Genomic DNA, 72,089 nt, shown 5'->3' with positions numbered 1-72,089 from the left:
GGAACCTTTACTGATTCTGGGTCCAACTCTCAGTCAAGAAAGCCTTGTTTCTTCCCTGGTGGTCAAGTGGCATGGATTTGGCACCCTCATCGCAACAGCCAAAGTTCCATTTCTGAGTAAGGGAAGCCATGCTTCTTCCCTGGTGGTCTAATAGCTAGGATTCAGCATTCTCATTGCCATGGACTAGGCTCAAATCCCACTGAGGGATGGCTTTTTTCCTGGTGATCTAGTGGCTAGGATTAAGCACTCTCATCCAATTGTTATTCCTAATTTGTGATAGATAGATAGATAGATAGATAGATAGGAGATAGATAGATAGATAGATAGATAGATAGATAGGAGATAGATAGGAGATAGATAGATAGATAGATAGATAGATAGATAGATAGATAGGAGATAGATAGATAGATAGATAGATAGATAGATAGGAGATAGATAGGAGATAGATAGATAGATAGATAGATAGATAGATAGATAGATAGGAGATAGATAGATAGATAGATAGGAGATAGATAGATAGATAGATAGATAGATAGATAGATAGATAGGAGATAGATAGATAGATAGAGGATAGATAGATAGATAGATAGATAGATAGATAGACAGATAGATAGATAGGAGATAGATAGATAGATAGATAGATAGATAGATAGATAGATAGATAGGAGATAGATAGATAGATAGATAGATAGATAGATAGATAGATAGGAGATAGATAGATAGATAGATAGATAGATAGATAGATAGATAGATAGTAGATAGATAGATAGATAGATAGATAGATAGGAGATAGATAGGAGATAGATAGATAGATAGATAGGAGATAGATAGATAGATAGATAGATAGATAGATAGATAGATAGATAGATAGATAGAGGATAGATAGATAGATAGATAGATAGATAGATAGATAGGAGATAGATAGATAGATAGATAGATAGATAGATAGATAGATAGATAGTAGATAGATAGATAGATAGATAGATAGTAGGAGATAGATAGATAGGAGATAGATAGATAGATAGGAGATAGATAGATAGATAGATAGATAGATAGATAGATAGATAGATAGATAGATAGATAGATAGATAGATAGGAGATAGATAGATAGATAGGAGATAGATAGATAGATAGATAGATAAATAGGAGATAGATAGATAGATAGATAGATAGGAGATAGATAGATAGATAGATAGATAGATAGATAGATAGGAGATAGATAGATAGATAGATAGATAGATAGATAGATAGATAGATAGGAGATAGATAGATAGATAGATAGATAGATAGATAGATAGATAGATAGAACTATAAAAACTTCAGTGGAGCCAATTGAGATAACAAGTGACAATGTATTATGGCAATTTTTGGGGAATTCTTTAATTTGTAATATTCTGGCACCTGCACATTGTGTGTTATATATAATGCAGCTGCCAGATGTTACATGAAAACATGGGTTATGTAGCGCCGCCATATTCTGTGGCCCTTTACACCTAAAGCCTTGAGCCTTCTGGGGATCGGATCAGAGACTCTCCAGGATCAGCCTTATTGTGGTTTCCAAAGGAAAAAAGACAATAAAGGATGAGAGAATAGGATGCTACATGACAATTGTAATACATACAAAGGAACACCGGGGACCCGGACGCCGGACAAGCCAGGGGTGTGAGTGCCCACTGCCCGAATGGTCAACATAAAGCTACGGAGGCTGAAGATTAGAGGTCCGAGGGGACAAAGGTGAGGAGAGAGGTCAACAAGCCAAAGACTGGTATGAAAGAGCCAAAGAAAGGCTGTCATCTGGAATCTTCTCAAGATTAGGAATGACCATTGACCATCATAGATGGGGGCGGACATCTACATACTGAACATTTAGTCCACACAACCAAAAATAAGAGGAAAAAAACACTGGTAAAAAAAAACACATTTGATCAAGTTTTCTTCAACCTCTCTGGTTAATAGTTAAAGGGTCCTGACTGAGGATCCCATCTATTTAAAGGGGTACTCCAGTGATTTTATTTATTTTCTTTCTTTCAGATCATCTGGTTTTAAAAAGTAATATAGATTTGTAATCTTCCAATACTTATCAGCTGCTGTATATCCTGCAGGAAGTGGTGTATTCTTTCCAGTCTGACACAGTGCTCTCTGCTGCCACCTCTGTCCATGTCAGGAACTGTCCAGAGCAGCAGCAAATCCACATAGAAAACCTCTCCTGCTTAGGATTTTTATAACAAGGCCTGTCAGCACTCGATCGGCTCATTGTTTTTAGCGGGTGCCATGTAAAACTCCTTTTCAAAGACCTTATTAGAGAATACTGAGTTAATAAAGGGGGTACCGCATCCATAAGCCAAAGCGGAGAGTGGCTACATTTAGCGTCCTCCCTTCTCTAGAGGACAGAGCAGGTCCATGCATTACACAGACAGATCATTGTTCTAAAGAGTATTGTGTAATGCTTCATTTCTCCTGTGGGGGCACTGCAGAGCAACTGAACACTTGTTAGGTTCCTTACTAGATGCAATGGTAAGGGGCCTAATCCACGGAGTGATAATCGGCTGAATCGGCCCGATTCAGCCGATTATCGCTCCGTGCAATAGAGAGAATGATCAGCCGATGATCGTGTCATCGGCTGATCGTTCACTTAGGTTCAAACCTAAAATCATCGCTCGCCACCCGCGCATCGCTACGTGGAATAGGGGTGCGCGGCAAGCGACCGACGATCTCACAAGCACTATACATTACCTGTCCAGGCTGCAGGTCTTCTCCTTCTCCCGGTCCACAGCAGCAGCTTCGGAGCAGCCTGTCTGAACTGACAGGCCGCTCAGCCTATGACTGTCCAGGACCGCCACGGCCAGTGATTGGTAATGTATGAAACAGGTAATGTATGAAACAAGGGCTGCAAGGACATCGGTAACGATGTCCCTGCAGCTCTCGCTAAACGATTGTCAGGCCGTGGAATAGGCCCAGTAAACGAGCGCCGATCTAGCAGATCGACGCTCATTTACATTGTTGATCGGGCCCCCATTGGCCGTGGAATAGGACCCTAAGACACTGGTCATTGGGGACAATTGTAAGAGCGGCAAACTGGAGAGGTAATAGTTATCCCCTGCGGCTTGTTGGCATAGAGGTTGGTGTAGCAATAAGTTGACTCGTTCCTTGCATATAGCTCAAACACAAGAGACACTTCCAGCTTGATTATTACACTGACATCTGTACAGGTGCATAGTTCTTGGTAACATAGAGGCACTTGAAACTTAGTGGTTACTCAGCTATATAGTCAGACGTGGAGTCTCTGGAGTGTTGCGCCACCATGCAACTTTAGCTTTTTTTTAAAAAAAATTTCTTTCCCTAGCAGAAAACGAATACAGCTCCATATGATTTCCATCAGTCCGTTCAATCTCATCCCAGTATCTTCATGCAACTTGAGTCACAGAAACATAACATAACTTAAAGGGATTATCCAGCATTAGAAAAACATGGCCACTTTCTTCCAGAAACAGCACCGCTCTTGTCTCCAGATCAGGTGTGCAGGTTTCCATTCACTTCAATAGAGTTGCAAAACCTGCACCCAAACTGGAAACAAGAGCAGTGCTGTCTCTGGAAGAAAGTGGCCATGTTTTTCTAACCCTTTTAGAGTGATGGGATCTTTTTGGTTTGATATCAGTATACAGTAGTGTAGCACCAGGGCCACATAGAAGTGTATACAGTATACGAGTCTAGTCAGGACCATTTGCACCTTGACCTTTCCAGTGTGTCATCCTACAAGGATCCACAAAAAGTTTACTTTGTGACCTCCGACCTTTACATCCACCTTACCCTCCAGTATATTTACATTGGGAATATGGACAATTCCTCAAACCATGGGACATCAAAAGAGGAGGCCCAGTGCCTGCTGAGAGCGTGAACATGGGAGGGAATGGGCGCCTGGTGTTTTCCCTATCTAGCTGTGTGATGTGACAGATGTTAGATAAGTTACTGGGAAGTGAAGCCAGATCTGCATTATCAATGAGGAAAGCGTCTTCCCATCATTCTAAGGCTTCCGCATGGGAAGCATTGCATGCATTGTAGCATTGTAGGCGCATTGTATTATTTAAGCCCCATGCAGGTTCTTGTTTATTCTTTGTGTGGCTAGCATTACTTGGTGGTACTGTGTATGCACTGTGGAGCATTTTGTATAAATTGCAGGGTAGTATTGTTTAAGCAGTGTATGGCGACATAGTTTACACCTTGTGAGGCAGCATTATATTACATTGAATTGTGGTATCTTTATGCATGGTGGGCGGTATTATTGCAGTATTTTTTATGCATTGTGGGGCGACATTTTTCGTGCATTGAATAGCTGTTTGGCCCCTGAATGACTGTTTCACTTAGTCCCTGTCTGGGAGAACTAATAATGACATCATATGGCAAATTAAAGTAATTTAGTGTTACATACACTATGAATCATGATCCTTGCAAGTATACATTAATCTAATGCAGTGATGAGCAACCTTTTCAGCTTGGTGTGTCAGAATTCGGCAAAAATCGAGCATAACTCGGGTGGTGTGTCAAAAATACTTGACAAAAAAAAACATAATTTTGCAATGTTTATAGTTTAAATAATAAAAATATACACCCCAGTCCCCCAGTGGTTATCAATGTAGCCAAGGGCTGAAGACAAGAGCCAAGACAATGAAATTAAAGGAAAAATAAAGGGACAACGTCATTGGTCATGATCACTATAGCTCCATAAATTTATAGTGTTTGCCTCGTTCCCTCTTTTTGGATAAAGTTTGTTCTGGTTTGTTCCATAGTTCTTGACTCGTCAGTGAGTGTCCCACCTGCTGGGCTGAGTGCCGCCATCCTGACACTGTGTAGGAAGATTTGCCTCTCTACTCCATAACAGCAGGATGTTTAGACTGCCAGTGATGTGTTAAATCACTCACGAGGTAAACCGGTGGACTCCGAAAAACCTTTTGTCCTGCAAAGAAAACCTTTTATTGGCGGGATCTACAGGTCTATGGGGCGGATCACAAAGAGAGGTTTTTGTAGGCTCCACTCTGACGTCCCTCAGTGAAAGAGGATTTAGGCCTAATGAATGGAGCCCAGCCAGTCCGGCAGTAAAGAAACCATAAAAAGTTTGGAGCACAATTAATAGGAGATAATGGTGCCGCTCTTTAGGAGAAGCATGGGGGGGGGGGCACCATAAATTATATGGGGAAAGTTGTGTTGTTGGAGCGGCCTTTGTTATAGACTAAACCATTCCTGGAAGTTAGTTATTTACAGGGGAGCTTAGGTCCAGCTTTATTTGTCAATTATCTATGGGCAATATAAAAGACTGAAGGCCAAACTAGCCATGATGGATGTTACAGAAGGTGCCTGAGAATTTCAATGGACTGATATCTATTACTTGTGTCCAAGAGGTTTTCCTAAGATGATCTTGTTTCCTAGTCGAAACTAGAGATGAGACCTCCGAGATGAGTAAAATGAGTTATATGGATGCCGTTTGCTACTTATACAGTGATATTAAGGGAGGGAAGTCGAAAGAGATAGAAGGACTGATGAGGAAGTCAATCGAGTCCTATGGAAGTCAATGAGTCACTGACTTTAATGGACAATCTAGACATATTGACTTCCCAAGAAACGAGAACCTATTAGTGGAGTCTGACAGATCCTGCATAAACATCCTGTACAATAGGACAATAAGGTCATATGAACGGACAATCCCATCCATATGCATCACACTAGAAGAGCTGAAGGCTTCCATAAATAATTTCCACAAATGCCCCATAGTGGTAGCAGGGATGTCTTCTACTGTAGGAACCTTCAATAGGTCGCTATATATAGGAGCCTTTTAGAGGATTTAGGTGCCTGTTGTAAGGAATGATGGCTAAAAACACAAGGACGGGTAAAGAATCAGGATGATAGTTACCATAAGGACCAATGGTCCCCAACCTGTGGATCTTGTGGGAGATCTTTCTCATGCTTCCTGGCACATTCACCATAACTTTGTCAATTGCTAATTTTGGCATTGTGAGGAAAGTCGGCCCTTAGCTTGCCTTGCTTATTTTAAAGTGTCCCTGTATTTTATAAAAACTTGTCACAGTTTTGTTGACTTGTGGTCTCAGTACTTAGATCCCTACCGATCAGCAGAACAAGCTGGGAGAAGCAGACGGTATTGTGCTTTACTCCCCATCTCAAAGAGATCTCTATTCAGATTTACTGGATAAATCTATGGGGTCATAGCTCATTATGGCCGTCTTCTCCCAGCTTTTGGAAATTGGGGAAGGAGAGGTCTCCGCACAGTCCCCAACTGACCAAAACTGTTGGCATGTCCCTCAAATGTTTTTCTAAATGACATGGACATGAAAAGTTTATCCAAAGATTATAGGTTATAATTAGAGATGAGCGAACCGGGTTCGGGTTTGAGTCCATCCGAACCGGATCGTTCGGTATTTGATTAGCGGGGGCTGCTGAACTTGGATAAAGCTCTAAGGTTGTCTGGAAAACATGGATACAGCCAATGACTATATCCATGATTTCCACATAGCCTTAGGGCTTTATCCAACTTCAGCAGCCACCGCTAATCAAATGCCGAACGTTCGGGTTCGGATCGACTCGAGCATGCTCCAGGTTCACTCATCTCTAGTTATAATCTATCCACAAGGTAGATTCTATTTTGCTGATTGGTTGGGGTTTGACCACTGGGACCCCCAATGATAACAAAAGCATGGGTCCTAGTGAATGGAGCTCAGCCTCTTCTCTATTCACTTGCCATGGGATTTCCGAAGATACAATTAAGGTCTGTTTGTGCCAACGAAATTCATCCACCTCCATAACATCTGCTTACTCATCCGTCCAACAATATCGGACTGGACTCGTTCCCAAACAAGAAGCCTATACCAGGAAGGATGGGCTATTTACATCCCGCCATTGCTATTTCAGTGATATGTTGTGAGGTTATTTCAATATTCGCATGTAGTTTCCTGCCTCCACTTGTGAAGACAAGCTAATAATGCATCTGTAATCATCCCGCCTCTGATCTTTCACAAGAGGACATCCTGGATGACAGAGGGGTCTCTATATTCCCTCTGACCCCTGTTCCGTATACGCTGTTGGCTGTTTCCTATCCTGGTTTCCGAGACCTCCAAAGGAATCAACACAACATGTGGGGAGTTTATTAGCGAAATGCTGGTAAAACAAATGACACACACGCTGTGAGTCACATAAAACGCTGCTTCAGATTCCAGTGGGGTCGTCTTTTGTCAGACCTTTAGGGCTCGTAACAGTGCCGAATGGGCCAGTCCCACCCTCTTATTGGAATTGGGATGAAGATCAACTATACGGATGTGCAGTGATAAGCTGAGAGAGTACTAGGAAAGATCTACTAGTTAGTGATAAGAGATGAGCGCAACGTGAGTCTAACCGTTTGAATACCAGTGGCTGAAGAAATTGGATGCAGCCCTAGGGAGTCCAGGAAAACATGGATATAACCTATGGCCTATGGCTGTATCCATGTTTTCCCGGACTGCCTAGGACTGCATCCAACTTCTTCATCCACCGCTATTCAAATGCAGAACGATTAAAGTCAAGCATGCTCAAGCTGCGCTCATGTCTAGTAGTAATTATAGATGAGCTAACCTTGAGGACGCTTGGGTTTGTCCACACCTGAACGCTCTGTAGGGCTGCATCCAACTTCTTCAGCCACCATTAATCCAATGCAGAGAATTCGGGTTCGGACAAACCTGAGTGTGCTCGAGGTTCGCTCATCTCTATTAGTAATAGTATATAACTATATTTAGTGCCACTTAAAAGCTATTCAGGTAATACATATATATTACTCTAGACAAGGGCACACATAGCATACGGTCAGGTTACAGAGTATAATAGACTAAGCAGCAATGCTCTATGCATCACTGCTTACCTCTGGGGACCTCACTGAGCAATGATGCATATAATGTGTACCTCAATGCTCAATGTATAGGAGCAAGACATAATTCCTTGCTTCTCTATGTACTTTCCATAGCACCCATCAGCACAGAGGGCCCAGCAGTGTAGAATCTAAAATGTTAACTGAGCAGTGAGGCATACAAAGTACACCTCAATGCTTAATGTACAGGAGCAGGGACGCTTATCTTTGACAGATGTCCCTGCTCCTCTACTGATTCACCACAAATTCCAGACATTTTGTTTTATAATTCAGAACAAATCCTTCTGTTGCTGAATGGATTGGCGAACCTTCATATGAGTTTGGTCTTAAAGAAGAAGTCCGGTAGTTTGAAAAAATTTTCATCTGGAAGGGGCAGGGGGGAACATAACAAACAATCTCAACTCACCTCTCCCTGTGCCATAGTAGCGCTGGATAACCGTTTCGGGACCCCTGGCAGGCTCTGGGATTTCCTGCACAGCCAACGTCCCTGCCCGTTTCATGAACTGCCTGCTCAGCCAGTGACTGGGGCGGGACACCACTGCAGTCACTGATGGGCTGAGCGCGCAATCCATCAGCCGAGGTGGTCATTTTCCCTGTCATTAGAACTCGGAGGAAAATTCCTTCCCTGGGGGTCCTGAAACCTGTGAACCGGCCCTTCATGGGGAGATTGTTTATTATGTTCTCCCCTGCCAGCAATAAAATTTTTCAAAGCTCTGGACTTCTCCTTTAATATAATGTATTGCCTCCATGTTGTTGACCATAATACTTAGCATCCCGAAGCTTGAAATGTCAGGATTTTTGCATCTCAATATGTATATTTAGATATCAATGTGCATTTGGATAGCGGGGATGATGGAAAACACGGGGAAATGTCACCGAATGCAAAATTTATTTCATATTTCATTATAATGTCGTCTCAGTGCGGCAGACAAATCCCACACGCCGGGGTATTTGCATACTTTCATTGTGTGCAAATATCAGGCATGATTTTCTAACGCATACATCACCAGAGATTTCAATGCAGCATTTTATAATGTATCTATGTGCGGTGTGTTATTAATGATGATGTCAGAGGATTCACTATTATTATGTTATTTTAAAGCTCTGTACATAAGAGACACAAAAGAAAAATTATACAGGTCCTCCGGAGGGGGAAAAAAATGTTTTTAAATCAACTGGTGTCAGAAAGATACAGATTTGTAAATCAATTCTATTTGAAAATTTCAATCTTTCCAGTACTTATCAGCTGCTATATGTCCTGCAGGAAGTGGTGTATTCTCTCCAGTCTGACACAGTGCTCTCTGCTGCCTCCTCTGTCCATGTCAGGAACTGTCCAGAGCAGTAGATGATACAGAAAGCAGTATGGCCGACACTGATATGAGGAAAGTGTGGATGATTCTTATGTTGTACCCTGTGTCAGGGATTGTTATGGACATACTGTGACTGACACTGTTAGGGTATGTTCACACTGAGTAAAACAGGCGGAATTCCGCTGCGGAACTTTCTGCTACACTGTCTCAGTGTGCCCTAGCCTGTCTATGGGAGAGCGCACGCACCTCCGCAGCTACCGCTCTCTGCTCAAAGAAGTTACAGGTCACCTCTCTGATCGGAGAACGGCGGCAGCGGAGGAGTGCGTGCCCTCTCATTCACTCACTTTGGGACCCTGAGCATGGCCAACATAGCTATGGTAGCACCCACAGGGCCACAATAATGGTATGTTCACACTCAGCAAATACGGCGGAATTCCGCCGTATTTGCTGAGTGTGAACATACCCTTATTGTGGCCCTGTGGGTGCTGCCATAGCTATGTTGGCCTTTTGACAGCCATTGTTATGAGGGCACTAGCTTGCACTGTTATGAGGACCCATAGGATGGTACAATTAGAGAAACAGCATGGCATCATTATGTGGAGACTGTGAATGGTAAATTTATGGTGGCACTCAGGCGGACCTTTGTTGGGCACCTCCATGGGGCCTTACTTTCTCAGAATCCTGTATTACCTCCCTGATGGTCTTTATATACCTAGCGGAGGAGTCCAGTGGTCATATGTCATAGAAAATTCCCAGTGGAGCAGTTGCCCATAGCAACCAATCAGATTCCAGCTTTCATTTTTGAAGAGGCCTCTAAAAAATGAAAGCTGGAATCTGGTTGCTATGGGCAACTGCTCCACTTCTCCGCCGCACAATGTTTGATAAAACTTCCCCCCAGGGTCTACTTTAAAGGTGTAAGGTCTGGAGTAAGATTTAATCTGTGTTGATATATACAGATCAGATATGGAGAACCTTCACCCCTTCAGCTGTAGCAAAACTACAATTCCCATCATGCCTGCACAGCCGAAGGTAAACCTGGCATGATAGGAATTGTAGTTGATGGGCATGATGGGAATTGTAGTTTTGCCGCAGCTGGAGGGCCAAAGGTTCCCAATTAGTGATGAGCGAATACTTTTCGATCTAATAGCTATTCGATCAAATAGCAGTCTAGGCCAAGTTTAGAAGAAAAGGAACCCTGCACCTACACTAGAAGGCTATGTAGCTGGGGGGCAGCATTTAAGTCTTTGAGAATTACACAGTGGGCACATTGGAGGACCCTCGTACTACTGATAGCTGGTAACATTTGATAGAATACCCCTTTAAGTTCTGGTAGATTTAGATGGCAGCCAGGGTGTAGACTATGGCACTGCAGATAAAGGGATGGCATCATGGAGCGATCATGAAGCTGTCAGTGTCTAGTGACTGGCACCCCTCCCATAGCTGCCGCTATGTTCTCCGTCAGGTTCCTTAGATCAAAAGGCATTTTTAATGAAATCTAAAGAAAACATCATTCTCCAGACTGGGAGACAGGAAACATCAGATGTTGCGGCAAGAGGAACAATGGAGGAACGCTAAGAAATTGTGTTTTTCGGTAATGTATACAAAATATAGGAATGTCAATTTCCTGCAATGAGAGTCAATGTATCTGTGGGAGGTCACTTTTCCCACTCATGAAGGAATGTAGAAAATGTAAAAAAAAATTATATTATCTTGTTAAAAAGAAAATTCCCAATAGAGCAATATTATAGAATACTAGAATAACGTAGAAAAAAAAACTAAACTCAAGTGCCCAAGAGGCCCAACCATTAAAGGGATTATCCAGGATTAGAAAAAGCACAGCTACTTTCTTGCCAGAATGGCGCGCCCCTTGTCCTCAGGTTGTGTGTGTTATTGCAAGTCAGCTCTATTCACTTCAATAAAACAAAGCTGCAATACCGCATCCAAACTGAGGACAGGAGAGGTGCTGTTTCTGGAAGAAAGCGGCCATGTTTTTCTAAGCCCTTTAAGAGGTCAGATGACGTTTTTTAAGCCATGATCACAGCGTTTTTGTGAAATCGTAGCAAAAACGTGATATGATAGGCAAGACTGGTGCTGTCAGCAGTCCTATAGGTTACTCAGGACATATGTCACATCTGAAGAAAACAAATGACACAGTGTTTAACCTCTTAGTGCCTGGCCCAGGGAAATGTCTGGTGGATTTAGCATAGGAAACTCCTTCCACCACAGAATGACCAATAAAACCCTCTTCCCTACCCAGAGAATTTATTTTTATGCCAGTAAGTACAAGTGAGCCCCAAGTAGTCATGGGGGCGAAGTTGAGGCTGAAGCTAGTCTGGTGCTTGGTCATGCTCTGATGCCTGTGCAGTCAGGACCACAGAAATCAGTGCACATGCCCAGACCATGAAACTGCAGCGGGCATGCACAAACTTCATCCCATAGCAGACTTTTCCCCAGTCAATTGTGCCAGACAAAGCTCCGCAACTAGTTGCAGCCTCAGACTCCGCCCCTATGCCCTTGGGGCTCATTTGCATAATGTGCACCCCGAAATAAAAGTATAACTTTTATAAGGACACGTTAGGGAAGCTTGTTTAGTGGTGGAAGGAGTTTCATATGCAAAATACACCGATTTGGAGATGGATTATGACGAGGTCTATCTGGTTTCCATTGGGGTTCAGGTTTTTCTTAGTTGACATAAATAGCAGAACCCCTAATGGAAAGAAAACCCTAATGTGATAATTCTGCATCTGGAGTCAGAAATTACAAAATACATTCAATGTAAATCTTTTATACTCAGGATAAAAATAAGTTGATATAAACAGTACGTCATGTGATCAAAGTACAGACACGGGGGGAGTATACCGGCACCTGTCCTGGACACCATGTGCTGGAACATATAGATATGTAATGTTACCTCATATACTGGGTGTGACTGCAAATATATGTCTATGCTTCTGAAACTACTTGAGTTTTGTTAGTTCCTTTTTGTTATTTGATGCTATCACGTTACACGTGAAAGAATGCAAGTAGTATATTACATGATCATATGACCAAAGACAGACGGAGAAATGGATACATAGATAGATAGGAGATAGATAGATAGATAGATAGACAGATAGATAGATAGGAGATAGATAGATAGAACAGTCAGGCCAGACTATGAGACCGTACTCCTATAGTAACAAGTATAAGGAATCCAAAGTATTTTAAAGCACTGCCCGGTCTTCTCCAGCCGCGTTTGTTCCTTGTCCCTATAGGCCATCGCTGCATTCCTTAGACCGTGTTTCATAGTGGGCATCGGTTTGGCTGACCCCTTTGGTCATCACAGTCTTCCCACCTGTCTCATGTCACAAGGTTAACACAGCAGAACATATCACTTACCCGGCAGAACAAATCACTTGACCCCCCCCCCCCCCCCCCCCCGCCTTGGCTATCCACCTGCGTCAACACTATAAATACTGCGCATGACTGCAAGGGTAAAGGATGGTAATTAATATCACATGCCTGCAATGGGGCCACCAAAATGCTGGAATGTGGGACGCATGCTTACTATGGCTGAGCTTCCTACAATGGCTTGTCAATAGCTAATAGTGGGCTACACAGCTAATGGTATAAGGTAATGGAGGCAAACTATGGTCTGCAGCTGTCAATGAATGCTGAGAGTGGTAGTTCTGCCAACAGCTGCAGAGCCTCTGAGTGGAGATAGAATAATATGGAGAACAGTAGTTTTTTATGGGGCAGTGACCTCCAACCTAAGGCTCTCCAGCTGTTGCAGAACAATGGCTCTCTGGGCATGCTGGGAGTTGTAGTTATGCAACAGCTGAAGATTCACAGGTTGCTATAGAGGTGCAGAATAGTGGCCTTCTTTCCTGAGTACCTGGATACATTGCAGAATTTGCACTGGGGCAAAATCCACTTAATTGTCCATTTTCACATATTTTATTTGAGAACATAGTGCCCCATAGAGGTCCTCATCAGAGATCAGCGAACACTTACCAGTGGCTGAAGAAGTTGGATGCATCCCTAGGAAGTCTGAGAAAACATGGATACTGCCTATGGCCTACGTCTGTATCCATGTTTTCCTGGACTCCCTAGGGCCGCATACAGCTTCTTCAGCCACCGGTAATCAAATGCTGATAGTTCTGGTTCAGACAAACCTGAGTGTCTTCGAAGCTCACTCTCCTCTAGTCCTCATGATAAAACTCCAATGTTTGCCAGAAAACCAAGTTGTGACTATCCCCCCCCCCCCCCCCTAAAAATGACAATTTTTGGACTTCCCAGGGGCAAGGCCTATATGATTTTTGCAATTTGGGGGTTCCTAGGGGGCAGGGCCTACATAATCTGCACCATGGCCCCTAAAGAGCCACTACTATGTCATTCCAGCCTCTACAGCCCCATTTCACTATAAGCTAGGAACAGAGATAAACAAATCAGTTCTGAATTAAAGGGATTATCCAGCGCTACAAGAACATGGACACTTTCTTCCAGAGACGGCACCACTCTTGTCACCAGGTCAGGTGTGGTTTGCAATTAAGCTCCATTCACTTCAATGGAACGGAGTTACAGAACCTGCACCCAACCTGGAGACAGAAGTGGTGCTATCTCAGTGGATAATCCCTTTAATTGAATTTGTTCTAAATTTCCCCCTCCAAAATTTGTAAGATTTGTGCAAACCTTAAATTTGCAATTAGTATCAGGCAAATTTCTTAAATTTTAGCAACAAGAAGTAGAGTTAGGGTTGAATACAGGGTTGGATACAGTCCTAGAAGACCCCAGAGCTTCATATAATCTGACTTGGGGCACCTTCACATCCAGTTAAAATGTAACTGAATCAGACCCTCCAAAAAGTTTTTGGAAATTTTACTCTATTCACTATTGATTAAAATGTCAAGCACAGGTCCTGCCGGCGTGCGCCTCTTAGTGAATCCAGCGGGGTAATTGGGGGTGGGGCTTAATTTAAGACCGGCTGATGAGTACACCCGTCTTAACAAATGTTCCCCTGAGTTTCTACCTAGAACCCCTTTTTAAAGGATTTTTTCATCCATCCAGTTCTCTACCGAAATCTGAAAGGAACAAGTGCAGGGATAAGATTGCCAATGCCATGTGTTATGGGTCTAAACAAGGAGAAAACTATACAAGATGAGAGCAAGCCTTGATACAAAGAGGAGCACTATATATTCGTCAGCCCAGCTTCATATCGTTTTCCGAGCAGAAGTCTATGAAGAGACATTTGTAGAGATCAAAATATGAAGAGAATTACCTAAATTTTTCTTGTGACAAATTTTTATGCCAAACAGAAGATCCCATTTAAAAAGATGAAAACAGATGAAATTCGCTGTGATAGAAGGGAAACCCATCTACGGCGCTGAGATTCTGTCACTTTTATTACATGGATCAAATAAGACAAATTGTAGCATTCCGGGGCCTGGTATAATGGGCGCCGCGTCTATCGGAGAGCTGCAGATCGCCCTTTAAAAAGTAATTTGTGTGCACCATGGCCTGGGGCGACTGGAGATAATATGGGGCGCTCTATGTATTCCTAATAAGTTATATCTGTAGCGAGCGCGGGAGGATAGGCGGACGCGGGGCGCCGTGCATCACTTTTATGTGGCCGTATTTCAGGGAATGTGTGAAGAGGGTCACCGCGATGTCTCCATTTAATAGAACAGGTTCCTTAATAGGTTTTGAGGCTCTGTCATCTCTAGGAAGGAATTTTACAGCTTGATACCTATTAAATGTAGAGTCAGGAGGACGTGACTGTGACCCTCTTTGTCTCCGCAGCCTGAGATACGGAGATTTATGTCTCCGGGGATTTTCCTTTAAATGAATACAGCTAAAAAGGGCAGAAGGAGCAGATCCGGATGTGTTCTAGGGTAATATTGTGCTGACACTATTGTTCTACATGGATACTGAAGTAGTTTTTATCTTAAAGTGTCACAAAAAACTTTTAAGAGAAACATGAATCTGTTTCCCGTATGACTCTACTAGACATTGCTCCCACCTAGCCAGAATCCTGCTCCACACTGATGAGGGCCAACACCCCGAAACAGCTGTATGTGGATGGTTACCTAGCCTTGGTTTATCCCTTGTCATTACATTGACTTATAGGGCCACTTAATATGGTGGTTTTGGTGGTTTCCTAACAGGAGCTGCCCCTTGGCTGGGTCCTTCCCGGAGGGATATCTGGCTAGTCCTATGTTTTGAGACTCTTCAATGAGGCTCCACAGGCTCTTCTTTTGCACAAAAAACTTTTGACATGTCATAGAGACATGTCAAAAGTTTTGATCGGTCCAATTCTGAGTGTTCAGACCCGTACCAATTGGGAGAACGAGCAGACACTTTTAAATATTTTTAAAAAGTAAGGGGTCCAAGAAGTTGCCCCCCCACCTGACGCACTAATCGGATACATTGTATTGATACACAGCCCCTAAAAATGGCAATGTAGGCTCCTCGGAGGGCTAGTTCAGCCCTTCATTTAGTGCCTCCCCTTCCAATTATTTTCCATCATTTACCCTTCCTACATTTGAAGGCCTACCCCTGAACAGCCTGGAATCATCCACAATCAATCACTTGCAGCATGTGCCCATAAGTCATAGGCTCTTTGTTAACCATTTCATGGCACAATCCCATAAAAACAACAAATATGTGACTTACCAATTGGCCAATGTCATGGCAGTGGGGCCCAGAGACAACATAGCCCATGAGGACCAGCACCACAAAGTCCATTCGTCAAATGCTAGTTTTGCAGTGTCCTAGTACCTATATCCCTATATAGCCCTATAGAGTTGTCATGTGGCTGAGGAATACTTTGCTAAGTGTCTTTGACTGGGTCTGAGTATTGTAAGTTTCTTGTATGTACAGCCATTTACCTATCCTGCTGTCTATTCATTGGTCGCATGACACTCCTAAAGGCAGTTTCAATGTGTAGTGATCTCTGAGGAAGATGTCTTCCAGGTTAGGACCAATTGATGCAATGAGCTAAGTTCCTCTCCACAGAAGGATGGAACTTTCCAGGTTAGTGTTGAATAGGACAGTGAAAATACCTATCCTCTGTCTTCTTCAGTTTTAGTGCTAGGCCTCACACCAAACCTTAGGCCTAAACAGTTCACAGTTTTAGTAACTTTGCACAAGCCTTCAATTCTTGTGGGAGAGGTTTAAGCTACAGAAAGAGAAGGTTTTCCTCTTTAAAGCCTCTGAACCTGATGTAGTACAGACCCCTTACCTTTTGCCTAATGCATTGTTTGACATGCATAAGCACTGGAGGAGGGGGGGGATTGAATGATCAGTTCATGAGAGAAAAAAAAACTTAGTTCTGAAATTTTTGTTGGTTTATTTTGTAATTTAAATTTTAATGGAAATTTATTAAGATTGGCCAGAAAAAATACATATTCCCTGCCCTGAATCATCTAAATATATTGAGTCCTATACTGGCTACTGTCCAGATGAACATGTTAGGAACCTGTGGTCTATTACTTGTCAATACACCAGACATCAGCACTACACAACAGATCGATGATAACAAAGTGACACGCTTGGCATGCGGGGTGTAGAGGGCGATGCTTGGAGTAGAGAGCTGCCAGTGATCAATAGCGGCTAATGACAGATCACATTGCTGAGCTGAATGATGTCACCCTGATCTACTCCTCGTCGGTCACAATGAGTCAGTCCACAGATGACCATATAACTGAGTCATGGAGTATACAGCAGATGAGGCTTCTCTAGGTTCTACAGCGATTTCAACTTAAATTTTTACATGAGTCTGCTTCTACAAGAGAAATCCTGTCACTTTCTGGTTAAATAATTGATACATATGATTAGAATTAATCAAACCTATAAAAAGTCAGCCAATCAGCATGTTGCTAAGTGCAATGTTCCTAGTTCCTATGTAGACCTAGAGGTTACTATGGTTACAGACTACAAACAAACTTTGTGTAGTCTGATTTTGCACTTAGGTTGTACTACACTCTCTTATGTCCCTCTGCTATGATTCTAGTCCTCAAGGCTGAAAGACAAGTTATGTTTTTCAGGATTATGGTCAATTATGGTCAGTGCAGTGGTAAGCCTATACCAAAGGTGTTTTTTGTATGGGACACTCTTAAATCTTGAACTTTGTTGGGGGTCCCCTGAGCCACTTCACTTGTCTAGACTGACAAGAAGGTGTGGTTGTAGGATCAGACTACACAGGATTATCCGTAGTCTGTAACCATAGAGACGGATAGGTGTGCATAGGAGCTGCATACACAGTGGCCCAGATTTATCATTCAAGAACTGCTCACTTTTCTCATGACAACCAATGAAAATTAATTTCAAATTGCTGAGTGCTATTTGGGAAATGAAAGCTGAGCTGTGATGGGTTAAAGCGGATAGTCTTTGACCTCAGATTGAAATATTTGAGTCAATAGGGTTATTTGTAATCAACACAAACCACAACAGTTATCTTTTTTAAAATTTATTTTAGATATATAATAAAAAAAGGTTAAAAAATAATCATACCCTTCAAGGCAGAACACAGGTGCTGTTATCGGTAGCCTGTCTTTGCTTAAAGGGAATTTTGAGCCCTGTGTATGGTTATCTTTATCTGACCTATAGAGCTGAATGTAATGGCAGGACACATGTCTGACTAGCACTGGGGGGGAGACAAGATCCCAGTTATTGTCATCAATGGGGGTCTTACTGGATGAACCAAGCAGACACTATCTGGACAGTTAATGGGAGTCCCTCATTAGACATCCCCTTTAATACCCAGTTTATACTCCCATATTCTGATAGTTACACCAGTAGGACTATGACAGGGAATATTATTTACCTGCAAGACTGCATGCCGTCTATTGCTCCCAATGATAGCAGTATATATTATATGCAGTATATATGCAATTTTCCATTTATATGACTATTTTTCCTAGAATCTATTCCCAAATATCAGCAAATCAGGTTCTGCTCTATACAATAGAGATGCACATTAACTCCTATGACTTCATGCATCCCCCTGCCCCCCAAATCAATGTGTGGTGGTCTCACACAGGGGGAGCCATCTGACAGTCTGCGCTTGTAAACACATTAGACGCCGCGCTCTCTTCTCTTCTTTCCTTTCAGCCAGATGAAAACAAAATATGTCACTTGATATTCTTGGGATGGATCCCCATAACCGGCTCTGACTGCACTAATAAAATCACAAAAGGTGTAATAAAATTACAGCAGGACAAGGTCACAAAGCCAGAAAGCGGAACGCAGTGCTAGCGGCTGAAACCATCTACGCCATCAAATACAATGTACGATAATGGATGGTGTACGGACCTCATGTGATGGAGCATCAGCACACAAAGCTGTCAGTGCCAGGGGGCTCTATCTGTTAGAACAATTTAATAATATATATATATATATATATATATATATATATATATATATATATTAGAATAAACGCCACATTATGATGTCATACGCTGACAATTGTACAAAGATAAACAGTGCTGTTTTTTAGGCAATTTTTAGGCAAATGAACATTCCTAGGAACGCTTGTTGCCGATAGTCAACCCATGTAAAAAAGCAATCATAACCTACCATCCAAAGGCATATGGGCTCCTTTAGACACAAGTTATTTGCATAGTAGACATTATCCCATGCAGGAGATTAGATTGGAAAATTTTCAGGTATAAGGGTCAGGGACCATGGGATCCCATATCACTAGGACCACTTACAGTTCATAAGATAAAAAGCAAATCAGTATAATTCAATGAAATGGGTCTAAGCTGCAATACCAGACAAAACCATGGACAAAAGTGGCAATGTTTTTTTGGTTGTTTTTTTTGGGGGGGGGGACTTTTTTTTCTTTTATAATGCCCAATGATTCTTTTAACTACACCTTAGGTCCTATTACACGGGGCAGAACAGGTAGATATCACCCTGTGGAAAAAAACAAAAACGAAGGATCAGCCAAGAACCTGATCATGAGCTGATCGTTATCTTTCAGCGAGTTTAAAAATCATCAGCTCCCTGTAACAGGAGGTGTGTGGTCGGCGGCTGATGAAAGAGTACAGAAAATAATAAAGTTATACTTACCTGTCCAGGTTCCCTCAGTGTCCTCCTGCCTGTTCCCCGCTTACCACTGAAGCTTCTAAACACGTCTGTGCAGTAACAGCTCACTCAGTCAACTGGCCTGTCACTGCACAGACAGCTTCAGAAGTGCCAGTGGTGGCTTTGCTGAGTGGGGAACTGGCAGAAGGACATCGTGGGAGCCTAGAGAGGTAAGTATAACAATATATATATATACAGCCCTTGCAGCACGATCATCAAACCGTGTAATTGGTTCGGTAGGCAAGCGCCAATCTAGCAGTTTGGCACTTGCTTACATAGCAAATGAGGCCATGTAATACGGCTGTTAGATGGGCCCTAATGCAGCCACAGTTTTCATCTACAAATATAGTAGATGCTTCAAATGATGTTATCAGATACTTCTTGGCAAACAGCCAACATTCCACCACCCTATGGGCCACCGTTCCTAACACCAAATTCCTGCACCCAGAAAGATCCATCTGGTTTCCACATTAATCATCGATATACCCGGCAAATCTAATCGGATAGAAAATTTCAGGAAAAGACCCAATGTAACATAAGTGATAATTTCCCATAGAATGGAGCTTGAAGTGTTGAATGCAAATGAAAAGGACTCTTGAAGAGTCACTCATCCCAGAATCAATAGACTTCCACCATCTGTGCTAGGAACCGTCCCTTTAAGGACACTACTCACAGAATAATTGGGAGAGTGTCAGCTGTGGCCCCAGCCCCAACAGGTAGAGGGAATGCCATAAAGTGATTGATTGGATGGAGATGAACTACAGAGTCAGAGCTGGGGGTAAATCAATGCATCGGCCACTTAAAGCCATGGCTGGTACCATATGGGCTATAAAAATCTGCATGGCACATTGAAGTGGAGCCTATTTACATGCGTTACTCAGGGCTGGAGAGAATGTAGGGGAGGCGAGGGTCGGGCAGGAGAGACAATGTGCACATAGATATACACAGATACTAAGAAACTGATAGGCCTAGCAAAAAGTCCAGGTACAGGGCAGTGTTATGACTCTAAGAACCAATGAGATTTCATCTGTGATTTTCCTATTATAAAAATTGAAGGGGTGTTTAGGAAACCCCTTTTTATATGCCTAATGAGGTCATATGAATGTATAGAGGGACCCCTTTATTTATCAGTGAAAAAAACTCTATAAAAAGCAGCCAGCATGTCCGATCATTATACGCTTGTTTAGACGTCCGCACTGGAGTTCCTGGTAGAAGTTGGAGGCAAGCCCTAGGGACTTTGTCACAGATTTGCAGCTAGTATGCTGTGGATTAGGCCAAGGTTTTGGACACAGACCATTATTCATTGCAGCTGACCCATGTGCAGGCCTTAGTGATGAGTCAGTGTTCTTTTTCCTTGATACAAATGGGTTAACACTGCATAGGAATCAGTGTAAAGAAGACCCATATGAACAAAGCCTAAGAGGGGCAGCACAAAACCGTTTGACACGTAGAGGTGGACCAGTATTATTGATGGCACATGGCAGGGTAGGGCCCTCTCACAAATTAAAGTGGTACTCTGTCCATGACACTTGTAGGCAATGCCCGGGGAGGGGGTGGGTGAAAACAAAAACATCCACTTACCTCCCCAGTTCCAGCACTGCCACTCGCATTCTGCCGCTTTGGTCCCCGGTCTCTGGCCACTTCCTAGTCTTGAGACATAGGAACACCAGTACAGCTGCTGAATGCCTGCCACGTTGTGTCTTAAGTCCCATCTTAAGACTAGGAAGTGGCTGGAGACCGGAGGACCAGAGCAGCAGCGCGGGAGTCGGGGAGGTAAGTTAATGGTGTTGTTTTCCCCCACCCCCTCCCCGTACATTGCTGAAAAAGTGGTCCAGGCCAAAGTACATATTATGCCTCTAATTACATGGTCAGTGAAGGCCCATAAGAGTTGGCCGGTGGCAGTAAGATGGGTAGCTGAACAATCCCTAAAATCAGGGATTCAATTGATTGCTGATTCCAGTTCTTCAACTTTTTGTCTTCATACAGAAGGGCCTATTGCATGATGGGTAGAGAGGAGTGAACGTACAGTATGTTCGGGTCCAAATGACTCAGAATACTCGGCATTTGGATTCCTGTAACCCAAACTGTACTATAAGGTCACTCATCTCTAATGGTGGGTATTTGGTTGGTGCACGATATGTGTCACATATCACTATTAGAGCAATGGAAGAACACTATTACATATCACTACTAGGGCAATGGAAGAACACTATTACATATCACTACTAGGGCAATGGAAGAACACTATTACATATCACTACTAGGGCAATGGAAGAACACTATTACATATCACTACTAGGGCAATGGAAGAACACTATTACATATCACTATTAGATCAGTGGAAAAACACCAGGTTTTAGTTACGAGATGATGCCGGATATTCTTGGTCTACTCCATTGGCCATTGACTTCCACTCCTAACAGATGGCTGCATTGTACATATAAACATGACAGCACCAGCTCCACCCAGACCTGATGTGATTTTGTGATAACATGAAGGAATGATCTGTACTATTGTTATGTAAATTAGACAAAAAGTTACAAAGTGTTCTGCACAGATCAGGAAGTTCATCGGCAGACGATCTATCCGTTGTGGTAAACAAGACAAACTGCGGTGGTGAAATAACGTTACTTCACCCCCATCACACCAGGAGGCCACCCGGCGGCTGTGGGAAATGTTCACACTGAGGTTATGGAAACCACTCGCCATGTATATAAGTAACTACTGCTGGTTTTGAAAATGAAAATTCTAATTTTAAAACCATGTTGTATTCTGGTCCTTCGTTCTCTATATATACATATATCTATAGATCTATTATTTAAGAATTAATAATAATAATAATAATAATATTGGCAGAACATCGTTTCCCTGACACAGAGCTGCACATTTCCCGCCTAGATATAAAGGTAAATAATACAATAATAGCCATAAACAGCCACCACTAGGGGGAGCTGAGAGTGGTGATTGCATACTACTATGCTGACAACCTGTCATATTGTACATGAAGTCCATGTATGATATAGAGCAGGAGGAGCTGTACAATTTTATGTATCATTTTGTCTGCAAATATTCAGTGCGAGGCTATATTCACAGAAGAAACAGACAACGGCCGTTGTTTGGTATTCATAAACAACAGCTGTTGTAGTGGGTGTCAAACAACAGCCGTCGTTGTTGTTGCATTGAAAATTGAATTGAAGTCAATGCACAATGGCTGGAAATAATTGACATGTCAATTATTTCCACAGCCGTGCCAAACAATGGCCATTGTTAAATACAGTGATCAATGGCTGTTGTTTGCATTGACTTCAATGCAACACTCTATGACAAGAACGGACATTGTTTTAATTAAAAACAGCGGCCGTTCTTATCATATAAAATACGTTGTGTGAACGAATTTTATTCATTTAAGTTCCAGTGGGTGGTTCATTCTGATGTATGAATGACAAACACATGCAAATTATCAATGAATAAGACCGCCCACTGGACTCCTAAGCCTGGAAAGAGCAAAGATATAAACAGTGCAGAATTTACAACCAGATGTTGCCCTGGTCTGATTTGAAAGGGGTTTTTTCCTATATACCGGATAGTGTCAGGCCCCCTGTGATATTGAGAATGTGCGCCATCTTTATTCTCTATGGGAGATGCCGTAATGAATAAATGGAGTGGTAGGACATATATCAGCTATTTATCCCTCATACTAAGGATAGGGAATAATTTTGTTTTACCAGGCCCCTGTAGTAACCATTCAGCTACTATGTCATTATACATTTATATTGTAGAATGTCAAGGAATGGTAGAGTCTAAACCAAGTCTGTGTATCAGTAGATGCAGTCTGGGGTATAGCAGGTGGAATGTTCTATTTAAAGGGGTGATAAGGTTAAATTTTGATGTTGACCTGACTCTATGGAGACAAGTCACTGCCCAGGTATAGGATGGCCTCAGATTAGATTTAGCAGCTGCAGTTCTGCTTACACCTTAAAATCACAGACACAGACAGCTGATGTAGGTATCAGTAATGTAAGTTTGGGAAGCGCCCCCTTTATTAATTTGTGTTAACTTTTATAGACAGAATATGGGGCAGTACTACTCATACGCAGTGTATTCGCATGAAATAAATAAACATTCGATACAGGTGGGGTTCCAAGTCACAAGACACACACACGTCACACTCTTATAGGTCAGTCCTTAGATGGTCAGCAGTTTCCTGTCCTGCACAGTCAAGCTAGCACAACGTGTTATTATCCATAAATTGTTTGTAGATTAGTGTCTCTCTCTTGCTTTTGTATTGTGACTACAATGATAAGGAGCTGTGCTCATTGGCGTGCTACCAGAATTCCTCTCCTTCTTCCAGACCATCTTTCTGTTACCCTCTGATCACGCTCTGATCATCTTCTAATTCAGAGGCCTGTATATACAGTATAGGTGTAGACCCACAGGTGCAGTGCAAGTAGGTAGAAATCACATCACCTAGCCTTATCAAGGGGTACTCCGGAAAAAGCTTTAAAATCAACTGATGTTGGTAATTTAGCCTTCCAGTACTTATCAGCTGCTGTATGTCCTGCAAGAAGTGGTGTATTCTTTCTAGTCTGCTCCCTGCTGCCAACTCTGTCCATGTCAGGAACTGTCTAGAGCAGAAGTTTTCTATGGGGATTTGCTACTGCTCTGGACAGTTCCTGACATGGACAGAGGTGGCAGCAGAGAGCACTGTGTCAGACTGGAAAGAATACACTACTTCCTGCAGGACATACAGCAGCTAATAAGTACTGAAAGACTTGAGATTTTTAAATAGAAGTAAATTACAAATTTGTATAACTTTCTATAACCTGTTGATTTTGAAAGAAAGAAAAATAGACAGAGTTCCCCTTTAATTTAATGCCTATTTCCCCTTCAAGTGTAGTTTGTACCTTAACCAAATCTGTTCACATTTTAGGAGGTTGAATACTTTAGCTAGACGCCATAAATGCCAACCTGATCACTATTCACTTTGCTTCAAGGGTAAAATCAGCTTTTTATTGAAAATGAGTAGTCTCCAGTAACATCTGAGCCGCCCTCCCCTTCCCTATAGACCTTTCACTGAGTCTCCTTTACATTACAGAACCCATCTGCTTTCTGTATTGGTCTCTCTCCTCAGCTATTACGGCTCTTTTGTTCTATAAATTCCCCTCTCACATTTAATGATGGGTTTCCTCGGAGTATTCTGGATTCCCATTACCTGTGCATTCACTGTAAAATTGGCGGGCGCACGTGATGTGGGCAGGTGAGTGTCTGACATTACACAGGCCCGGCGCTGGGAACCGCACATCACAGGAATGTCAGGGAAATCCAAGGCTGACACGGACAATATACACGGACATATAATATATATGAGGAAGGAGACAGCGACGGGTGGGGTATAATTATTGCATCAAACCCGAGGGGCAAAGTGGAATTATTCCTGGTTATCTCTGAATGGACGTCTCCGGCTTTATCTGTAATAACCCCGCACATAGGGATGTGGTGACAAGGTAAACTGCCAGCATTGTGAGGGGCAAAATGGGATTTACTAGGTGATCGGCTTTTACTATTATGTTAAAAATTACGAAGCTTAGGAAATCCAATATGAGGAGCTAAAAGAGGGGAATATACTCCAGGACATTCGTCTTCTTGCCAGAGCATAGGATGGCTATGGAGGACCTAGAACATCCAGCAGTGTAATGCTTCATTTAACCCATGGTGGCGCTGCAGCGAAACCATCACTACCAGATTTGGAGATGGAAGGATCAGGCATGTTGGATTTTAGCTGCCCGATCCTTCCTTCTTGGAGAGAAAATCCACTACCAAAATAGTACAGTGTGACTTAGAGCCCTATTACATGGAGCGATAATTGCTTTGTGTAATAGAGAGAACAATCAGCCGATGACAACAATGATCAGCTGATCGTGTCAAATGGTCTGACTCCAAAATTATTGTCCGCCCTTCGTGCAGTAGTGATGTGTGGCCGAAGGCTAACAATAAAATAAGCTGCTAATACATTACCTCTCCACGCTCCCGGTCTTCTCCTGCCCTCTTCATGCTACCGGTCTTCTCCTGCCCTCTGCTTGCGTCTCGGTGCAACGGCTGCAGCTTCAGAGCTGCCTCTGAGCTGACAGACCAGTTACCCAATAACTGGCAGTCCTGGCCGGACACAGCTCCGGGACGCAAGCAGAGGGCATGAGAAAATTGGGAGCATGGAGAGGGCAGGAGAGGGTAAGAGAAGACTAGGAGCATGGAGAGGGCAGGAGAGGGTAGGAGAAGACTAGGAGCATGGAGAGGGCAGGAGAAAACTGGGAGCAAGGAGAGGGCAGGAGAAGACTAGGAGCATGGAGAGGGCAGGAGAAAACTGGGAGCAAGGAGAGGGCAGGAGAAGACTAGGAGCATGGAGAGGGCAGGAGAAAACTGGGAGCAAGGAGAGGGCAGGAGAAGACTAGGAGCATGGAGAGGGTAGGAGAGGGTAAGAGAAGACTAGGAGCATGGAGAGGGCAGGAGAGGGTAGGAGAAGACTAGGAGCATGGAGAGGGCAGGAGAAAACTGGGAGCAAGGAGAGGGCAGGAGAAGACTAGGAGCATGGAGAGGGCAGGAGAAAACTGGGAGCAAGGAGAGGGCAGGAGAAGACTAGGAGCTTGGAGAGGGTAGAAGAGGGCAGGAAAAGACTGGGAGCATGGAGAGGGCAGGAGAAGACTGGGGGCATGGAGAGGGCAGGAAATGGCAGGAGAAGATTGGGAGCATGGAGAGGGCAGGAGAGTCTGGGGGCATGGAGAGGGCAGGAGAAAACTGGGTGCATGGAGAGGGTAGGAAAGGGCAGAACAAGACTAGGAGCATGGAGAGGGCAGGAGATCACTGGGAGCATGGAGAGGGTAGGAGAGGGCAGGAGATGACTGGGAGCATGGAGAGGGCAGGAGAAGACTGGGAGCATGGAGAGGGTAGGAGAGGGCAGGAGAAGACTGGGAGCATGGAGAGGGCAGGAGAAGACTAGGAGCATGGAGATGGCAGGAGAAAACTGGGAGCATGGAGAGGGCAGAAGAAGACTAAGAGCATGGAGAGGGCAGGAGAGGGCAGGAGAAGACTGGGAGCATGGAGAGGGCAGGAAAAGACTAGGAGCATGGAGAGGGCAGGAGAAGACTGGGGGCATGGAGAGGGCAGGAGAGGGCAGGAGAAGACTGGGAGCATGGAGAGGGCAGGAAAAGACTAGGAGCATGAAAAGGGCAGGAGAAGACTAGGAGCATGGAGATGGCAGGAGAAAACTGGGAGCATGGAGAGGGCAGAAGAAGACTAAGAGCATGGAGAGGGCATGAGATGACTGGGAGCATGGAGAGGGTAGGAGAAGACTGGGGGCATGGAGAGAGCAGGAAATGGCAGGAGATGACTGGAAGCAAGGAGAGGGTAGGAGAAGACTGGGGGCATGGAGATGGCAGGAGAAGACTGGGAGCATGGAGAGGGCAGGAGAAGACTGGGAGCATGGAGAGGGCAGGAGAAGACTAGGAGCATGGAGAGGGCAGGAGAAGACTAGGAGCATGGAGAGGGCAGGAGAAGACTAGGAGCATGGAGAAGGCAGGAGAAGACTGGGAGCATGGAGAGGGCAGAAGAAGACTGGGAGCATGGAGAGGGCAGGAGAAGACTGGGAGCATGGAGAGGGCAGGAGAAGACTGGGAGCATGGAGAGGGCAGTAGAAGACTGGGAGCATGGAGAGGCCAGGAGAAGACTGGGAGCATGGAGAGGGCTGGAGAAGACTGGGAGCATGGAGAGGGCAGGAGAAGACTGGGAGCTTGGAGAGGGCAGGAGAAGACTGGGAGCATGGAGAGGGCAGGAGAAGACTGGGAGCATGGAGAGGGCAGGAGAAGACTGGGAGCATGGAGAGGGCAGGAGAAGACTGGGAGCATGGAGAGGGCAGGAGAAGACTGGGAGCATGGAGAGGGCAGGAGAAGACTGGGAGCATGGAGAGGGCAGGAGAAGACTGGGAGCATGGAGAGGGTAGAAGAGGGCAGGAGAAGACTGGGAGCATGGAGAGGGCAGGAGAAGACTGGGAGCATGGACAAACGATCGCACATGAGCTTCTCCAGATGCAATAATTTCTTATAAACAGAGATCAGGCAAAACAGGTGTCAGGAATATGATCACCCAACAACTATGTAGGATAGAACATTCTAGGTGATACATAGTGCTCTACAGCCAAGGATCTCCATGGACAGCAGTGAAGAAACTAGGAGAATCCACAGAGCAATGGGTCCTTAAATCCATTATATTCATGGATGGGCCTAAACATGAGACTGGAGCAGAGACTTGACATGATGGCTTTCATGCAATAATTTATTTGCCAGGGGATAGGCAGGGTCAGGTGTGTCTGGCAGCCGCTTATCTCCTCTCCTCCATAGCTGACACAGACAGTATAGTAATGTCGGGGTCTGTCCATAGGTATGTGTGGCTGGGGGAGTGGGCGGGGGTCCGTGCTCTGATCTTATCACCGCACACGTCCCACCATTATAGATTCTCCTGGCTTCTGATCTTTATTCATTGCCAAAGGCTCTGTACGAGGACACATCACAGGAATCAATGTAATCTAATCAGAAATCAATGTTATTGACTGGACTTATCCTCACGCCATTCTCTGATCATCTGTATCACTACCATAGGGCTCCTTGTAGGTGACGTTATATCTGACTGCGGTATCTGATGTTATTATAGGAAGGTCAATGTAACCAGTGATACAGTAGTCATGACACCATGATGGCACTTCCACCTTTTATGACTGACAATGACAATTATTAGGGGAGGGGGTGTGAATTATTGGGGCGTTGGTGTGAAGTGTACTACTATGAGGACAGTGAAATAGGTGGCACTATTATAGGGACAATGTTGTCAATGTTACAGGGACACTGATATCTTTATTATACAAGTACTGGTTCCCTTTTCTCACCATACAGGTATCAGCCAAAGGCTTGTTCTCTTGCATTTGTACTGAGTGGAGAAAGCCGCTGCCAGACATCTATGGATGAGTCTTATCTCTTCTGAAAACTAATGGATTCAGCACGTTGGATTTCAGCATGCCCAACGCTTTTCTCCTCTCCACTGTGTCTTCATGGGAATTCAGGAACCCTGATACTTAGGCCTTATTCACTTGTCCTGTAAAGTTGTGCGCAATTGCAAATCCGCAACCACGGTTCAACTTAGAGCACATTGATTTATATTGGGCTAGTCACACAGTCCGCTTTAATTTTGATCCGTAATCCATTCTGTAAAAATAAAAATAAAAAGGACATGTCATAGTACGGACTGAAATTGCGGCATTGATCAGTCCATAGGACATTGTGCATGTCGGCTGATTATAACGGCCGATAATCGGCCAAATACGGCCCATAATTGCTTGGTGTAGTAGGGCCATAAGTATAGCAATGTAGGTACCTGAGCTGGTAAACATTTCCACAGCTGATTGGTGGGGGTGCTGGGATTCAGACCCCCCACCCAACATCCTGAGAATAGTCCATCCACAATGGATCACTTAAAGGGGTTATCCAGCGCTACAAAAACATGGCCACTTTTCCCTCTCTCTTGTCTCCAGTTCAGGTGCAGTTTGCAATTAAGCTCCATTTACTTCAATGGAACTGAGTTTCAAAACCCCACCCAAACTGGAGACAACAGTAGGGGGAAAGTGGTCATGTTTTTGTAGCGCTGGATAACCCCTTTAAAGGGGTAATCCAAAACTACAAAAACATGGCCACTCTCTTCAGAGACAGCACCACTCTTGCCTTTAGTTTGGGTGCACGTTTTGTAACTCAGTTCCATTAAAGTAAATGGAGCTAAATTGCAAACCGCACCTGACCTGGAGACAAGATTGGTGCTGTCTCTGGAAGAAAGTGGCCATGTTTTTATAGCGCTGGATCATAATCCCTTTAATAATATCAATGCCGTGTTATTAAAAACCCTCTTGGTTGATATTTACTTCAGTGTCAAGCAGCCCCCCGGCCCAACAGGTTAAAAAGCGAGACATTTCACCAACCACATTACACATGGCCGGGTTCTCTGCCAGAAAGAAATCCCATCTGATTCCAATTATTGGATACATGACAGTGCAGTGTTTGGCCGGGATGAGGAGTCTGCTCGGACAGATAAGCCTCCATACTAACAGGGGGAGAGGGTAAGGAATTCTGTCAGGAAGAAACAATGGCTCGGGGGAGAGGGCGGCCCCTGAGCTGAGGCCTATAGACAGGTGCCTACAGAGCAGGCCAGACACTGCGGCATGTACACAGATAAGTAACACACTGCAGTGCCCCCGCCGCTATCTGTCACCGGGTCAGGGACACAAACCGCAGCTCTCGGCTCCTCAGGTCGCCTGAAGAATTTATGACACTAAATTATTCTTTGCTAATGTGGATGAAAGGGTCACGTGTACAGTGACCTGCGGACAGGTTCATTATATATATCCGTACATATATAGTACTGTAGTATATAGTAGTATAGTATGTATCCCCCTCCTGCAAATACGACACAATGGTTCCCGACTTTTACACCAAATAGAACGAAGCCGAATCATCACATGGTTGCTATTATATAGGATTAGAAAAACGCTTTCTTCCAAAAACAGCACCACCCTCGTCCACAGGCTGTGGTGCTGTGACATGTAGCAGATGATTTTCTCCAATCTAGCATAGCACCTTAGTGTTTCCCTATAGGTTGTACATTGGGGTTTGTGTGTTGCTCCATTCAAATCTATAGGCTTGGCAGAGATAGCCAAATACAGTGCTCAGTCATCAGGCATATAGAGTTAAAGGGGTACTCTGGTGACATTCTTTTTCTTTCAAATCAACTGGTGTCAGAAAGTTATATAGATTTGTAATTTACTTCTATTTGAAAATGTGTTCATGTGTAATGGATAAGCAAATAAATTTTGCACATTGAATATCATGTGATTCAGTATAAGGGTATGTTCACACATGTTGTAGTTTCATCGTGTTAACGCAGGACGGACACATTCACTTTGCATTTGTTACTGCACGTGTGAACACGGCCTAACACAAAGTGATTTCTGGTGGTGTTAGAGTTCTGATCATCCACTAATCCAGAGTATCTGATCATTCAGCACGTGAATGGCTCTTTCTGTGTTTACCCTGACACTTGTTTATATGGAATTTGCGCTCTTGGATGACAGATAAACAGTCACTTACTCCGCGCTGGTCACTGGGATCCTGTTACCTATGGGAAGCACTGCGGCAGAACTGACCTGTGTCCAGAGCTCCATTCATGTGTCTAGACGATGAGGATGATGGAGAGGAGAAGATGTTTGTTGTTTCAGGATTGAGTATTTGGTAAATCTGCATTTAGACTGATAATGATTATGGTAAAGCCGGGGTCAGATTACTGCAAGATGGAGAACTCTGAGAAATAGTTAAAAAAAAAAAAAAAATTCTAATTGTGGAACTAAGCAGGATTGCTATTCAGGGATCTGGGAAAGCTGGGAGATAATTCCTGTGAGTAGAGGTTATTCTGGCTATCACCCAGCTTTCCCAGAAACAGATACAACTCCTTCAGGGAAACAGATTACTACTGTTCTGGACAGCTCCTAGGTGGCAGCAGAGAGCACTGTGTCAGACCGGAAAGAATACACCACTTCCTGCAGGACATACAGCAGCTGATAAGTACTGAAATATTGAGATTTTCAAATAGAAGTAAATTACAAACTTATATAACTGTATATAAATTGTATACAGTATATAGAAAAACCAGAACATGCACACCCCAGCTCTCCCATGCTTGTGGGGATACGGGTAGGGAACCTTGGCTCTCCAGCTGTTGCAAAACTACTTCTCCTATCAAGCATGGACAGCCAAAGCTTTGGAGCCAAGGTTCCCTACCTTGTACAGTAATCTGAAAAAAGAGATATCTGGCCACTTAGCCAGGTGTTCACTAATCAGGATTCTAGGAAAGCTGGGTGACTATATGTGAGCGGGGATGTTTAACAGTGCAACTAGGCAGACTTGCTGCTCTGGAATACAGGAAAGCTGAGTAGCGTTGACAAGATCTCTCCAATGCGCCCACTGATTTTTTATGAGGAATAACCCAGCTTTCCCAGACCAAGAAAAGGCAGAATATGAGTGGATAAGGAGTGACGTCTGGCTCAAAAGATCTGGTATTATGAATTGCCTCGCTTTATGGCCGCCTGATTCTGGATTAATACAATATTCCAATAATTGCCCAAAATTTCCAATAATCCATCAATTTATCTCTTTTCCTGAAGTTTTCCGGCAATATCTAGATGGACCCAGTGGTCTTTTTCTGCCGACAATCTTCTATGTTTCTATCTTGGAGTGGTGCAGCACGAGGCGATGTCACCTAGCTGTCAGGAGGGAAGAATGGACAGGATGGAGTCACATGGAGCAAATGGCTGTCAGTTTGTCAGCACTGGGGCGGCCATATTGTAAGGCAAAAGGTTTCAGTTTACAGGCCTGTAAAGCCGGACAATGTGAGATTTCTTGTGAAAACTTCAGCACCAAAAGCTGCGTTTAAAGTGACGGCTCCCTAATAGATCCTCATCGGCACAACGTCCTGATAATATGGCCTTAGGGCAGTCAGGGGTTTGGGGGCCATTTATAGTGTTCTCCATTCTGAAGATATTCTGGAAACGATTTTCCTTAGCCCCAAATTCTATAGTAAATGTAGAGAATTTTGCATTTTTTTTTAATATATTACCCTTAAATTCTCACAATTCAGTAAAAAATATGAAAAATAAACAATGCAACCACAACATAAATCGCATTTAGGTGGACCGGAGTGTGTGGAGTAATCTGAAAAGCAACGCTCTGTGAGCGCTACAGCCTGGACCCCAGACTGATACATTGTACCTAGCTAGTCCTGCTCTCAGCTGTATACAGTGTAGACAATGCTCTGTGAGCTCTACAGCCTGGACTTCAGACTGATACATTGTACATAGCTAGTCCTGCTCCCAGCTGTATCTAGTATAGACAATGCTCTGTGAGCTCTACAGCCTGGACTCCAGACTGATACATTGTACATAGCTAGTCCTGCTCCCAGCTGTATCTAGTATAGACAATGCTCTGTGAGCTCTACAGCCTGGACTCCAGACTGATACATTGTACATAGCTAGTCCTGCTCCCAGCTGTATCCAGTGTAGACAATGCTCTGTGAGCTCTACAGCCCGGACTTCAGACTGATACCACTGCCAACAGTGTGTGACCCGGAAGTTACTGAATGTCCACATACTTGTTTCTGTATATGTGTCAGACCAGGAGTTGTGGGATCAGGGGGAGGTGAGTATGACTTGAGGTGAGTATGATAAAATAAATTCTGAACAATATTACCCAGCTTTCCCAGACTCTAGCATAGAGAGTCCACATAGGTATCTAGTGATGCCTCCCAGCTACTATAGCACCTGTATAACTGGATAGAGATGTAATGGCGGCCATATTGGTTGTCACCCATCTTTTAAAAGGGGAACCATTCTTTATCCTCGGTGAGATCTATGCAGATTACATGTAGCAGTGTTTATTCTCACCCGACACCATCACAATCACATAGACAAACACATGGCGGCCGCACGACTCTCCACCTTTGTTTCGACCGTTTGCTCTTCAGATCACCTTAAGCCGTCTCCATCTTTTCCTTACTTACTTGTTATCTGTCACAATGTAAAACCACAAACGCAGCAGGTTACATGATAGCTCAAGATAGTCGGATTAATCACTTAACAATGAGGTGATAATTGTCGCATCTTGTCAGCCCCTTCCCCCAAAAAGTAGTGTGACTCCATAGTGAGGTAATGATAGGGTTAATGACTAGAGATGAGCGAACCTGGAGCATGCTGGAGTCCATCCGAACCCGAACGTTCGGCATTTGATTAGCGGTGGCTGCTGAAGTTGGATAAAGCCCTAAGTCTATGTGGAAATCATGAATATAGTCATTGGCTGTTTCCATGTTTTCCAGACAACCTTAGAGCTTTATCCAAGTTCAGTAGCCCCCGCTAATCAAATGCCGATCGTTCGGGTTCGGATCGACTCTACTAATGACTGACAGGCGGCCATGTTGCCATATAGACAGTAGCAGGGATGATGGAAGCCGCCGGGCAGTGGCCAAGGGGAGGAAAGCTGGGTGTAATAGTGCACCAAGAACAAGACTAGGAAGGTTCATGTAGTCAATCTGCTGAAGGTCTCGCCTTAAAGGGGAACTCCAGAAAAAAAAGAACAGAATGCAAGAAGTGCGGAGCAAGTCACCAGGGAAAGTAACTGTATGTAATGCATCTAGATAGATAGATAGATGATAGGAGATAGATAGATAGATGCTGCAGAACATGTTGCCGCTATATAAGCAGTGATGGATAAGTGGATGAATCGCTGTAAGAATTGGAGCCATTACACAGGAGACGCTCCGTTACTTTAGCAATTATTTGTCAGGCTGCTAATTCCAGTAATGTCCTAACAATCTGCCTGCCGCCATTTATTGCCCCACATCCAGTGACACATTCCAGCCGGGGCAGTAAAACACCTGAACCTCCTCCTGTTTCTCACTTCTTCACTTCTTAGATAACTTTAAAGTCTCCTTGAAGTTTTTTTTCTTGTGGAATTCCTAAAATTTGTTGATATAACACATCAGGCCATCCATTATACATGGCGTCATCCCCTCCCGACTCCCCCTTGTCTCTTACTAGAATATATAAGTGTACGGTGAAACCTGTATATAACACGTACTGTATCATCTACGTCAATGTCATACACGAATAGAAGCTGCCATATACCTGGCGGTGTTACGCTGTATACCGACTACCTCTACCAGCAGCAATAAGCTATTCATAGACGGGAGTACCCCTTTAATTTTCTAAATATTAAAGGGGTTGTTCAGGGGTTGGTACCAGAGAGTTCCAAAAATTAGTAATTTAAAAAATTAAACTACTATTAAAAAATCTCAAGTCTTAGGGTACTATTACACCAAGCAATTTTCCGACGACTAACGATTAACGATAAACGATCTAAACGACCGCTAAGGCAAACAACCCGAAATCGTTCGCCCAAGTACACAAAACGATGATCGTTATTTATGATCGTTCTTGCGGTCGTTTAGTCGTCGCTATTGCGTACGTTTCAGCTGTGAATTCTTATTCCACCGAATGATGTGCGAACGATGAGCGAACGATCAAACGATAAAAATAGGTCCGGATCCTATTAAACAATCAACGATTTCTCGTTGGTCGTTTAATCGTTACCTGCTATTACACGAAATGATTATTGTTCAAATCCGAACGATTTAACGATTTTTCGAACGATAATCGTTCCGTGTAATACCACCCTTACAGTTTGGAGAGCAGGAGAGATTTTCTGTGGGAATTTGCTACTGTTCTGGACAGTTCCTGACATGGACAGAGGTGGCAGTAGAGAGCACTGTGTTAGACTGGAGAGAATACACCACTTCCTGCAGGACATACAGCAGCTGATAAGTACTATAAGATTTATTAATAGAAGTAAATTGCAAATCTTTGCCACTCTCTGCCACCAGTTGATTTTATTTTATTTTTTTGGTGAACAATCCCTTGAAACAGTAATTTCTCAGTTGTCTTATTGTATAGCGTTGCCCTCTATTGAGGTCATTGGCCATGTTATTATACTATTACCGAGTGCTACATGGGAAAGCCGATCTGTTAGCAGCCCTTCCTCAGCCGCTTTCATCCATTTCCTCCCCCTCATTTCTGGGTTTTGTGTTCCTCGGCTGATGGAGACGTCTTGATCCGCACCAAGTTCTTTGTGTGAAGTTTCCACCAATTAATGTTCCCAGGGTCCCGGCGGGAATGTTGGTGTCAGGTACGGCATACAGATCTACTGTACAATCATTGCTGGATGTATGGACGGTGATAAGGGGGGAGAGCCGGACCATTGTCCCGGCTGCGTTCACTTATACACCTCGATGCTGCCAAAACGCTTATTTTACCGTCATTACGTCTAATCAGGGAGATTTATTAAGATGCAATCACAGAGTAATCAGGCGGAGACGTCTCGTGTCTGTCTACGAGAGAGTGATAGAAAGCAGAAGATGAGGCAATGATGTGTGGATCCGTGCTGGTCTCTTCGGGGGTTCGCTATGTAATGTCCAGATATCATATATGTATATATATATACAGGAGACCATCTCATAGGAAACCTAATACCTTGTTAGAGTATAAGAGGAAACCCAGACAAACACAAGAAGAGCATATACACTCCATGCTGATGGGCTCCTCGGCTTCTCTACATACAAGGACACTCTAGTAAGCAAGGCCGGAGCCCTAGGTGACCATATACCTTCAATAACGTTTATTTGGCTGACAATTACCTATCCTGTCCACCGAATGTCCTGTGTTTTCTATGGAGAAGGGTAAGACTGGCTGTGGTTGACCCCTCCCCATAGAGAACAAAGGGGTAAGGCCGCTGATTTTCCCCATACGCCCCATACTGATAGCAGAACCCACTGCGAGCGGCAAGTATAAAGTGTATGGCAGACCTATAGTGTGTGACATTTAATGGAGCTTCTATTTTGATTGCAACGTTACTGTCAGGAATGTGACTTTGCGCTCCTCGGTCCGTGCTGGGCGACCGAGGAAGCGCTGAGCCTCTGGTTGTTTTTTGTTTGCAGTTCTGTCTGAATGCTGTCTTCGTTTCCCAGCCACACCCGCATTGCCTGTTACACTCTGGCAGTGCAGGGGTTACTCCTTATAGACCTGTCCAGCTGAGCTGGGTGCTGGGATCAGGGCTGATCCAATCAAGTGCTGGACCCAGTCCCTGATTCCAGATAAAAAAGCAGCAGGCTCTTCATTTCCCTGTTGGCTATTGAGTGTTACTCAGCTAAGCACTTCAGCTCTCCTGGTTCTGTTGCCTGAACTATTGCTTGATCTCCCAACCTGCTTTGTCTGCTGCCTGCCCTGACCTCCTTGCCTGTCTCTGACTCTTCTTCTGCCTTACGTTTTTGTACCTCGCTGACCACCGTTACTGACCCGGACCGTAGACTTTGCATTATTGTGTTTGTTTCGTCTGTCTTGTTTTGTATATCACCTGGTGTAGGACAGGGACTGACACCGTGGTTGTCCACGGCCGTTTAGGGCCATTGAGGCAAGTAGGTAGGGTCAGAAGGTGGGTTCTAGTGGTTAGGGCTCACTGTCTCGTTCTGTTCCCTACCTACATCCAGCGCAATTTGTGACAGTTACTATGAAAATCTATCTATAAACAATATTGTGCACTAATAATAGTGCCATACAATGCCCAAATAATACTGATATACAGCTACAAAATAGTATTACCTTCAAAGCATGTGCAAATAACAGGTGTACATAGTGCATGGGTTATATTACCGTCATAGCATGTCCTAACAAGTAATATACAGTACCAAATAATATTACCGTCATAGCATGTCTAAGTAACAATGATATACAGTACCAAATAATATTACCGTCATAGCATGTCTAAGTAACAATGATATACAGTACCAAATAATATTACCGTCATAGCATGTCTAAGTAACAATGATATACAGTACCAAATAATATTACAGTCATAGCATGTCTAAGTAACAATGATATACAGTACCAAAATAAAATAACCTCAAAATCCACTTGAAACCATCATTTCTTGATGAGGATTCCATGTGGAACCTTTCCTTTATTACTACTACTCCCTGCTCCTATGCCTTAATATTACTGTTATAATACCTCTATATAGCATAATAGCAGTGATATACAGTGCCTTAATATTACCATCGTAATATGTGTATATAGCCATCATATCCAGTGCCTTAATATTACTGTCATATTATGTGTATATAGCAGTGATATACTGTGCCTCAATATAACCGTTATATTACCGTCATATAATGGTAATACACAGTGCCTTAATATTACCATCATAATACATGTATATAGCAGTGATATAGAATGCCTTAATATTACCATCATAATACATCTGTATAGCAGTGATATACAGTGCCTTAATATTACCATTATCTATATAGGTGTGATATACAGTGCCTTAATATTACCATTATCTATATAGGTGTGATATACAGTGCCTTAATATTACGGTCATAATACACGTATATAGCAGTCATACACGGTGCCTTAATATCCTATGTCTAAACATGACGAGTATACAGTGGCTATATAATGTAACTATAGTAGCAGGTTGAAATTATAGTGAAATACAGTGGCCAAATAATATTACCGTCATAGTATGCTCAGATAAATTATAAAATATTATGACCATATCATATCAATGTACATCACTGTTACCATAGCAACAGTCTATCTCCACGTATACATTGATGAAGTGATTCCTAAGGATCCTTCAGATAACTTGAGAACATCCGCTCCTCGGTTCACTAGAAGTTTTTGATGTCTCCAGAAGTCGGAGGAGCGCTGTCAGCATCTCCGCTCCTCATTTACATGCAGAAAGCTCATTAGCCATTTTAATTGCTATTTCCCTTTAATTACCTCAGTATGAGCGCTCGCTCCCGCTCCCTCCTCTGGAGATGAAGCCCCGCAGCCCCCAAACCCCCAATTTATCATCACTTAATTAATTTTCACAGTATTTCCCATTCTCCTTTGTTGTGAGCCCAGATTCACACTCCGCTCGCCTCAGGGCGAGGAATCCCCCCGGCCCCTCACAGAGATGGGGGGGTATCAATAGCAACCACCGGAATGTGAATAGCTGCCATTATCTCAGGGTGTACAGGTGTATAATTGTAGTAGTCTGTCCATGTCCTTCAACCCTCTGAGTGGTCATACGTCCTGGTCTACTTTTTTCTAGTCTAATATTAAAGGGATTTTCCATACCTAGGCATCTAATGGGATGACTGTGGAAAAAGGTGCCAGAAGAGGTAATATAAGCCTCCATCTTCTCTGGATAACTAGTAATGAGGACTCAAGGGCACTTGCCCCATGGGTCACCACCCCTTAACAGTATACAGGTCCACTAGCCACCTTTCCTGTCCAGTCCACTCGACCTTGACCAGCACATCCTAGCTACACCCCTCGTAGTCACAATTTATATGGGTGGTTCCAATCATTATGGTGGTTTGTCCTGTGATCTTATCGAGTAGAGAAGAGGTGTAATGGGGCTCACGCATCTGTGTGTCTCTCTAAGTGAGTCTCCATAACTCTCAAAGACGCCATTTTCAGGGATGCCCACCCACCTCTTCTACGTGCGGCAGCAAAAGTGGTCAGGTAGGTGGTTGCCTCTACCGACCATGTACCCAAGGGCCTCCACCAACCATTATATGGCCCTGGTTATTGTAGAGATATGAAGTAGAGAAAACAGATAAAGGTAGTCATGGCACATTTATATATAAAAGAGAATTTTATTTTTCACTACCTTGTCGGTGTTGGCGCAGAGATCCTGGTGGCGCTGTTCATTTATCAAAACGCCAGCAGGTTGCTGCAGTCCACAATGGTTGCTTCATGTGCACTGGCCCGCTCTATGTACTGAAGATGGACCTGGCGCCCCCAGTGTAATGATATCCCCTCCTATCGGTGATGCTGTGTCACCAAGGGGAGGGAATATTATTACATTGGGGGGCATTGGGCCCATCTTCAGCGGACCAGTGCACATGAAGAAACCACTGCCAATCGCGGGAACCGGGTGGCGTTTTGAATAGTGAACCGCGCCATCAGGATCTCCGCGCCGCCACCAACAAGGTAATGGGGGAAAAAATCACTTTAAAAGTGGTACGTTATATAGTGACCTTATAAGAGATGATGAGGTGAGTTGGAGGCCATTCACACGATCCATTAATCCATCCACGCGAACTTTGTGCACATTCATCAGCTGATCACTAGCCCGATTACTGTATACAGGGAAGTACCGATAATCACTCCATATAATAAGGCCCTTAGGGGTAGAGGGGCCCCACTGTGACAGGTCCACCTCTACCTGTTAGTCGGCACGAGGCACTAGGTTTTGACCCCTTCTTACCCACAACCTGTATAACAGTCTCCCTTTCCGGTTGAGGCTATCCTCCTGACGAGACACAACAGACAGCGGCCATATTGTGGGCAGCTGGGGCGCTTTTATTACATGCCAAGAAGAGCAAATATTTACTGTCCAGAATAGCTGGGCCCCAGCAAGGGTGAACTCGGGGGTCAATGGTAGCTGTAATTGAGCACTCTGGGCTTTCGCCATTACTAGGAGTCAGGTCAGCAGTGAAACCCGAGAGAAGAGACAGACCCCGACCTGAACAACTGCGGCTTATTTTATGCTGCATGGACAAGGAATGTGGCCGGAATTTTTGTGCTGTCCCTTTAAGTGACTCAGTGTATAATAGAAGGAAATTCCTATGTAGAATAAGGACCAGGCACATTGTAATAATTCCTATAGGATTGACAGGTGCTGAAGTTTATATGGCCAATAAAGCTTCCTGCCCTCTGTCACCGACTACCTTATCTCCCGTCTTGTTTAGCGGTGGCAGGAACCCGACACAAGGTGCCATACAAGACCTGGCTGTGCACATCCATCATGCTGACAATATACTTACATGGCGCCGACAATAACTAGAGATCTGGCACAGAGGGATGGCCGACAGAACAGGGACAGCACAGGACTAATATATAAACAGGGACAGTACAGGACTACTATATACTGTATAGATGAACAGGGACAGCACAGGACAACATATAAATGAACAGGGACAGCACAGGACAACATATACATGAACAGGGACAGCACAGGACTAATATATATATAAACAGGGACAGCAAAGGACAAACATGTAGATAAACAGGGACAGCAAAGGACAACGTATAGATGAACAGGGACAGCACAGGACAACATATAAATGAACAGGGACAGCACAGGACAACATATAAATGAACAGGGACAGCACAGGACAACATATAAATGAACAGGGACAGCACAGGACAACATATACATGAACAGGGACAGCACAGGACAACATATAGATGAACAGGGACAGCACAGGACAACATATAAATGAACAGGGACAGCACAGGACAACATATAAATGAACAGGGACAGCACAGGACAACATATAAATGAACAGGGACAGCACAGGACAACATATAGATGAACAGGGACAGCACAGGACAACATATAGATGAACAGGGACAGCACATGAAGAAAAGATAGGATAGGGAAACACCAGCATATTTTCCAGGGCCAGTTCTACACATTTCAAAGGAGCTCAAGCGTATGGGGTATACTTTTCCCTATGTGTGCTTTCATTGCTGTTTTGGTATCTAGCACATATAGTAGTGCAGTACTGTTTGGGCAATACTCAAGTTTATGCCACCCAGACCAAGAGATTTCAAAGTGTCACTGTGGTTATAACTTTCAAAATCGAAATCAACAGTAGATGTGATATAAAGCAAGTTTGCAAGTTACATTCATTTTCACTTTAAGTACCCTTGCTGATGAGTTGTGATGTTCCGCCATAAAAGAAAAAAATGTAAAAAAAACTTTAAAAAACTAAAAAAAATTGTTTTCTGGAAGTGTATACTGCCCTACCTCCACCCTTATAGCCCTATAACACCTGCCATTTGATTTTTTTGATTTTTTTTATACGAAATCTTGTCTACAAGATTGGGGCATTGGGGGTCACATAAGCATATAACTCAGGATGGGCCCAGTCCGCTTCCTATGTGTCACCCCCATACACCACATTGATGCCATTTCTGTCGCTCCACCAGATGCAGCTCACAGCTTCGGTGGTAACGCCGCGCTCACAACATCTCGTAAGCTCCTTCCAAACAAAGGACCCAAACGCCAGCGCTGTTGTATTTACAATTTGTGTTAATTGCAAGTTCTCCGAATCAAGGTTATCAGCATCTGCTTAGATTATGGCGGAGCCTGAGGGAGTCCCACCAAGGGGTTTGGGGAGCACAACTCCATCCGTCTCATTTGCATTCTCATCATCACAATCCTTTGTGGAACAGTGTGAATCTTGGATTTGTTGGAACGAGGCGTACGCAGCATATGCGGCTTTAATGAATAAGTAATGTCGGCGGCTGCATCCCCGCTCATTGTGTCTGGTTTGTTTCCCTAATCATCAGAAAACACTGACATCCAGTTCGGAGTCAGGAAACGGCCATGAGTGATAGGTCTGTTGGCTTCTACCCAGAATCCTTTGTTATTTTTCAAGAAAATACACAATGTGGATTCTCATTGATCAACCTAAGTGTTCCCCAACCTGTGGCTATCCAGAGAGAGAGAGAGAGAGAGAGAGAGAAGCTCACACAGAATTTTGTGTCTTCAGCAGAAAGCAGCAGCTGAGAACTGGTGGAAGGAGACTTAATAGATAATAACAAATATGAAAGGAATTGTTAGTCTCACCATCGGCAGCAACATACTGTATCAAAAGTTATGTTTGAGTGGAATACCCCTTAACCTAGTAAATCTTTCCCCTGTCAGGATACTGACCAGTCGGGGTCATAGAACCTACGCCTATGATATCAGCTTTGACTATTGAAGTACTGGGGGAGGGTTAGTGAGCAGCGTGACCTGTATGCAGTGTATTATGTGTTTTCACACTATTTACGCCTTCCCTGACAGCGTTTAATAATGTGGAGAAGAAACGGCTAAGTGCTGTCATAAAATGGCCAGGGTTACGTGAACCATATCTGTGATGAGATCATCAGAGGGAAAGCGGCCAAGTGAGCGGAGAGTTCTGTCTGTGCTGTGATATCATGAGGTGCGTTACCTCTGCAATGTCACCAGGACGTGTATTATGGGGTATGGTGGCTGATAGTATGGGGACACTGGTGCTTGTGTTATGGGGTATGGTGGCTGATAGTATGGGGACACTGGGACTTGTCTTATGGGGTATGGTGGCTGATAGTATGGGGACACTGGGGCTTGTGTTATGGGGTATGGTGGCTGATAGTATGGGGACACTGGGGCTTGTGTTATGGGGTATGGTGGCTGATAGTAATGGGACACTGGGCCTTGTGTTATGGGCTATCATGGCGTATATTATGGGGACATTGGGACTTATGTTGAGGGGTATCATGGCGTATAGTAATGGGACACTGGGCCTTGTGTTATGGGCTATCATGGCGTATAGTATGGGGACACTGGGGCTTGTGTTATGGGGTATCATGGCTGATACTATGAAGACATTGGGCCTTGTGTTATGGGGTATCATGGCGTATAGTACGGAGACACTGGGCCTTGTGTTATGGGGTATGGTGGCTGATAATACAAGGACACTGGGACTTGTGTTATGGGGTATCATGGCTGATAGTTTGAAAACACTGGTACTTGTTTTATGGGTTATGTTGGCTTATAAATCAGGGACACTGGGACTTGTGTTATGGGGTTTTATGGCTAATACTATGGGGATGCTGGGACTTGTTTTATGGGGTATGCTGGCTTATAGTGCGGGGGACACTGGGACTTGTGTCATGGGGTACTGTTGCTGGTGTTACAGAGAACCGTATGGCGGTTTTCCTATGAAACCTCCATAGTGTACGTCCCTATGTCAATGGCCAATATCACTGCTTTATAGAAGATGGAAGCACTTTAGCAGCCATCTATCTCAGGCCTCGCTGACATGTCCTGCAGGTACTCGCTGTATTATTTACAAGCCATAATATTGCTCATTTAGAGTAAATGTGTCATTTGCACAAAGCCGCAATAATGGGGGTAGGAAATGGCAGAAAAAGCCTTTTCAGCAGCCTCCCCTTCCCTCTCCGCAGAACGGCCGGCAATTAGGCAAGGACGGCTTATGGGGCAATAAAGGTGACAAAGCTCCGAGTCATCCAAGATTAATGACGTCCCGAATATCTAAAGGAAGTAGCAGAGGAAATAGGAGAAAACTACAGAAAAGATCTGTTCCCTTAGAAGATCCAGGCTGGGGGCCGGTTATGGAGGTGGGCCGTCAGCCCAGGAAAGTCATCACTTATACTGGGTGCTAGGGCCCCCCGCCCTAGCACCCAGTATAAGTGATGACTTTCCTGTGCTTGTTGGGGGGCTTCCTGAAAACTTTATAACAACTCTACACGATGGACAGGAGCAGGGCGGATTTATCATGTAGATCCATTTGTGAGTGGCGGTAATAGATTGTGCTGCTATGTCAGCCATTGTCTCTCATTGCCATTATGTTGGACCAAAGCCGAGGAGCATGGGAAAAATAGATCCGGCCTCTACGGGTTCAAGAGTTCAGAAAGCAAAGACTTCTCCGACTGAGGCCAATGTCTCACATAGTGGAAGTATCAGCTGCATTTGGGTATGGGGGGGGGGGCACAGGCTTTTCTGGTCCAAGAACAAATCACTTAAAGTGGAAATTATACAGAATGCTACAAAAACAAGATATCCTGGCAAAGCTGCATCCAACCTGCCACATCTCACACTGTAAACACTGGCGTATGGCAGACCTGACAGGAGAGCATCTGCCGCCATCAGACTCCGTCACTCCGAAGAGTTTGTTATAACTACGGCTGCAGAATAACTCTGGGTGCATGAAATCCCCATTATATCAATGAATAATCTGAAAACATTCTGCAGCTCAATATCCATCCGCATTTCTCCATTCCTCCCTACTCTCCAGCATACTCTCCATTGCTCCCTACTCTCCAGCATACTCTCCATTGCTCCCTATTCTGCAGCACACTCTCCATTGCTCCCTATTCTGCAGCACACTCTCCATTGCTCCCTATTCTGCAGCACTCTCCATTGCTCCCTATTTTCCACCACACTCTCCATTGCTCCCTATTCTGCAGCACACTCTCCATTGCTCCCTATTCTGCAGCACTCTCCATTGCTCCCTATTTCTACCACACTCTCCATTGCTCCCTATTCTGCAGCACACTCTCCATTGCTCCCTATTTTCCACCACACTCTCCATTGCTCCCTATTTTCCACCACACTCTCCATTGCTCCCTATTCTGCAGCACACTCTCCATTGCTCCCTATCCTGCAGCACACTCTCCATTGCTCCCTATTTTCCACCACACTCTCCATTGCTCCCTATTCTGCAGCACACTCTCCATTGCTCCCTATCCTGCAGCACACTCTCCATTGCTCCCTATCCTGCAGCACACTCTCCATTGCTCCCTATTTTCCACCACCCTCTCCATTGCTCCGTATTTTCCACCACACTCTCCATTGCTCCCTATTCTGCAGCACACTCTCCATTGCTCCCTATCCTGCAGCACACTCTCCATTGCTCCCTATTTTCCACCACCCTCTCCATTGCTCCGTATTTTCCACCACACTCTCCATTGCTCCCTATTCTGCAGCACACTCTCCATTGCTCCCTATAATGCAGAACACTCTCCATTGTTCCCTATTCTGCAGCACACTCTCTATTGCTCCCTATTCTGCAGCACCCTCTCCATTGCTCCCTATTCTGCAGCCCCCTCTCCCTTAGTGTCTTCCTTAGTGAGTCCCTCCTATCACTGCATGTCAGTGTCCGCTGGTTTTAGTAGTCAGTCTTTATTGGGCCTGGCAGCTCTTTACCTGAGGGCGGCTTTCTGGCTAACCAATCACTGCTGTGTCCGTGCCTTTTGTTCCTGACAGATAAGCCGCCATTGATGGGTCTGGCACACACTTATCTCCTTTGCTCCCCTGTTTTCCTTTATCTGTGTTTCTTCTAAATGGATTTTGCAGGTAGTTACGGGGTTAATCCGATTACTATTACATGAATTTCAGCGATTTCCATATCAGAGCAGTACTAGCAGGTGTTTTGTGTGCTAATCCCCGTGCGCTCCCCAGAGAAGGGCTTTGCTTCCAGGCTGATAGGATTGTTATCGGCTTCCTGGGCATATTACCCCATTATAACAATGCTGTAATAGTCGGCAGCAACGTCCCCTATAACAAAACCTGAATTATTCATCGCCCCCAGTTACAATATTAAACATGCCCTGAGTGCGCAGCGATTCACATCAAATCTATAGGACGGGGAGAAAACTCCAGAAAATAATAAAACAAAGAGCCGCCATTTACAGAATGACAGGAGACGTGCGCTGTATGGCGGAGGAGGAGGTGGCCGGGGGTCATTCTCATGATCAGACCAATTATGACCCTCATCCCTATGGGTAAACGAGTGACCCGCTCAGTCCAGAAGTAACTCTAACCTCTGGGTCATCTGAAACAGCCATCTATAGTGCTCTGCGACCAACTGCTGCCATAGGGGATCCATAGTGTCCATATAGTACCATATAGTGCCAATGGCATAGCTAGAAGGGCAATAGGTTAGTGCCTATATAATATAATAATGCACAAAATGGTAGATAGGGAGTGGGTACTAGCTGTGGGGTCAGTGGAATATTACCACACTCCGTGTCATTAAAATAATGCCAGCTATAGGAGTACCAGCCAGAATAGTACCAGACCTAAGGTTCATATAATAGTGACAGGATGTGAACAGGGGAGTGCCAGAAATAGTGCCCAAAACAATAGTATTGGCCAGAGTTCCAGTATAACAGTATCAGACATAAGTAGAACAATACCAAACATAGTGCCCATAGAATTAGAATACTACCAGGCATAGTGCCAGTATAATAGTATCAGGCCATGCCAATTTAATAGTGCCAGTCATAGTGCCAATATAATACTGATTATAGTACCAATAGAATAGTGCCAGTCATAGTGCCAATATACCAATACTGAATATAGTACCCATAGAATAGTGGCAGTCATAGTACCAATATACTGTACCAATACTGAATATAGTACCAATAGAATAGTGCCAGTCATAGTACCAATATACCAATACTGAATATAGTACCCACAGAATATTGCTGGCCATGGTACCAATAGAATAGTAGCAGTAATAGTGCCAATATACCAATACTAAATATATTACACACAGAATAGGGGTGGCCATAGTACCAATAGAATAGTGCCAGTCATAGTACCAATATACCAATACTGAATATAGTACCAATAGAATAGTGCCAGTCATAGTGCCAATATACCAATACTGAATATAGTACCCACAGAATATTTCTGGCCATGGTACCAATAGAATAGTAGCAGTAATAGTGCCAATATAACAATACTGAATATAGTACCCATAGAATAGTGCCAGTCATAGTACCAATATATCAATACTGAATATAGTACCCACAGAATAGTAGTGGCCATAGTACCAATAGAATAGTAGCAGTAATAGTGCCAATATAACAATACTGAATATAGTACCAATAGAATAGTACTGGCCATAGTACCAATAGAATAGTGCCAGTCATAGTGCCAATATACTAATACTGAATATAGTACCCATAGAATAGTGCCAGTCATAGTACCAATATACCAATACTGAATATAGTACCCATAGAATATTGCTGGCCATGGTACCAACAGAATAGTACCAGTCATAGTGCCAATATAATAATACTGATTATAGTACCAATAGATTAGTACTGGCCATACTAACAATAGAATAGTGCCAGTCATAGTACCAATATACCAATACTGAATATAGTACACATAGAATAGTGTGGAGGATGGGTGGCGGGAGACATAACTGAGAACCATCAGTTATTGAAAGTGTATGGGAACCTTTAGGGTATAATTGATCCACCTATATCTCTAGCAGGTGATCCAGGGGCTGAGGGGGCACTTTGGGTATTTTCTCCTCCTTTCTGCCTTATATTACCCACAGAAGTAAGGGGGTCATTGTACGCAGCTTTATGGCACCATGTTTGCATAGACCATCTGTTGTACATACAAGTAGCAGGCCCTTTTGGACAGACTGGGCATAGTAGTTCATTACAGCTGAGGAGCTATAGGTCGCTCACTGCCACTAAGAATCATGGAGGAATCAGAAGCAATCTCCCGTTACTGATTTATGGGAAGAGAAATCCCGACTCCAGGTGTATATGGGTGATAGAGGCAAAGTGATGGGTACTTCCCCCCCCCCCCCCTTTTCTTGGTTTTATAATCACATGGTCCCCCACGATAGCCCCCAAGCCCTGTCCTGCCATGTGCCCAAGTTTGATGCTGGTGCCAACCTCGGCTACTTCACTGCTAATATACTCTCCTAAAATATTCTGTGCTGCGGAAAGACTATGTAGATTGGGGACTTGTGAGTCCCATTGGGGACAAGGACTGGTGTGAGTGTTGAGATAATACTGTACAGTGTAATGGTCAGCAGCAGCCCACATGGTGAACATACAGACAGGGCCATCTGCCTGGGGTCTAAAGAACTTCATGGGGTCTTGGAAGAAGCCCTGGGAGTCATTGTGCATGGACCATTGTTATACAAAACTTTAACAAAAGACAAATCCCCCTAGGAGGGAACACCACATGTTGACTCAATTGGTAGTAGTAGTAATGGGTCCTGGATAGCCCTTTGGTCCTTAGATGGATCATCCTTCTTTTACCTGGAGAATATGATGGTGCCATCCTAAGTCTTGTGATACACTCTGGAACCTTGATTCTTCTTCTCTGCATTGCACTTCCGGAGCTCCTTCCTTACTGCCAGCCAACTCTCCACTACCTCTTCCTGGAATATGAACATCAGATCCAACCTTGCAACACTTGCAACAAGGTTGTGATGTCCCCTATTGAAAATTCATTGTTTTCTGGTAAATCTAGATCACAACCAATATGGCAGCTATTACAGCTTCCACAGCTGTCAGAAGAGCCTGGACTATACCAATGCCTAACTAGGTAGATGCACCATGTCAGGCTGGGTCATGGTGGCCACACTGAACGCCATCTAGATGTCCCAACTAAGAAAATGTAAAGAGGAGAATGGGGTGTAGTTGGTTTTTGTGGCTTTTGGGGTGTCCCTACATAACAGACGGATGTGATCCTCCTCCAGACACCAACCTGCAACCTTAACTGTCCAACTGCTACCACTATCTGACTCATATGGAGATGACAGCGATGTTCTCACCCCATTGCAGCCATACAACAGTCATTAGATACTGACGCATACATTTTATGACTTCTCCTATGATTTACAGTCACTGATCTCATGCTCCATATCCAGCGGCTCGCTGTCACCGCTCCCTGCCTCGTGTCATCTGCGGAGCCGTCACGCATAGACATGAAGGAGCAGACAGAGAAAAGAGACATCACAGACCCTCCATGCAAAACACATTACATGTGACAATGACGTCAGACACAGACCACAAGATGCTATAAATTACTACCTCACTTCACTAGAAATACTATTCATTACATGGGATGACTAATATGGGTATGAAGATGGAGGGCAGGAGATAATCCCTTAAAGGGGCTTATCCTAAAACATGACGTCCATTCAAATAAATGGGCAACCACTTTAGACGTTGTCAACCAGAGCCAGAGAGTGTGATAGAGGCCATGCTGACTTCTAATAGGGGGTATGGACCTGGGTATCCAGTTAGGATAACTCCTTAAAGGTACAGGCCACACCATGACTTTTACTACTCACACATCATTGTGTCCCATGGGAATATACTGGACTACAATGTACGTAAGTGAAACTGCTTTATAACGGCCTTGAAACTTGAAGGTATTTTTGCGCAGTCACGCTTCATAGAGTTTAATAAACAACAAGACAACAGTCGGCAGATGGTTCATCGTACAACGTATTTTATAGGAGAAATCTGCAGAAACTGTGGAATGTTTCTACAAATACTGTACATTGTTTTTCTGGTAAAAGTGAAGGAACCCTGAACCAGGCAGGCCCCATTGTATATTAGTGATGTCCATTGAGGGCCAGTACACATGTACACGCAGATCCTTCCATACACATGTACACGTAGATCCTTCCATACACATAGATCCTTCCATACACATGTACACGTAGATCCTTCCATACACATAGATCCTTCCATACACATGTACACGTAGATCGTTCCATACACATGTACACGTAGATCCTTCCATACACATGTACACGTAGATCCTTCCATACACATATACACGTAGATCCTTCCATACACATGTACATGTATATCCTTTCATACATGTACACTGAGATCCTTCCATACACGTAGATCCTTCCATACACATATACACGTAGATCCTTCCATACACATGTACATGTATATCCTTTCATACATGTACACTGAGATCCTTCCATACACGTAGATCCTTCCATACACATGTACACGTAGATCCTTCCATAAACATGTACACTGAGATCCTTCCATGCACGCAGATCCTTCCATATACATGTACACGTAGCTCCTTCCATACACATGTACACGTAGATCCTTCCATACACATGTACACTCTGGCGAGCAGTGGGTTGGAGACTATTGCTTTAGATCAGTGTCCTCCCATGATGGGAGTTGTAGTCTTGCAGCAATAAGGAGCCGCAGTTTGGAGTTGGCTGACTAATTATTTAAGATTAGATTTGCCTGGTACGTGACCCACATGGGGAGTTCCTAACGTTTTCTTTTTTATTCTTGACCTGGTAATTCCAGATATAATACCTGTCACAATTCTGTACATACGTTGGTTGGAAACCGTGAGTCAATGTCAGGAAGCACGTACAGAAAGTGATGGTAACTGTCATTTTTCACCATCTTACAGAATGAAGGTGAACTGGTTGGTTACTGTGGTCAAAACCACACCGCTCCTTTGTAGAAGACACGTCTGTCTGTTTCATTGAATTAATCATGACGCTAGGGGTTCTCTATTGTATGACTGTGCAGAGCCATAGCCAGATCTCAGTCCACAGGGCCAAAGCTATGGCCACTGCATCTAAAATTATCGGCCGATGGCAACTTTCTCTTGTCTGTAACTCCTTGGAAATACAGTACATTGTTATATATCTTGGAGATAGAGGGCTGTACATAATATTTGAGAGCCTTGGTCACATGACCCTCCTACAGACAGCTACAATGTGAAGTGAGTTCTGAGAGAGGAGTCTCACAGTCTTTGTCCAAGTAAGAACCAATCACAGCAAAAAAACTTTCCCCGGAGGGATGGAACTTTGTAGGTTACTTCTGGCTTGAACTGGGAAGTGACAACACAACTACTCCGTCGCCTCCAGTTTTAGTGGACCTCACACAAGCTTTAGGACTAGATGGTTTCCAGTTCCCTGCAACCTGCTAAAGCGAGTAGCTAAACTGTAGTATTATCCTACAACCAGTTACAGGTCAGATCCGGGCCATTTACATAGTGAATCACCATGGACTGTGCTACAACCTTAATTGTGAGTAAAGTATATTGCGGTTTACTACACCACAGTCTGCCAATGCTATAGGAATCCTCTACAGCAGAGTCTAAGAGCCCTACATGGAGTGATAAATGGCCTGATTCGGCTGATTGTCACTGTGTGTAATAGAGACAATAATCAGCTGATGAAAAAATAATTTGCTGATTGTTTTATTTTTGGTCCAGACCTAAAATCATTAGCCGCCGACTGCAATAGCGATGCATGGCCAACGGCTGACAATTGCCCATACAGTTAATACATGACCTGTCCACAGTTCGAGTGTTCTCCTGCACTCTGTAAAGAGCAAGGCAGTAACCTAGACAGTGAAACATACCCGGATAGAGCTAAGCAACCGTATAAAGGTCTACGTACTGTATCTCGCAGCGCAGGTGACACCGGAAAATTTCTGACACTTAGCTACACTAAGGTAACCAAGACTGGGGCTTGTGCCACCCTCGTACGACGGGTAACCCGACACTGCAGGGCAGAAGGTGGTTCTAGCAACTTTCAGGTTGACACACGGGCACAAGTATTATCTTCTTCACAAGTATTCTTCTCCAAGTATTTCTTCTCACAAGTTCCGGCAAAGCACATTACTTCACTGGGTTGGGGCTATTCCGACAAACTCCTCCCCACTCTTCTGAACTCTTCTACTCTACTCAACACTCCACTTAACCAGCACTGCTATTCTACCTCAGCACGTCAGCATCACTCAGCACAGATTCAGTGAATGCAAATCTGTATCTCAGGAGTCACCTGTTACACCACTATCCTGTATTGTAAAAAACTTTTTAGTAAAGATCACTTAATTTATTCTACTGGGACTCATTGCACCAGCACCTATACACACAGGCTACACCGTCCTTGGGTCATTTTCCCCTTTCTGTAGGTGGTGGTACCGACAGTCTGGGTTGGTCATCTCCCCACATCTTGACTACCATGATAATAGACCAAGGGACCCATCAAAAAGCAGGAGGTCAACGACCATTGGGGATCCACATAGCCAGCCACTCAACAAAGCAGGTAGACCATCACACCTGTGTGCTGATATAGCACTGGCGTCACGACAGTACCATCCTTGGATGAGCTATACGCCAACCACCAGCATAACATCATCCCGGTGGTTGGGCACTAATACACAAGTGCAACACCACATGCGGCTGATAGCAATGAATTAAAATGGACGTACAAATGATATATTGATCATTTGTGCGACCCGGCCGCTCGATTGGTTATGCCTTGTAAAGGCACTGCAAACGAGCACAGATCTTGCTTGTTTCCTACCATAGAGAGCCATATTGGGCTGTCTAACAGGACCCTAAGTTAATTGAACTGCAACAATATTTCCACTAGCAACATTAGGCTAAGCTAAGCCGAGACTATATTTCTGCACAAAAAAAAGTGACACTCCCAGTTCTCCCAGTAGACTGCCCCTTTAGTCTATTACAACTATTTCATCACACGTGGTTGATGTTTGGAGATGTCATACCGGCCGAGAAGAAGCAAAAGTTCTGTTTTGTAGAGAAGATATGTGTGTGTGACCGCAATGAAAGTTTATATATAACAGAAAGAAACCTGGGAACGAGCATCTCGGTGGGACGGTAGAGTTCAGACCATGCTACTTCCTCAAATGAGAAACCTCTGAAAGTGCAAGCCGAGAGTTTTACGGTCTAGACAACAACTGGATGACCCCGGGTTTATTTTATGCTCATTTCTATGAAAATACGTTGGTTACGTGTCAGCGGGGGAGAGAGACATGACAGAGAACGGGAAAAGCTGTGACGCAAAAGGCCAGATTAGAAATGAGAGGAATAGAAACATGATAGAAAAATGTAATAGCTAAGAACTGATGAACCAGTAATACGGGAATGATGTATAAAAAGGGAATAAAACTCAGATATCAATGACAGAGACAGGTGTGGCTACTAGATGGGGATTCAGAACTACAAATTACCTTATAGGCATTGGAAAACACACAACATTTTTACTGGAACATGACTGGCTAAGCCATAGGCATCTTGTTATACTCTTCCTGTCCATCGGGAGCGCTGTAGGCAAAATGAGTTGAAGCACAAAAACACTCATGAGATCAGGAGTGTCGAACTCGCGGCTCTTCAACTGTTGCAAAACCACAATTCCCATCATACCTAGAAAGCCAAAGCTTTATGTCCAGGCATGATGGGAATTGTAGTTTTGCACTTTTACACCCCTGCATTACATTAACCAGTTAAATTCCAGCTCATGATATACTGTTAAAAAACGCCCCAAATTAAAAAGGGTTCTCTTAAAGGGGCATTCCCAGCTGGGACATATCCCCTAGATGTACGCCCCTTCTTTGACTTACACTTGAACGAGAAGTCTCCAGCTTGCAGCTGCCAGAGGTGGCTGAGAAGTTAGTGGGGTTTAGGCAAACTGCATAACCCCAATGGCAATGACAGCCACAAGCAGGCCAGAAGGGGGGTGGGGAGCCCTCCTTTTCAGATGCAAATAAATCCTAAAAGGTGATTTTACTGGTATCCTCCAGTATTTTTTTTCTTTCAATCAAATGGTTTCAGAAAGTTATATTGATTTGTAAATTACTTCTATTTAAAAATTTCCAGCCCTCCAATACTTATCAGCTGCTGTATGTCCTGCATGAAGTGGTGTATTCTTCCAAGTCTGACACAGTGCTCTCTGTCCATGTCAGGAACTGTCCAGAGCAGGAGAGGTTTTCTATGGGGATTTTCTATTGCTCTGGACAGTTCCTGACATGGACAAAGGTGGCAGCAGAGAGCACTGTGTCAGACTGGAAAGAATACACCACTTCCTGCAGGGCATAAAGCAGCTGACACGCAGGGCCGTATTTACCACTAGGCACCCATGGTCCGGTGCCTAGGGCAGCACCTTGCAGGGGGGCAGCACCAGGGAGCAGGGGAACAGAAAAAACATTTTTTTTTGTTTTTATTTTTTTAGTTTCCCTCCTCCCGTTCAGACTTGCCAGTAAATCTGTTGTCTTTTCCAGGGGGGTGGGGGGTATGGTGGTATTGGTCAGGTCTGGCATCGCTAATAGGTGCGTGTAGATGGGGCGTCTTCAGATTTAGTGCCTAAGGCAGCAGCAGCCATTAATACAGCCCTGCTGATACGTGTGGAAAAACTTGAGATTTTTAAATACATGTAAATTACAAATCTAGATAACTTTCTAAAACCAGTTGATTTGAAAGTAAAAGATTTTCACCTTTAAGGGGTCGTCCTATAAAGGCTTATGGGTTATCAAAAAGCATTACTCTCATTCCTGATCCCCCACCACAGCCATTATGATGCTCACCAGGTCCCCATTGATCCCCACTTCCTGGTCCCATCTTGGCACACAGGAAGTGCCTGCTCAGCCAATCACTGACCTCTGAGTTGACTCGCCTCAGCCAATGATTTCGCTAAGCCTGATTTTTTTGGATGTCAGGACAGGACTAAGATGTGAGATTTAACAGGGACCTGGTGAGCATGCGATCAGCAGCCGCAGGACATAAGACAGGTGAGTAATGCTTATTTTTTTCTAACTCTTCCTGACCCCTTTAAAAAATAAATAAAAATAAAATAAATATAAAAACGCTTTAATAGATTTTTGCATTACAGCATAGTACAATAAAATCTAACAAAGCAAAGGAAAAAAAACTCCCCTTCCTCATCTACTTGCCATGTAACACATGTCCTACACAGAGTACACATAACACATAGATCCCTATAATGCAGCCGCCCTTCTTACGTCCAGTTATTTAAGATGCAACATGTAATATTTATTGCCCTTTTCCAGCCAAATTCTGATGTTCGTGAACAAAAATGTTTTCATTACATATTGCGGGCCGCGCCTCCGAAACTTCAAACAAAAAGGGGGAATTTCTCATAAGAATCTGATTTGGAATTTATTACTATGGAGGATTCCCCGGGTGAATATTACTATTGCTATAAAAAGACAATTCCTCGTATAAGAAGCATTCTAGGATTTAATGTGATCTTGCAGAGCATTGCCCGGCAACTCCCTCACATGGGATTTATTAGGCCGTGGATTATAAACCTTTCCCGCTGGCAGCGTTATCAGAGAGCGAGGCTAAGACTCCATCCAAGAAGGCGGCCGTGCCAAGAAAGTCCTCGTACAGTCGGCCAGATCCGGACCAAGACACAAGATTTTAATCACAGTCATTTGGCGCTGTAAAGAGCGCCGGTTTACGTTTTCTTTTTTTTTTCTTTGGAAGCCGACGCAGGTTGTAGTGTGGGAAAATAACCCCAAAATATCTTTATTTGCTTTGGCTGGAAAACAATGACTTCAGGGTATTGAGCATCATTGTGTCAGCTGTGCCGTCAGCACCCTGCTGAATATCACTGACCTGATCCAGAGTGATGGAGATCTTAAAGGGACAGTACACCTGTACTTTCCGGATGACTGACAGTAAATTCCAATGATCACTGCTTTACGTCCAGTGCTGCAAACCTCTAGAGATATTGGCATATATTGGCATGGTTTGGGGGCCCATTCTGACTCTGCACATAGATATTACGTAGCTCAGACTATGGTGGTATCAGCACTACTGCCAACATTCAGACAATAGGCCCCATTGTCAAGTCTAATTGACCATCGTGCTTCTTGGAAGGCTGGTGACACGTTCTTAGGCCAAGTTCCCACTGAGGTTATCACTCAGCTTTACAATCCTTTCGAACAAGGGCAACAATGTTTATGGTAGTAGTCCTCATATGTCTATGGTAGTAGTCCTCTCTCTGAATATAGACAGGGTTTACTGGCCAGTCCCAGCAGGGATTCAGCTAACAGCTATATTATGTGCTAATAGTGGGACGTGCTAATCTGACCCCGTGGGAAAGCTGACGCCACGATTATTCGGCAGGCCAGAAATAAGCCGCGCCCCTTTGGGAAGCAAGTTTTTTTTAATTGTTAAGCAGAACGGCCCCAAAGCGACATGGCTAATCCATTACTTAACAAAACAGATTTTTTTTCAGATCGTTTGGGGTGTAACTTTTTTTTTTTTTTTTTTAAAGAGCTCTGATTGGAGCCATCAACAACATTGTTCGTAATTAGTGTAAATAGAAGTTGCTGAACTGTTTAGGCTCAGAAATGTTTTTGACTCCCGTTACCTGAAGAAGTTGGATGCAACCCTTAGGGCTGCCAAGAAAACATGGATACAACCTACAGCTGTATCCATGTTTTTCAGCACTCCCTAGTAGTGTTGAGTGGAGTTGCCAAACTGTTCAGGTTCCGTAAAGTTTTTCTGAACTGGAATACTCAACGTTTGACTTCCATCGTCTGGAGAAGTTGGATGCCACACTAGGGAGTCCTGGAAATAGGCCATGTTCACAGAATGTATGTTTAGCATAAACCACGACCGTTCTTGCAATCTGCCTGGCAGCTAACTTCTCCGGACAGCAGGAGTCAAATGCTGAATGTTCGGCAATTTCACTCCACACTAGTGATGAGCGAATCTGACCAACATTCTGGTTCGTCCGAACCTGAACACTCTGCATTTGACTCCTGGTGGCTGGAGAAGTTGGCTTCCGCTCTAGGGAGTCCTGAAAAACCTGGATACAGCCTATGGCCATTTGGCGGGTTGGCTCATGACTATCCAACATCTGTCTATGTCGTCAACCGTAGGTGAGCTGAACACATTAACAGGGCCCTATTTTTCTTAAAATTCTTAACTTTTTTGCCACTTGAAAAGTAGTAAGGAAAGTGGGCGAGGTTAATATGATATTGGCACAAGAGAAAAGCGCAAGCTGGAAAAGTACAGTCTTACAAAAAAAAGTAATAAAGTCTTACAAAAAAACGATTCCAAACTTTTCGTTACCCAGTGATTACATTTGGATGACTCCTATAATTAACCCGCCACGTCTTTTTCCGTACCTATATGAAGCGCTCCCGTCTGTTATATCAGGGATAAGTGATGAACAATAGCTGTTTTCCCCCTCAGTTTAATGATATTCTATCACCATATTTCTAGCATCCGCGTCTGTAGAGAGACTTCTCTCCCATAATAGATGATGATGGCACAATGAGATGTTGGTGGGCTTACAACCTTTTGCCTGGTAAATCTTTGTTCGTTTCTTCTCTTAAAGTCTCTTGCACAAAGATCCTCCCAAATGTAAATGGAAGTCATTGTTGGCCCGGTAAGGTTACGATTAGTATGCCGTCCACCTACTTTCCGAGGGTCCTTTGGAACTCAAGATTCCAGTCTGCTCCTCCACTGTCTGATCGCCAAGGAGACTTGGCCACAAAAGATGTTCTGTGACTCTTAAGGTTTACATCATCGCCGGGTATTCTTCGTAAAGGTTCCCTCGGTCATATTGTGTGTGAGCTGCTTAGAAAGGCCACTACAGGCTCAGCTTGCCTCCTTCATCCCACACAATAGAGCTCTCTTTTCAGATCACTTTGGAAACAGATTGATGGGTGAGCTACTTTCCATGCTCCTTCAAGGCCCATAAGAGTTTTCGAGCTAGGTCCAAGATGTCTTAAAGTGACAAGTGACTACAGTCGAGGAATAAAACACCCACCAACAACATCGATCAGGAGACCTTCCTCTCCTTCATCCATCTCTGTTCTATATTATATTCCAAAGAATGAAAGGTAATTGAATCTTCTCAATGTTTCCCAGAAGGCGTCCATTTTGTTTCCTGTGCCCCCTCCTTCTTTCTCATCCTTTTCTAGTGAATGGGAATAAGTGTGAGAAAAGAGGCTGGGCTTAAAGGGGGTGTCAATTACTGTGTAAATTGAAACATGAAGAAAACTTTCCCCTGGATCTTTAAAGGGGTTATGCAGGATTATAAAAAGCACATTGATTTTATGCAAAAACAGCGCCACCCCTGTCCTCAGGATGTGTGTGGTATTACAGTTCAGAAGTAGTTGTAGAAGGAGGAGTAATAGTATTGGTAGTAGTAGTAGTAGTAAATGGAAGAGGACCAGTTGTATAGTAGTAATGGTAACAGCAGAAGTACTTGTAGGAGGAGGAGGAGTATTAGTATTGGTGGTGGAAGTAGTATTAATAGTACTAGAGGCAATATAGAAGTAGCAGTAGTGGTGGTAGTAGTAGTAGTAGTAGTAGTAGTAGTCAGTGGCGTAGCCACCGTGGTCGCGGGGGTCGCCGCCGCGACCGGGCCCGCCACAAGGGGGGCCCGCGGGGCCCCCCGATCAATCACTCTTGTGACCGCAAGCATTGTTTTGCTTGCGGTCACAAGAGTCGGGCTCCGTCTTCCCCCGGCTGCTGCGCGGCTGCCGGGGGTGTCGCGTCTTACCCCCGGCAGCGCGCGCATCCCAGAACTCCCTGCGCGCCTTGGGCCCTGACTTCCGGTTTCCGGCGCGCAGGGAGTTCTGGGATGCGCGCGCTGCCGGGGGTAAGACGCGACACCCCCGGCAGCCGCGCAGCAGCCGGGGACAGACCAGGAGGAGTGAGAATCAACCTGGGAGCGCGATGTCAGGTGAGTTAAGTTTTGTTTTTTTTATCAGCCTGTACGGGTGGGGGGAAAGGAGGGGGCCATCTATAAGGGAGGAGGGGGGGTGAAGGGGACCATCTATGAGGGTGGGGGGAAAGGAGGGGGCCATCTATGAGGGTGGGGGGAAAGGAGGGGGCCATCTATGAGGGTGGGGGGAAAGGAGGGGGCCATCTATGAGGGTGGGGGGAAAGGAGGGGGCCATCTATGAGGGTGGGGGGAAAGGAGGGGGCCATCTATGAGGGTGGGGGGGAAGGAGGGGGGCATCTATGAGGGTGGGGGGGAAGGAGGGGGGCATCTATGAGGGTGGGGGGAAAGGAGGGGGCCATCTATGAGGGTGGGGGGAAAGAGGGGGCCATCTATGAGGGTGGGGGGAAAGGAGGGGACCATCTATAAGGAAGGGGGGGGAAGGGGACCATCTATAAGGGAGGGGGGGGAAGGGGACCATCTATAAGGGAGGGGGGGGGAAGGGGACCATCTATAAGGGAGGGGGGGGGGAAGGGGACCATCTATAAGGGAGGGTGGGGGGAGAGGGGGCCATCTATAAGGGAGGGTGGGGGGAGAGGGGGCCATCTATAAGGGAGGGTGGGGGGAGAGGGGACCATCCATAAGGGAGGGTGAGGAGAGAGGGGGCCATCTATAAGGGAGGGGGTAGAGGGGGCCATCTATAAGGGAGGGGGTAGAGGGGGCCATCTATAAGGGAGGGGGCCATCTATTTGGGGGGGCAACATAGGGGGAGAGGGAATACACAGAGGGGGGCATATATTATTAGGAGGTCACAGAGTCAGGGCTACCCACTAAATGAGGGTGTAAAGGGGACAGTACAGATGTGCAGTGTGTAGAGAGATGAGGATGGTGTCAGAGTGTGGAGCCTAATATGTCTGTCTGGCAGATTCTGTGGATTCGTGGCTCGGAGAAGTTCTCATAATTGCCCAGGACAGATGGAGAAGATGATGAAAAGGAAAGAACTCTGATCAGAAAAGACGTCTCCTGTGAGTCACCTGATATAACTGCACTGTAATGTATATGGTGTATAGAACCTGTGTACAGCTGCATCCACCTCTATATGACTGGATGAGGTGATTTAGTATACTGGATTTGGTCAGTAACAATATGGTGGTGATGGTTGTGGTGTGGCGGTTATGTTTCCTCCCTATATACTGGTATTACTGGTAATATTGGTCTCAGTATACAGGATTTGGTCGGTAACAGTATGGCGGTAATAGGTAATATCTGTCTTGGTGTGTGTGTGTGTGTGTGTGTGTGTGTATATATATATATATATATATATATATATATATATATATACATACAGTGGTACCTTGGTTTAAGAGTAACTTCGTTTAAGAGCGTTTTGGTTTAAGAGCTCACAGTTTTTCAAAATTGTGACTTGGTTTAAGAACATTGCTTTGGTTTAAGAACTTCCTGTATTGGGTGGGAGAGCGAGTGGAGAAGGGGCATGGCCTGCATAGCGGGGTCTACAGCACTGTACTCTAAACACCTTCCAAATCATAGCAGATCCCCTTCAGGCTGGGGCTTACATCAGGGGACAGGACTGTGGGGGGGGGGTAATCTCTCCATAGCTGTAACCCCTCTCTCCCCGGACAGAGAGTGCTGCATGTATGTGCCCACATCTGTACTGCTCATTCCTTCATGCTCCCTGCAGTCTCTGTCAGCCCTTGTGTTTCCCATCCTCTCCATTACTGTACAGTACAGAATAATAAATATATTTGGGGGTGCGGAACCAACTGTCTGCATTTACATGATTTCTTATAGGAAAATTTGCTTTGGTTTAAGAGTGGATTTGGATTACAAGCACGGTCCTGGAACGAATTATGCTCATAATCCAAGGCACCACTGTGTGTGTATATATATATATATATATATGTGTATATATATATATATATATATATACACACACACACAACAATAGCATCACTTGGTCGTGAAAGGAGGGGGGGGGGGGCCCAAGTTGGCCTCTCGCACCAGGGCCCAGGAGACATTAGCTACGCCCCTGGTAGTAGTAGTAATAATAGCAGACGTAGTTGGAGGAGAAGAGTATAGGTAAGAGTAGCAGGTTCTGTAGTAGTATTATTATTGGTGGTAGTAGTATTAGCAGTAGTGATAATAGCAGAAGTAGTTGTAGGAGGAAGAGTAATAGTATTGGTGGTGGTAGTGGTAGTGTTAGTAGTATAGTAGTAGTGATAGTAGTAATAATATTATTAATAATAGTAGCAGGAAGAGGACCAGTTGTATAGTAGTAGTGATAATCACAGAAGTAGTTGGAGGAGGAGTATTAGTATTGGTGGTGGTAGTACTAGTATTAGAGATAATAGCAGAAGTAGTTGGAGGAGGAGGAGGAGCAGGAGTACTAGTATTGGTGGTGGTGGTAGTAGTATAGTAGTATTATTAGTAGCAGTATTAGAGATAATAGCAGAAGTAGTTGGAGGAGGAGTAATATTATTGGTGGTGGTATTAGTATTGGTAGTAGTATAGTAGTATTATTAGTAGTAGTATTAGAGATAATAGCAGAAGTAGCTGTAGGAGGAGGAGGAGTATCAGTAGGAGTAGCGGGTTCTGTAGTAGTAGTATGTGGTAACTCACAGCTGGCCTATATACGGGGCAGACTTTCCCCACACCCTGTTTCCACATAGCGGTTTAATCTGCTCTGCAATAGCTGAAGTCATAATGTCTCAGCTGATTTAGAAATATTTTATTTTTCAGACAAAGAGACGGATTACTTAAACTCTGAAGAGGGGAGGAGGGAAATAACAAGGAGTCCAATACTCCCTGCCCCCGACCCCTCCTTCACCTCCAGGGCCGAGGAGCTCGACAAGTATCCACGTCCATGTGAGATTATAAACCTTATAATCCTCCCACTATAGCTTTAATCTTCCTTGACCAGAACTCTATGGACATGATGCAGACCTGTTTCTCTATACACAGGACTGAGGAAGCCCTGACAGTGACTGATGGGCTGAGGTTTTTAACATCCCGTCTTGAGACGCTAAACACATAAAGCCCTGTATAATGCCATCCACTATTAGAGAAAAGAATGAATCCATATTTCTTCTTCAGGGTAAATAAAGCTGAATTACCCCGGCATGGCGCAGTCCCAAATAGCTCCTCCATGGAGTCTTCTGCCCATCTGTCTTTTCATGGGCTGCAAAATGTAAACAGGAGGTTTTGCCAAAGGAACGTAGGTCCTATTGAAAGAGAAGACATCGCTGACAGCCCCGCTCATCACCTCTTATGTCACTGCTAGAAACTGTGTATATAAAGTCCAAGATGATAAAGCCGACGTGTTTCACATCCTAGGCCCGGATGAATATTTGATTTCTTCATTAAAGAGAGAAAGTAGGTGAAATCCAGGAATGGATAAATCATCATGGTATATGGGGGTGCGACCACAAAGCTAGAACTACAAGGTTCCCAGGCTTAGGCAAGAAAGGTCAGATAGACAAGGAAGGATGGGTAAGATGGAGACGGGACACAAGATTGACGTGTCGTGGTAGTGCAGCCATAAGGGTAAAGAGGTAGCGTTGGCATCTGGACCCAAACACCACATGAGTCATATATTACCCAATTACATAACAGAGCACACACATGGGAAACCTCTTTGAGAAGACCATCCAAAACTACACTGAAAAGTGGTCTTGTATAGGGTTCTATAGGGTTGGTCTTCTTAAAGAAAATGGCCACTATCTATAATGAATGATGGACTGACTATCCATCCCATGATCTTCAGAAGTAAAGGTAAGGCAGTGTATATCTTATAACACATATTTAGTATGTGTTCTATATTGTTTGATTACACTGGTAGCGTGTTTCTACAAAAATAAGACTTACCCCAAAAATAAACCCTAGCTATTTTCTCATAGAAAAAATAATATAAGAGCCTGTCTTATTTTTGGAGAAACACTGTATGTGAATGGGGAAAGAAATAAGTACCCCCCCCCCCCCCCCCTATCAGGTCAGCGCTCAGCATAAAATGTAACACCAGCATTAAGAAGAAAGACAAAAACCCAAGGGAGGGAGGATAGACGACGCAGCACTTACAGGATGAGCAGTCAGCACAGCAATATATCTCTTAACTATGTCTCATCCATACACTTCAAGACAAATCCCCCTTAGTCCTCGGATATGAGAAGCCATTGTCTCACAGTCTGAGGACATAGGAAGAATCTAAGCTTTTGTCAGTCTCATCTGTCTCCTCTATAGATCTTCTGCGGAGCCCGATCCCCCAAACACGCTCCCCACCCCCCGCTCCGCCTAACGCTACAACCTCTTTCCTCTCCCTTTGTCTTCTCACCTTCTTCTTCACCTTCTCCTAATTGCAGCATTTATTGTTTTTTATGAAAGTTTTGTCAAAAGAGAAGACGTAAGACGTTCATATAACCAGTGATCAGGAGAAGCCGCAAGGATTTCATATAAACATCAACATTTATTACAAGAATTAATAAAGGGGAGGTGTCTATACCAGGGCCCCCACCTACCAGTTATAATACTGGTGTCTATACCAGGGCCCCCACCTACCATGTATAATACTAGTGTCTATACCAGGGCCCCCACCTACCAGTTATAATACTGGTGCCTATACCAGCGCCCCAACCTACCATGTATAATACTGGAGTCTATACCAGGGCCCCCACCTACCAGTTATAATACTGGTGTCTATACCAGGGCCCCCACCTACCATGTATAATACTGGTGTCTATACCAGGGCCCCCACCTACCATGTATAATACTGGTGTCTATACCAGGGCCCCCACCTACCATGTATAATACTGGTGTCTATAACAGGGCCCCACCTACCATGTATAATACTGATGTCTATACCAGGGCCCCTACCTACCAGTTATAATACCGGTGTCTATACCAGGGCCCCCACCTACCATGTATAATACTGGTGTCTATACCAGGGCCCCCACCTACCATGTATAATACTGATGTCTATACCAGGGTCCCCACCTACCATGTATAATACTGATGTCTATACCAGGGACCCTACCTACCACTTATAATACCGGTGTCTATACCAGGGCCCCCACTTACCATGTATAATACTGATGTCTAAACCAGGGCCCCCACCTACCAGTTATAATACCGGTGTCTATACCAGGGCCCCCACTTACCATGTATAATACTGATGTCTATACCAGGGCCCCCACCTACCATGTATAATACTGGTGTCTATACCAGGGCCCCTACCTACCAGTTATAATACTGGTGTCTATACCAGCGCCCCCACCTACCATTTATAATACTGATGTCTATACCAGGGCCCCCACCTACCATGTATAATACTGATGTCTATACCAGGACCCCACCTACCATGTATAATACTGGTGTCTATACCAGCGCCCCCACCTACCAGTTATAATATCGGTGTCTATACCAGCGCCCCCACCTACCATTTATAATACTGGTGTCTATACCAGTGCCCCCACCTACCATTTATAATACTGGTGTCTACCAATGTGGCAGAATAGCCTTGGGGCCCCTCTGCTCCTGGAACCAAGTGGAAGTATAATCTCTGCTCCCCTATAACTACACCCCTTCATCCACCCCAACCCTACACCCTAATGACAACGTCCCATCAATCCCTGCAGCAGTCTGGCGTCAGGCTTATGTTGGAAACCATCATAGTGGAAGAACACGAGGAGCTGACCACGAACACGAGTAGGCCGCTCTACTGACCAGTCTCCAGATGTAGATTGAGTACATGACCATTGAAAGACCAAAAAGGCCAATCTATGTATCTAATCCTCCAGAATAGTCAGAGAAAATCCTTCAAGTTGACGCTGTCCAGCAGATTATTGTCGATGATCAGGATTCTAGCAAAATCTTCACTCAGTCTACGATTGAAACCAGAAGTATAATCCTTCCCATATCTGTCATACTATGTGAGTTCTACCATGTTGTTCCAAAAATCGCCTGCTCAAAAATACATAGGGGGAGATTTATCAAACTGGTGTGAAGTAAAACTGGCTCAGTTGCCCCTAGCAACCAATCAGATTCCACTTTTCATTCCTCACAGACTTTTTGGAAAATGAAAGGTGGAATCTGGTTGCTAGGGGCAACTGAGCCAGTTTTACTTTACATCAGTTTGATAAATCTCCCCATTGTGTCCCATAAAGGGGTTGTACAGGATTAGAATGGCTTCTTTCTCCAAAAAACAGGACAACATCTATCCACAGGTTGTTAGCGGTATTGCAGAGCAGCCCCTTCTACTTCAATGGAACATAGGCATAACTCTTGGACAGGGGTGGTGCTGAGAAAGCTGCCATTTTAGTTCTGTCCTACCCCTTTAAAGGGGTACCCTGGTGAAAAAGATTTTCTTTCAAAACAATGTGTTTATGAAAGTTATATAGATTTGTAATTTACTTCTATTTAAAAATCTTAAGTCTTCTCATACTTATCAGCTGGTGTATGTCCTGCAGGAAGTGGTGTACTCTTTCTAGTCTGACATAGTGCTCTCTGCTGCCACCTCCGTCCATGTCAGCAACTGTCCAGAGCAGTAGAGGTTTTCTGTTTCAATGTATTTTATTAAATTTTCTCAATAGGTTATTGCATACATAGCAAGTTATGCGATCAAAAAGGAACAATATTTTCAACACATTGTATAGGTAAAGTATAAAGAAAGGCAAAGAAAAGTAAACAATAATCACAGTTTTCTATGGGGATTTGTTACTGCTCTGGACAGTTCCTGACACAAACAGAGGTGGCAGCAAAGAGCACTGTGTCAGACTGGAAAAAAACACTACTTCCTGTAAGACGTACAGCAGCTGATACGTATGGGAAGATTTGAGATTTAAAAAAAAATAATAATTTACAAATCTATATAACTTTCTGACACCAGTTGATTTGAAAGAGGTTTTCGCCGGAGTACCCCTTTACGGGACACTAAACTTAAAATGTCCATGTCAGGTGTACATCTATGTATTCTGAGTCGGTGACTTGATAGAACTCGTCTACTACAAGCTCTGCACACACTTAGGGAAATATCACAGAATTCTTTCACTTTTTATTAAAATAAATAAAGAAAAGATAAAAGTTGACTTCACACGGACGGTTTTGCATTTCCCCCCGATTCCCATGTAATTGGTTTCATTGTATAAACTGTAAATCCCCCCAATGGTTTCTGTAGAAGTGGCCGTAGACCTGTAGACTCTGTAGTCTATTCTATTTGCATCAAAACAGATTGCACCACTTCTGGTTTCAGAGACCACAAAGAAAAGGCCGTTAGGAAACCACAAGCCGAGACTGACAGGTAAGAAGAGAAGAGCAGCGGCCAGGCTGTAATTCCTCACACCAGGAAGCTTGCTCAACCGGGGTTTGTGGTCTGGGCCCAGCCCTACGGGGACACAGAAGGAGCCGCCAGCGCCGGATACCACAAGAACCGTGGTCACCGAAACAGCCAGAAAACATGTTTTTGTTTTTTGTCACCTTGAGGTAGTGAGAAAGATGGTGACGTGGACAAAGACATCATCTCTGGGGGGGGGGGGGGGGCACTTTATCCCAGGGCCAGAGGAGATCCATGCCCCCTGGCAATTAGACCACTCCTTAAAGGGCTACTCCGGTGAGGAAAAATCTTTGAAATTAACTGCTGTCAGAAAGTTATATAGATTTGTAAATTACTTCTATTTAAAAATCTCCAGTTTTCCAGTACGTATCAGCTGCTGTATGTCCTGCAGGAAGTGGTGTATTCTTTCCAGTCTGACACAGTGCTCTCTGCTGCCACCTCTGTCCATGTCAGGAACTGTCCAGACCAGGAGAGGTTTTCTATGGGGATTTGCTGCTGCTCTGGACAGTTCCTGACATGGTAGAGAGCACTGTGTCAGACTGGAAAGAATACACCACTCCCTGCAGGACGTGCAGCAGCTGATAAGTACTAAAAGACTGGAGATTTTTAAATAGCAGTAAATCAAAAATCTGTATAACTTTCTGAAACCAGTTGCTCTAAAAGAAATCTTTGTTGGTGTTACGCTTTAAAGTCATACTGACTAGGTATTTACTCATAGTAAATATCCAGATAACATTTAGTCCCCCTCCCCCACTGAATAAACAAATGTGAAGAGGACAGCTTGACATTGACAAAAACACTTCAGATTTAGTCTGCACCAAGGCCTTCCATCGTTGGTATAAGATAGGAGAACTCCAGATATACAGCTCCAACAGAAGGCTGTGCGTATCCTACTGTATAGTCACACAATGGGGTGCGTTGCTGGCTCCCAGAAGATAGTCGTAGATGTAATGGTCCATATATAACCAGTTATCGTAGAAGGACAATTACATCATTGCAGCCTTACTAGAGCCCCATAGTCAGTCTTCCTCTTCTTCTTCCTCATCTTCTTCCCCCATAGAGCTGGTACTGCTGACAGACGCCCGGCACATGATTAATGAACAGCATATGTTGGGTGGAGGCCAGAAGTACCACAACTCAGGAAGAGAAGAGCAAGGAGGTCCGTGCATCTCGGGAAACTACTGTGATACTTTGCATATACAGCAACTTCACAAGGTAGATTCCTGACACCGATGCCATACAGTAGCCTGCATCCCGCATAGGCTTATATGGTGTCCATTGCATAGATCTGTTTACTACACAAACCCATTGGATGGAACACTATACTATGCTATTCCAACTTTCACTGTTTGCAAAATACTGACATATGCCTTACAAATGGAGGCCAAAGGGACACACTTTCTGGCAGTAGGAGTCAACGGACATTTAGGGGCAGATTTATCAAAGGGGTGTAAAGTAGAACAGGCCCGGTTGCCCCTAGCAACCAGTCAGGTTTCACTTTTCATTCTTTAGGCCCCGTTCCCACTGAGCAAAGGTAGCGGAATTCTGCGACGGAATTGTCCGCCGCAGAATGCTGTTAGCCTCCCGCTCATAATGGGAGTCTATGGGAGGCGCGCGCTCCTGCTCTGTAACCATCCTTATCATGGACGCTGGTCATTGACCTTAGGTGTTTGCCTGTCAGAAGGGTCTACGTCTCGGTCTAGTCAGGGTAGTTAAACAATATGACGTTTCCAAGCATGAAGATAGAGACAGAGATTTTGAGGTCGTTCATTCTTGAGAAGAGCAAAAGAGGTTCAGACAAAATAGGCCATCAAACTGCTTTACCAAGAAAATCCCTTTAACTACAATATCCTGTAACTACCCCATGTCATACAGTACGAAGAGTCATTCAGCAAGCTGAGATATGGGAGATCTATAGAGTAATGTAGGCTCCTCTGTCCTATAGAGCGAACACTGCTGAGGGGAGCCAACCTTCTACATAGTTCTCAAAGGGTTTATGGCATAAACACCCTTAAAGGAGCACTCCAGAGAAAAAAATAAAATTAACTGGTGCAAAAACATTATACAGAATTGTAAATTATTTCTATTTAAAAATCTCAAATCTTCCAGTACTTATCAGCTGCTGTATGTCCTGCAGAAAGTGGTGTATTCTCTTCAGTCTGACACAGTTCTCTCTGCTGCCACCTCTGTCCATGTCAGGAACTGTCCAGAGCAGAAGAGTTTTCCAACAGGATTTGCTGCTGCTCCGGACAGTTCCTGACATGGACAGAGGTGGCAGCAGAGAGCACTGTGTCAGACTGGGAAGAATACACTATTTCCTGCAGGGCATACAGCAGTTGATAAGTACAGAAAGACTTGAGATTTTTAAATAGAAGTATTTTACAAATCTGTATAACTTTCTGACACCAGTTCATTTGAAAACATTTTTTTCTCCAGAGTACCCCTTTAAGTCAGTTCTGCCATCATAAAGGGGTCTTCATTGCTCCCACAATTCAGTAATCTCACGAGAAATGGATATCATATCGCCTTCCCATCTGATTTCCAATAGCCTGACCCCCACAGACCACTCATAAAAATGCTTCGCTGGACGACCCATGCCCGTCCCATTCCTATTAGAGGCTACGAGGGCAGTCTCTAGCAGATAGTCCATTATTGACTGTAAACGGTCGTAAACTGTCACAACCTTTTACCTTTGTGTGTACTTACGTCACTTTATTCGCTCGGGCAACCGAGGGGATCATTTACAATAATTAAAGTATATTAGCAAATAGATGTTAATGGGGATCCCTTTAAGTGCAGGTAAAGTACACTAGATGGCCACTTAGGCCAGCGGAGTCCTGTCTTCTCACCACTGACTCCCATTTTAGCTTTTATGTACTTTACGTCACAAAAGACACAGGTTAAATAAAGATCAAAAACCAAAAATAATAAAAACCAAACCGTCCAAACAATCTCAGGTAAACAGACTAATGACTTCAGGTACAAAACCTTCAAACAGTTACCGACAGCAAACACAGCCCCCCGCAAGAGCGTCTCCTAATGTGACAGGAGTCCCAGGTGTCCCATTGTGTCCCGCACGGGATCCGCTCAGGTGACTACAACACATTACTTCTTCTTGTGCATTGAGATTTAAGGTTATGGGAAGACTCTGGCTCCTAGGAAATCCTATATATGTCCGACTGTTTCTCGCTTGACGTTACGTTCTCACCGGTAGACCTTCGAAGGTCAGGCCGGATCTGCAGGTTTTCAGCGTCTTCTTGTTTGCCAAAAACACAGCAGCCAGGATATGACAATATGAAGTTCTCTACACACAATGAACACAACGATTTATGGTGTTTTTTTGTATTTTCCACCCATACATTTTAAATGCAGCAAGGTTGGAGCTGGTTTATATGACTTTTTGGTGTCATTTCCCCCCAAAAAAACACATGTACATTACTCATAAACACTTGACAAGGTTTAATATTGGTGACCTGTCCTCAGAATAGGCTATCAATGTCAGATTGCAGAAAGTTAGATTCCTGGTACCTACTGATCAGCTGATTGAAGAGGTCACAGCACTTTTGTGTTTAAAAAGGATAGCCTACTTTTTTTTTTCTTTCAAATCAATTAGTACCAGAAAGTTATACAGATTTGTAATTAAGTTCTATATAAGTCTTCCAGTACTTAAAAGCTGTTGTAAGTCCTGCAGGAAGTGGTGTATTTTTTCCAGTCTGACACAGTGCTCTCTGCTGCCACCTCTGTCCATGTCAGGAACTGTCCAGAGCAGCAGCAAATACTCATAGAAAACCTGTCAAGCACATGAATATTTTTATTGTTTTATTCCTAATGTCTCATGTACAGAGCAGTCTGTGTGGCAGCATATGGAGACCCTATGGTTCCATACTACAGAACTGTAAGCACCCGGTGTGCAGCCATATGGTGCCATATTACCTCCTTAGAACTGTATATCTTTTTTACCCATTTTATATAAAGTCTCACAGGATAAAACATGTTATTCCATGAAATCAAAGACTCTATGAACCCCTATTAGAGCCGCATTACCATGTGCATGAATGTTAGGTGAGGTTTGCTATCATTTTTTTAAATGTTGATTTGAATAGTTTTTTATGATGATGCTTATTATTATTATTATTAGTGATTATAGATACCTATTACTATTATTAACGATTATTAGTGAATATCTATATCTATTATTGTTAATTATAGTTACCTATTATTATTATTAATATCAGTGATTATTGATACCTATTATTAAAAATTATTAATATTAGTGATTTTTTTATACCAATTATTATTAGTAATTATAGATACTTATTATTATAATTATTATTATTAGTGATTATTGATACCTATTATTATTAGTGATTATTGATACCTATTATTAGTTATTATAGATACTTATTATTATTATCATTATTAGTGATGATTAATACCTATTATTATTATTATTAGTGATTATTGATACCTATTATTATTAGTGATTATTGATACTTATTATTATTAGTGATTATTGATACCTATTATTAGTAGTAGCAGTAGTAGTAATGATTGATACCTATTGTTATTATTATTAGTGATTATTGATACCTATTATTATTAGTGATTATTGATACTTATTATTATTAGTGATTATTGATACCTATTATTATTATTAGTGATTATTGATACCTATTATTATTAGTGATTATTGACACTTATTATTATTAGTGATTATTGATACCTATTATTATTAGTAGTAGTAGTAATGATTGATACCTATTATTATTATTATCAGTGATTATTGATACCTATTATTATTAGTAGTAGTAGTAATGATTGATACATATTATTATTAATGATTATTGATACATATTATTATTAGTGATTATTGATACCTTTAGTATTATTTATATCTTTAGTAAGGAATTATTGTGATCTGACTGAGCGCATGCCACAATTTCACCTTCATTCCTTAATATTTTACAGTATTATTTCAATTAAGAAACACAAAGAATTAAAATCAATGAAACCTGCTTAATATGCAGCCATCTGTGTCATGAAGAAATTACTTATACAGGTCGGCAAAATGCCAAATCGACGCTGAAGTGACATTGTCACACACCGATACAGAAGTAAAGGGAAATCGGGATGCAGGCACGTACTTCATCCGCTATGGATCAGCCTAGACGCAGTTATTCCTGGTGAGGTGTATGTGCACAGAAAAGGAAGAAAATCAGACAATAAAGCGGAAATATACTGGTAAAAATGCAGGTATTACTATAAGGGTGACCATACACCAGAAAGTGGCCATAACAGCTATCACTCCATCCTGATCCCTAAATACACTGGAACCTTTGGCTTGGCCACAAATTTATGTGTTCTAAAGGTGCCCATACACCTTAAATAACTGTCTGACTGTTCCTGTGTTCTCTATGGGGAGGGGTAGGACACAGTCAAACTGCCCTGGCAGCAGTTTATCTCTCTGAGAACAAAAGGGGTCAGATAGGAAAAATCCAACAAACCTGACCCTTCTGTCTGCCAACATCATCTGTTGTTGGAGAGTGAGGAGGTCGCCATACACCTTATATTGTTGGCCAACATGGAGAATTCAGCCGGCTTTAGTATAAAGTGTATGGGCACCCACAGGCAGTGGGTTAGGCTGTCAGTATAAGGTGTATGGGGCCTCCCGAAACGCATGATGTCGGTGGAGATCTGTGTCGAGTTACTGACCCCATACTTCTCAAAAAGATGAGCTACTGCCAGACATGTGTGGTGACAGATTACCCTTCCCCTCCCAACACAGAACACAGGAAAGTTCGGCTATGTTGAGCGTTCATGTGTATGGGGAGGATGGAAGAGATAGTTGTTGGCCGAACCCATCATTCGGCTGACTATTGACAGTCTATGGCCACGTTTACGTTGAGAGAGAAGAGGTAACTTTTTGCCACACTTTGTTGGTGACCTCAGTCCCCCCAAAAAATGGGTCTAACAGCTGAAATCCAACATACCCAACCAGCATAATGTATTGGGAGGCCGCCCCACATACAGATGATGTTGGTAGGTTGAGCCAACGTGCCAGTAGGCCTGATGCTTCTTTTTCCTAATATCTGTCATACACATTAGTTGACGATCCAAATCCCAGAAAACTGTAGTTTGCACTTTGAGGGATGCAGAAGTGCTCAGGTCCTGGTACCCACTGGGACCCAAGGTGTCCCTTTACTACATGAGAAGACACCAGCATTATAAGGGTAGGGTCACGCATAGTAGAAGTGCTGCTAATTTTCACCACAAAATTATAGTGTAGACATTTTACAGCATTGATATGGTTGGTGGGGCCCAAATTTTATATAGCAAAAAAATTCATCAAAGTTATACAACGGCAACAGGACATTTCGGCATCAAGTCTTTCTCAACTGACAGTTGGGGAAGGCTTGACGCCGAAACGTCCTGTTGCCGTTGTATAACTTTGATGAATTTTTTTCTACAATAAAAAATTTTTGAAGCATGAAATGGTGAGTGCCGAGAATGAACTTTTATAATGCAATGGGAATTTTTTCTTACTACGAGCACCACCCTTGACACAGATGTGCCGCGTAAAAGACTATTTCTTACAAATTTTATATAGCAGCTTGAAGGGGAACTATCAGCAGGTTAGACAAATCTAACCTGCTGACAGACCTCAAATGTTCACAGGGTGCAGAGGAGAAAGGTATGTTTCTTACCTTCCTCCTCTGCGCTGTTCACAAAAAGTTGTTGAATTCACGACCTGGAGCACCACTAGGTGCACTGCCCCGCCCTCAGAAGGCTGAGCTGGCCCACTCCTTCTAATGATAATAAATGGGGCAAGCAGACTGGTCCGTGCTCTGGGGGAGGGGCAGTGCTCCTAAAGGTGATCCAGGCAGTGGATTCAACTACTAACTGCACGGAAACGGTACCGAGGAGGACGGTAAGAGACATACCTTCCTCCTCG

This window comes from Dendropsophus ebraccatus, chromosome 9 (genome assembly GCF_027789765.1).
Source record: "Dendropsophus ebraccatus isolate aDenEbr1 chromosome 9, aDenEbr1.pat, whole genome shotgun sequence".
NCBI classification, from domain to species: Eukaryota; Metazoa; Chordata; class Amphibia; order Anura; family Hylidae; genus Dendropsophus; species Dendropsophus ebraccatus.
Note: the sequence above shows the minus strand (reverse complement) of the source record.